We start from the raw sequence: 69,790 nt of genomic DNA on the forward strand, positions 1-69,790 counted from the left end.
GCTCATTAGCGGGGTGATGACTTCCTGCCAAATCAAGAGAAACTCAAGACAATGGAATTATGCATCCATTAAAGGGAATGAGGCAGATGGTAATGACAGTTAACATCTACTGTGTCAAGGCTCTGATACACACCTGGCAGGCACTATCTCACTCAATTCTACAGGCTCGTGAGCTAGGCTCCACTGTTATCATCCTTTGACAGACAAGGCACTTGGAGAAGTTGAGTCACCTACCCAAATGGGCCATGCAGATCCGACTCCAGAGGCCCACTCCCTTATCCCCCAGTTTTTCATTTGGAAACTTTTCAAGCCAACTGAAGACTTGCAAGAATAGTATAATGAACACCCCTATACCCTTTACATATTTTATCATCATTAACATGTTGCCATACTTACACCACATTCAGGGAATTTAACATTAATGTATTCTATGTATTCTATACTTAAATTTATGCTACATACACAGGGTGTCCTCAAAAATGCATACACACTTTAACAGCTGATAGCTCAATTTTGAAAATGAAATGTATTTTAAAAAACACTGCCTTTATAATTATTCAAAGTGTGTGTATACATTTTTGGGGAACACCCAATATACATATATTTAATCCTCATCCAAGATATGTCTTACTGATTTTTTTTGGGGGGGGGGGAGAGAAAGAAAGAGAGAGAGAAACAGTGATGTATGAGAGGAATATCAATCAGTTGCGTCCAGTATGGAGATCGAACCCGAAACCTAGGTATGTGCCTTGACCAGGAATAGAACCAGCAATCTTTCAGTGCACAGAACAATGCTCCAACCAACTGAGCCAAAACGGTCAGGGCTACAATTCTATATTAAAATTTCTCTAATTGTCCTCAAAATGCCCCTTTTTAGCTAGTTTCCTTTCATTCTAGGATTCCACTACATTTAGTTTTCATATCGCTTTAGTTCCTTCAATCTAGAACAGTTCCCACCTTTTTCTTCCTCTTCCATAACATGGATGTTTTTTAGTCACATTCTGGACTTGTTTGTTTGCTCCCAGTTAGATTCAGGATGTGCATTTTGGGTGGGAAGGCCTTAGTAGCACTGCTGTGTCCCTGTCCATGCATCACATAAGAGGGCATGTGATATCAAATGTGTCCCTCATCAGGGATGCCCAATGTGGCCCTTAGCTTAAAGCAGTGTTCATCAGATTTGTCATTAGAGAGGAACCCGCCTCCCTCTGTAAGTGAGTAACCCCTGGTGTAATACCGGAGACTGCGTGAATACCCTCTTCTTCCTACATATAGGTCTGCTGCACGTATAGCCTTTATATATAGGCTTTATTATTTATATATAAATTGTTAACTTTAAAAAGAACATGTGGCCCTGACCGGTTTGACTCAGTGGATAGAGCATTGGCCTGCGAATTAAAGGGTCCCAGGTTCGATTCTGGTCAAGGGCATGTACCTTGGTTGTGGGCACATCCCCAGTAGGAGGTGTGCAGGAGGCAGCTGATTGGGATTTCTAACTCTCTATCCCTCTCCCTTCCTCTCTGTAAAAATTCAATAAAAACATAAAAAAAAGAACATGTGGGTAGTTACAACCTTCCCTCCTTTGTAAGTGATTATCCATGTAAATAAATGCACAGGAGAAAGGTGCTGGTTGGCTGAGGACTGACTGGCTGGCTGTGATTTGCAGGAAGTCCCAGCCGTGAGTACCTGTGGGCCTTTGCTGTTGGGCTGCTCATGTTTCCAGAGTGGAATCTTCCCGTTGCTTGCCTGCTGCAGTGACGCCTGCCTTAGAGCGGAGACAATGAGGCCTCAGCCTCAGATTCTACCTCTCACTGAACTCAGTCCCTTCCTGATTTCCAGATGGAAACCCCAAGGCGAGAGCCTCTTGTTTCAATGCAGAAAGACACCCTCTAGAAGTAGGCAGGGTGCATAAGCTATTATAACAGCTTCTTTTATAGGCTTTCAACAAACCTGCCGTTTCCTGCTCTATATGTACTCTATTTTAAGAGGCACATGACACCTCCAATTCCTAAGCCTTTGGGGTAATTCACAGCATAAATTAGATGGTTTTTCTGCTTCTCCACTGAGCACAGGTTTTAGCTTTCTTAGTCTGCAGTCACCATGTGTCCATTGGCCACATGACTTCCATGTTTTAGGGCTGCTTGTTCTCTCCACACTGTGGATCACTTCTTTCACCTCTTTACTTGTAGTAGGAACTGGGAAGGGCACAGAGGTAAGCCCATGTGCTCCATCAGTTATTGTTAAGCCCAAATCTATACTATATAATAAAAGGGTAATATGCAAATAGACCAAACGGTAGAACAACCGAACAACCAATCAAAGTGTAATATGCTAATGATATGCTAAGGCTGCTCAACTGCTCACCACGGGGCAGACAGTCAATTGGTTGACCAGTCGATATGATGTGCACTGACCTCCAGGGGGCAGATGCTCTGACTGGTAGGTTAGCTTGCTGCTGGGGTCTGGCCAATCGGGACTGAGCAAAATGGGCCAGACAAGCCCTCCCATAGTCCCTCCCCAGCCTGATCGTGCACTGGTGGGGTCTCTCAGCCTGGCCTGCACCCTCTTGCAAGCCAGGACCCCTCGGGGGATGTCGGAGAGCTGATTTCAGCCCGATTCCGCAGGCCACTCCCCTTGGGAGGGCGCCAGACCCAGGGCTCATGGCTGACGAGGGCTGCTGCAGCAGTGCAAGCCTCTCCCAATCAGGACTGATTAGGTGTGAGCCCGCGGCAGGCACAGTGGGGCCAGAATGAGCGGGAGCGGCAGGTAGGTGCTGTAGGCAGCATTGGACTGCCGGTTTCAGCCCGATCCCTGCAGGCCACCCAGAGGGACCTCACCTGTGCATGAATTTGTGCACCAGGCCTCTAGTATCTCATAACAGTGTATTTTATGGTTTCAATTTTTTTTAAATGAGCCCTGATTTTGAAAAACAAACTAAATATTAATATATATATTATTATATTATGAAACAAACTAGGTGAGGAGATTAGCCAAAGAACATATATGCATAGCCCCTGGACACAGACAACAGTGTAGTGAAGGCTGGGGAGGTGGGGAGAATGGGGCCTGGGTAGAGCTGGGCAAAAAGAAAAAAAGAGAGAGAGAGAGAAGAAAAAAACCCTAAATGTTAATATATATTAACATTTAGCTTGTTTTAGTATATATATGTACTAGACACATACACACACACACAGAGATACTTAAAATGTATTTTTTTGAAGTCACCACATATAAGAAACATAATGATCAGAAGCTTTCTCACTGCGAGTGAGAGGAAACCCCCTCATAGTGGTTTAAGTAAAGGAGGGAACTTACTGGCTCCCATGACTGAGATGTCCAGGGTCAAGCCTGGGGAGCTCTATGGACACCAATGATGCTGCCAGGAACCTCTCTTTCTACCTTTGCTTTTCTTGTTGTTACAGCCTTTCTTCCTTGCTCCCCACCTGCACATGTTGCCACCTGCAAAATGGGGCTGTCAGGGAGAATGAGTGATGGAAAGGGCTGAGGAGGAATGCACTCAGCAAACAGAGAAGGTGTCTGAAATCCTAACCCGTAATAAGCATAATTGCTTTTCAGAAATCTACCTGAAGCCGCCGCCCCCAGGAGCAGGCACACAATGAGGCAGAGGAGAATTCTCAGCTTCACATCAGGCACTGCCTGAGCTGAGGAAATGGGAAGGTCTCTGAGTGAATGAGTCAGTCGACAGCCTTGGTACAGACTGATCTCGATCCAGGTCCCGGGAGCCGTGCCCCACTCAAGAGCTGCTCCATGCCCTGACCGGTTTGGCTCAGTGGATGGAGCGTCGGCCTGTGGACTGAAGGGTCCCGGGTTCGATTCCGGTCAAGGGCATATACCTTGGTTGAGGGTATACCCCCAGTGGGAGGTGTGCAGGAGGCAGCTGGTCGATGTTTCTCTCTCATCGATGTTTCTAACTCTCTATCCCTTTCCCTTCCTCTCTGTAAAAAATCAATAAAATATATATTTAGAAAAAAAAAAAGAGTTGCTCCAGGTCTCCTCGCCCTCAGGGCTGAGGGTGCTGGAGGGAGCCGTCTCAGGTCACTACCATCTTAACTTTCATGCCAACATGGGCTGGTGACCCGCTCTCCCGCGTTGACAGGCTGGGCTCGGTTTTGCAGGTCGAAGGATGGGATCTGGTCTATTTGCCCCGCAGATGTTGAGATCATGGGAGAATGTGGAATAGGCGGTGAGAAGCTCAGGAAACAGCAGGAGGGAAGGCATGGGGGCAAGAAGATGAGCTGCAAGCTCAGGGTCAAGTACTAGTTCTTGTTGCCAGGGCAGCAGCCCTGAGAGTTTCTTAGGCTGTGTAAGTGTAGGACCGCAGACAAATTATTTTATTTCTTTTATCCTAGGTTTTCTCATGTATAAAGTGGGGCAGTCCATTAAGCCCCCAACCTTATAGATGTTAAAAGCCCGAGAGAACATTTTATTTTCCATTTCCCCCCTGTTATTTGGATAGAAATGAGTACTTCAATAAGCCCACGGCATGTTGGAACCACTGAAGGCAATTTCTGTGCTACTGAACAGACAGGGAGAGGAATGCGTTTTGCTCCTGAGAGGGAGAGAAAAAAGCAAGAAACGCTGACATTGGCTGCACAGACAGTGTGCAGTAAGTCTCTTGCCTACTTCCTGCGGCGCCCAAGTCCTTGGTCAAGTTGATAACACATAAATGCTCTGTGTGAGTCGAGTTCCCCAACAATAAGTGAAGAGGCTGCGTAGATAAGGGATGAAAGAGAGGGCACAGTTAAGAAAGACCCTTTGCAGAAATCAGAAGGGAGGACTGTATAGCCATGAGACTGGGGTCTGAGCAAAGAAAGCTCTAGATCTGTAAGGGGGGGGGGCGCTAACGGAGGGGCCATTATGTGTGACGTCTGAGGAGGTTAAACACGATGGTCAATGGGGAGTCTTGGGCACAAGGCTTAATTATAATAAAGGCGTGATAACAGTAGCGACTGTTACTTAAATTATCATTTCAATTAGTGCTCTTGTTACCTTCCCCAGCCCCTCAGGGATTGGTGACTGTGGGCCCCAGGCAGTCACTAGTTCAGGCCTTTTGCTTCTCTCCCAGGAAAATGCAGTTTGTCTAAGACGAGCTGAAATTTGTTGGGCCTCACTAGCAATAAAAAATACAGTATGCAAATTAAACCCACAAAATAACATTTTGTCTCTTTGAAGAAGATTTTTTTTTTAAGGTGTTAGGAGCTGGCATGGGTATGGGCAAGGGAAAATCGGCCATCTAAAGTCACGTAGGTGGGCGTACACCTTGTTACAACTTTTCCTGAAGACAGTTTGACAAGAAAGCATCAGGAGAATTAAAAACACGCATCTCCTTTGACTTAGCAATTCCACGTCTGGAAATAATACATGGTAGATGCTCGCAAAGATGCAGTTAGAAGGCACACTGTGCTGATTACTGCAGTGAAAAATTGGAAAGAGCTAAATATTCAACAACCGGGACCTAATTAAATAAATAAATGGCGCAGCCGTTCCTAGGGCGACGCAGCAGCCCTTCTAAATGATGTCGGAAGCATATTCATGGACGTGGTTATAAAGTGAATCTGAGAAAAGCAGGGATCAGAGCTGCGTGTGTGCTGTGATCTCAGTAGTGGAGAGAGAGTTTCATCTCCCGGGGGCATTCTTGGGCAGACCGTGACATTAAAGGACCCCCTGGGCTCATGACTCCAGCTGGACCAATGAGGGCCATCCCCAGGAGGATGCGAAACCTCTGAGGAGAGCAGCAGCTCTCTTGCTACAAGCATAAGGACTGAGGACCATGTGTTCCAAGAGCTGTCGGGGCCCTTTTGCTGTCATGTGAGATGCTTGCCTGAGATGAAACCAAACAAGGGAAAGTAGAACCAACAGGTGTAGCAAGGCGGATCCTGAGGACCTTGCTCGAGCCCCTGGGGCCACCTGCTCCTGAAGTCAGACAGATCCCTGGGGTTTTCAACTCTAGGCGCTCGTACATGTCTTTTATCACTTGCATTAGAGCAGTTGTCGGCAAACCGCGGCTCGTGAGCCACATGCGGCTCTTTGGCCCCTTGAGTGTGGCTCTTCCACAAAATACCACGTGCGGGCGCGCATGTACAGTGCGAAGTTGACTTAAAACTTTAAGTAAAGTTTATTAAGTTAATTTTAGGGAACATTGTGGAGTGAAAGAAGATGTAATGTCGAGGATTGAGAAAGGTTTGTTGAGATGGTTTGGACATATAGAGAGGATGGACGAAAGGAGATAGACGAAACAAGTATACAAGACCAGTGTGGATGGGAGAGTTGGAAGGGGTCGACCTCAGCGAACGTACCTCAATCAGATTGAGGACGTTTTTAGTAAAGGCCAGCTTAGGAGTACCCTAATTAAGTTAATAACAATGCACCTACCTATATAGTTTAAGTTTAAAAAATTTGGCTCTCAAAAGAAATTTCAATCGTTGTACTGTTGATATTTGGCTCTGTTGACTAATGAGTTTGCCGACCACTGCATTAGAGGGACTAAAACAAACCCATTTTTATACATATCAGTAACAACAATATCCATAGATGTAGACACCAAGGCATTGATTGCGATGTTCTCTTGGTAAGCGGGCTGTGTTATTGCTGATTGTCTTCTTTTTGGCAGAACATTGTGGTCATTTTAAAACATGTCCACAAATTCTTTGATCCCTCTGCCAGCAGACGATGGGGTCTAGGTCCTCTCCCATTGAACCCGGAGTGACCTTGGTGACCTGGTAATAACATTGGAGGGGAATTGACTTGCTCAACATCGTTTAGTGGGTGAGTGACAGCAGGACCTGATTTCAGTCAAAGCCTTTCTCTGTGCAATGCCTTCCAAATGAGATCGTTCATCTGATTAACTAACACTTTATGACTCTTTTCTTTCACGTGAGAGAAGAGGATGGACCCTGAACCATAAATACTACACGTTACTGCTTCCCCTATTTATAAAATACCTGGCACCTAACAAACACGAATGATCAAAGCAGCAATTTCCCTTGGTCATCAAGGCTAACCAGGGGACCATCACACTTAAGAAAAGGGTGCCAGGAGGGTGCTAAAGAAATCCTGGGGTGGATCTGTGACCCTCTAGATCTGGGCTCATATTCTGAGTTCAAGGCCTGGCTCCAGCAGTTAGTAGGGGTGTGACCTTGGGCAAGTCACACCCCACAGAGGTGAGAACTGGGGCTCAGAGACTTTAAATAGCTTGCCAAGGGCATGCAGCAAGTACATGCTGAGACTGGAATTTGAATCTCTATTTATTTGATTTCAAAGTCTAAATCCTTAACCACCCCCATCCTTCCTCCTGCCAGCCCTACCAGACTTTGAATAACATGGGGGCAAAAAAGCTTGTCTTATTAATTTTCAAACCCCACTCCCACTCCCAAGTGCTCATCCAGAGGAGGCATCCGGAAATGTTTGCTGAATGAATCGTTGATCTCCCCGCCGCCCCCCCTCCTGGCACTTCCGGTCCCTCAAAGGCCTCCTTCTCTACTTCCTTGAATCAGCTTTTACTGAACACAAAAGGAGGAGCGATGAAAAAAAGCCTTTCTCCCCAAGGATACAATTAATCAGAATGCTTGCGCACATACCTCTGTCTGTATAAATACATATATTTGTGTCGACATAAATAGTCGCACTCACAAAGGTTGCTGGCTTAGAGATGTGGTTGGATGGGAACTGACAGCATGATTCATGGCTCAGGTCAAATTTAACTCTAACCTGTTTGTACAAGACAGATTTACTCCAAGGGCCCTTTCTACTACATAATTGCCATGGGCCCACCTTCTTTCCCGGGAGAGGGTATTTTCAAGTCAGCCCACAATCTCTTGCTGCTGCACACCCAAGTCAGGTCTGGAGTCTCTTGGCTACGTTCCCAGCAGTGTAGGCCCAGTTAAGTTGGCATTCGTTGTCAGCAAAGGGAGGAGGAGTAACCAAAGCTGCAGCAGGAGGCACCCTGCCAGGAAACTGGCGTATGAGATGGAGAATCCTCTGGGATAGGTGGTCTAGAGAAAGCCTTTCATCCATCCATCCATCCACCCATCTATCCTTCTATTGATACATAGCATCTGTCTAATAATATATAGCATCCATCCACCCATTTATTCATTCAGCCATTAATTACATCCATCCATCCATTATACTAGTATACACCCATCTAACACATTCATTTATCTACCCCTTCAGGCACAAAACACGTACTGAGCATCTACTTGGTGCCAGGCACTGTACTGAACACAGGGGATATAGTGAACAAGTCAGATATCTTGCCTTCATAGAGCCTTAATTTCTAGCATGAGTTCAGATAATAAACAGGCAATCACGCCAATAACTTTTTAGTTATAGGCTCTGAGAAGCGTTATAGAGAAGATGCAGGTGAGATTCTGTACCTGGAGGACTTGAGCTAGTCTTGGGGTCAGGGAAACGGCTGAGAGTTGATGGACGAGAAAGAGCCATCCATTCATTTGGGAGCCGAGCAGGTCTTTATAAGCAGAGAGAAGAGCCTGAAGACAGCTTTGCGGTTGAGAAGACCTTTGTGTCTTGTCACAGAGCAAGGAGCAAGGTAACTTGAGCAGGTAAGAAGGGGAGAGTGATAAAAGACCAGATCGGGAGGCCTTGGGAAGCCAGGTCACCCAGGGCTTCGGAAATCACGAAAGGATTTGGTGTCTGGTTTTGCTGTGGTTCCATTTTCCATTTGATGAAGTTCCATTTAAAGAAGTGGGAGTTTCATAGCTTTGTTTAGCAGAAAGATGGCACATTATGGTGGAGAAGCACAGGGCTCAGCTGAACTCTGAGCTCTACTGTACTACAGATATATGACCTTAGGTAGGCAAGCTAGTTAACTTTTTGCAGCTTTACAGAGGATGAATTAGAAGGCTAATCCTGGAAGAGGCATGTTGGAAGGTTGTTATAATAATAAAACAGGTAGAACATCCAGCTTGAAGTAACAGAAAACCCAAATAATGGTGACTTACTTACACTGGTGCTGTCAGCTCTTTCGTCAAAGATCCAGGCTTTTTGTTTGTTTGTTTTTTGTCTCTCTACTCCATCATATTTGCTTTCATCCTCATGGTTGTCACTTCATGGTTCCAAGATGGCTGCCTCAGCTCCAGACATCACAGCTGCATTCAAAGACACCTATAAAATAATGATAATCCTGTTTTCCCCCTCTTCCTTTTTTTAATATTGATGGAGCACCTACTATATATCAGGTACTTTTCTGGAGATTGATAATATTTCAATGACCCAAACAGACTAAACTCACTGAGTTGTTATAAGATTATATGAAATAATGCATATAAAACATTTGGTACCATGATTGGTCCATTGCAGATACTTATTAGATGGCGGCTGGTTTTTTGTTTGTTTGTTTTGTTTTGTTTGTATTTAAATTCTTTATTGTTTAAAGTATTACATGAGTCTCTTTTTCCCCCCATTTACCTCTTCCTGGCCACTCCCACCCCCGAGCACATGCCCTCACCCCCCTACTGTCTGTGTCTATTGGTTATGCTTAGATGGTGGCTGTTTTGATTATTATTTTAAATATTAATCAAGGAACACTTTCCTTATATTGCTCAATATACTGGGAGCTCCACGGAAACAGCATTTCCCCTCCAGTCACAGAATCCCCATTCACCTCGTCTCCCAGTGCAGAGATCTGAGAGGCATCCTGCATTCCTCTCCTCCTCATACCTGACAGCCAGTCATCAAGTTCCATCCTTCCTATCTTCTAAATATCTGAACTGTATCTACCCATCTCCAGTCCCCATTCACTGACATAGATTGGGGCTCTTGGTCTCATACCTGACAGACATTGTTAATTGCTTACCCAAAATATACATTCCCTCCTTCTTCCACACTAAAAGCATCATGGTTTTGTTGGTGCCTGTAATGTGCATAGTCTCAGGTAAGTAGTAACTTTCCCAGCCTCTTTTGCACTTAGGTGTGTCAGTTTTGATCAAGGAGATGGAAGCAAAAGTCTCCTGGAATAAATGTAGAGCATTCTACCTGTCCTACATTTTTCTGTCTTTGAATGTGGCTGTGATGTCTGGAGCTGTGGCAGCCATCTTGGAACCATGAAGTGACAACCATAAGGATGAAAGCAAATATGATGGAGTAGAGAGACAAAAAAAAAAGCCTGGACCTTTGGCGAAAGAGCTGACAACACCAGTGTAACTCACCATTATTTGGGTTTTCTGTTACTTCAAGCTGAATGTTCTACCTGGTTTGTTATTATAACAGCCTTACAGCTTGCCTCCTCCAGGGCTAGCCTATGTTTTGAAATATACAGATCTGATTACTCCGGGGCTGAAAACTTTATAAAGGTTTCCCTTCACCTACAACAGTCCCTGGACATAGTGTTATTTTCTGGCTAAATAAGGGTTTTCAGAGAGCATCTCAGCACCTTAATGAGGTGGTTTTTTTTTTCTTTTCTGATGAATATTGTAATAATCCTATATAAAAAAGGCTAATATGCAAATCGACCGAACGGCAGAACGACCAGTTGCTATGATGCACACTGACCACCAGGGAGCAGACGTTCAACACAGGAGCTGCCCCAGCCCACAGGCCCCTATGCCGATCGGGCTGCTGGCCACTCTGGTCCCTGCCGCTCCTCCACCCCCCCCACCTTCCCCCCCTCGCTCCGGGGCCAGCAGGCTCCAATCACCTGATGGGGAACTGGGAGTGGGGGGTAGGGGTAGGGGGCGGGGCCAGCTGCCAGCAGCCTGGGAAGATGGCCCTGATCTGAGGCCAGGCCTAGGGACTGTACCTATTTTAAATAAAAGTATTAAAATTAAATTTACCTGAATTTAAAGAAGATAATAATTGAAGTGAGATTAAAAAGCAATTGCTGATTTTCAAATAATTTTTCTTCACCCATGGGCTATTGTTTCTTAACAGATCACTCTGGGGGAATTATTAAGGAGATATGACAAATAAATGTCCTGTGACATCCTGGATAGGATTCTGGACTGGAAAAAGGACAGCAGTGGGAAATTTACAATATTTTAATAAGGTCTGTAGTTTTGTTAATAGTGTTATATCAATGCTACTTTCCTTGTTTGGTAATTATACTGTGGTTATATAAAATGTTAACATTAAGAGACACTGATGAATAGCACACCAAATTCTCTGTATTACTTTTTTAACTGTTCTGTAATTCTAAAAATAATTCAAAATGAAATGTTCTTTAAAATCACTTTAAGGTTAAAAACTTTATAAAATACAAGAGATTAGAGTGGTTTTTAATTATGTTTTTGTTCTAGAGAGTATGGAATCACTCCCTGTTATGAAACATGATGGCATTAGCACTCTTAAAATTCTTTTCATTTTCTCTTTCCCAACTTGCCAATTTTTGTTAATTATTTTCATAGTGTCAAGATTTACAACATTGACTTCTTTTGGCAACCATAATTATTACTGGAGCTGTTGAAACTTAATTATGTATTGAAATAATTCAGTGCTCACCACTACTCCTTTTGTTTCCTGAATTCTTTATTTTGATTTTGCTCTTTACTGGCTGAATTTCATATATAAGTACTTTTTACCTGAATGTCTCATTGCTCCTGTGCTTTCTGAGTTCATGACCACTTGAAAATGTCTGTGTGTTACCATCACATTTTTACAAATGAAGGCTTGGTTATATGCAACGGACCAATCATGGTACCAAATATTTTATGTGCATTATTTCATATAATCTTATAAAAACTCAGTGAGTTTCTGTCTGTTCAGAAAGGACTCTGTAGACATTGCTCTACCATTTTCTGTCACAAAGGGTTAAAATATTTTTACATACAATGGAATTAACTTTTTTGGGTAGATTGTTTTATGAAGTTGGATACATATAACATTCACATAACCACAACCAGAACCAGAATAAAAAACAGTTCCATCATTCCTCAAAATTTCCCCATGCTGCCCCTTTATAGATAAACTCCCCTAACCATTAAATCCTGTCAACCACTGATCTATTCTTTGTTCCTATAATTCTGCCATATAGATGTCATATAAATGGAACAAATTATACATTACGTAACCTTTTGTTACTGACTTCTTTCACTCAGGATAATGCCTCTGAAATACATCCACATTGTTGTGTGTATAAACATTCATTATTTTTATTACTCAGTAGTATTATACTGATGATCCACAATTTGCTTATCAGTTATTGAGGGACAGAGTGGCTCAACCATTTTCCTTCCCACCAGCAATGTATGCGAGCTCATTGAGTATGAGAACTCTATAGTGAGGTTCACATTTTTGGCCTATTTTATATCTTACTAGAGGCCCAGTGCATGAATTTGTGCACCAGTGGGGCCTGTTGGCCTGGCCTGCAGGATTGGGCCAAAACTGGCTCTCTGACATCCCCCGAGGAGTCCTGGATTGCGAGAGGGCACAGGCCAGGCCGAGGGACCCCACTAGTGCATGATTGGGGCCGAGGAGGGATGTGGGAGGTTAGCCAGCTGGGGAGGGACTGTGGGAGGGCTCCAGGGCATGTCCGGCCAGACCCCAGCAGCAAGCTAACCTACTGGTCAGAGCATCTGCCCCCTGGTGGTCAGTGCATGTCATAGTGAGCAGCTTTAGCATATCATTAGTATATTATGCTTTGATTGGTTGAATGGCCAACCAGATGACCAGACACTTAGCATATTAGGCTTTTATTATATAGGATTATGAATTTGGGGCAGTATTTATGTATTCTGAATAGAAGTCCTTTGCAAAATATGTAATTTGCAAATATTTTCTCCTCATATGGAGTTTGTTTTTTCATTCGCTTAGCAGAGCAAACATTTTAAATTTTGATGAAGTCCAATTTACCAGTAATTTTTGATGGATCATGCATTTGGTGCCATATCTGTAAACTCTCTAACTAAAGGTCATGCAGATTTCTCCTATGTTTTCTCTGAAAAGTTTTGTTTTATATTCTGTGATCATTTTAATTTTTGTATAAGGAGTAAGATATATTGTTTTATTTATGTATATGGATACCCAAATGTTCCAATACCATCATTTGTTGAAAAAACTATCCTTTCTCCATTGAATTGCTTTTGCAACCATGTTGAAAGGCAATTGACCGTATTTATGTGAGTCTATTTCTGTGTCCTCTAATGCTGTTCCATTGATCTACACATCTGTCCTTTGTTAATACCTCACTGTCTTTATTACGGTAGCTTCATAGTAAATGTTAAAATTGGGTAGTGTGAGTCCTCCAATATTGTTTTCTTTATCAAAATTGTTTTGGCTATTCCAGTTCTTTTGCTTATTTATATAAATATTAGAGTCACCTTGCCTATATCTGCAGGACTGCATTAATTTGGGGATAACTATGTTGTCTTTCAACCAGTGAGGATGCCATGTCTTTCCATTTTATTTAGGTCTTCTTTTATCAGGCATTTGGAGTTTTCAACATGCAGATCCCATACATGTTTTGTTAGGCTTATACCCAAATATTTTACCTTTTTCAGACTTATAAATGGTACTGTTTATAAATTTTCAATTTCTAATTATTAATAGTACATAGAAATATGATTAATTTTTACATGCTGATCTTATATCATATGACCTTACCAAACTCACCAATTAATTCTAGAAGCTTTTTCTCTTCATATATTCCTTGGAATTTCCTATATAGACCACCATATTGTCTATGGTAGGGACAGTTTTATTTCTTTCTTTCTAATATGTACATCTTTTATTTCTTTTACTTGTCTTTTTGCAGTGGCTGGGACTTACAATACAATGTTGAATGCTCTTTTTATGTCTAGTAATTTTTTTTTCTGAAGTGTACTTTGTCTGATATTAATAGAGCCAACCCAGTTTTCTTTTTATTAACATTTGCATGGTACATTATTTTTATCCTTTTACTTTTAACCTACCTATGTCATTAATTTAAAATGAGATTCTTGTAGCCTGGCCGGTGTGGCTCAGTGGTTGAGCATTGACCTATGAACCAGGAGGTCACGGTTCAATTCCTGGTCAGGGCATAGCCTGAGTTGTGGGCTCAATTGCCAGTAGGGGGTGTGCAGGAAGCAGCCAATTGATGAGTCTCTCTTATCATTGATATTTCTATCTTTCTCTCCCTCTCCCTTCCTCTCTGAAATCAATAAAAATATATTTTAAAAAAATAATAAAATATAATGAGATTCTTGTAGATAGCTTATAGTTGAGTCTTTTTTAAAAATCCAAATCTAGTTTAGACTATTTTCATTTAATGTAATTATTGATGTAATTTAGTCTTAGCATGAAGTCTGAGGAGTGGAATAACCTGGAGGTTATTCACTCAGTCCCTATCTGGGGTGACTCAAAGGCTAGGTTCATATTATTTTATTATATTTTTAAAATAATTTTTTATTTTTCAATTATACTTGGCATACAATATTACATTAGTTTCTGGTGTGCATCCCAGTGATTAGACATTATATAAATTACTAAGTGATCATCCCGATAAATCTTGTACCCATATGACACCAGGCATAGTTATTAGAATATTATTGACTATATTCCTTATGCGGTGCTGTACATCTCCATGACTGTTCTGTAACAACCAATTTGTACTTCTTAATTCCTTAACCTTTTTTACCCAACCCCCTACCCCTTCCCATCTGGCCACCATCAAAATGTTCTCTGTGTCTATGAGTCTGTTTCTGTTCTACTTGTTTGTTTATTTTGTTTTTTTGGATTCAATTTTTTTAAAAAATATATTTTATTGATTTTTTACAGAGAGGAAGGGAGAAGAATAGAGAGTTAGAAACATCGATGAGAGAGGAACATCGATCAGCTGCCTCCTGCACACTCACCACCGGGTATGTGCCCGCAACCAAGGTACATGCCCTTGACCAGAATCGAACCCGGGACCCTTCGGTCCGCAGGCTGACGCTCTATCCACTGAGCCAAACAGGTCAGGGCTGGATTCAATTTTTGATAGCTATGTATTTACTGCTATTTTATTGTCCATATACTTTATCTTTCTTCTTTCTCCTATTCTTTTATAAAATAAATTTTAAAATATTTTTATTGATTTCAGAGAAGAAGGGAGGGGGAGAGAGAAATAGAAACATCAATGATGAAGAAGAATCATTGATTGGCTGCCTCCTGCACACCTCATACTGGGGATTGAGTCCACAACCAGGGCATGTGCTCTGGCCGGGAATCGAACTGGGGATCCAGGTTCATAGGTCGACGCTCAACCACTGAGCCATGATGGCCAGGTAGGAATTAACATTTTCAATACCAGAAACTTCTTATCCCCAAATGTCCCAGTAAGCCCTGTGATGATATCAAAGCCAATCAGATTTCCTGATGAGCAAGAGCTAAAAACCTTTAGTAAATGAGATTCAAGCCTAAATCCAACGCCTTGAAGATCTAATCATCCATTTACTCATTTATTCAGCAAATATTTATTGAGCATCCTCTATGCCAGTCCCTGTACTAGATGCTGAGGGCACAAGACAGACAGGGTCCCTCCCTGTCCATTAGTTAACATGATTGTGGTCAGGTTGAGCCTGGCGAAAGGGATGGCTATTAATGAAATCATTACCTGGTGAGTAGTGTTACGAAGGAAAGTATTGGGTGCTCTAACAGCATTTAATGAGGGGACCTCATGTAGGTCTCAAGAATCAGGGAGGGTTTCCCTGAAGCAGTGACCTATGGTATTTTGCAAAGCAACGCAGTGAGCAAAGGGTGTTCCAGGCAGAGGAAGCGGCAGAGCAACTGGGCTTGGAAGGTGGGAGGGGGCACAGTGCCTCTAGCTGCTGAAGGAAGGCAACTGGCAAGGTATTTGAGAGGAGAGATGGGCAAAATGGGGCTGGGGAGGAAATCAGGTCCGGACCCTGCAGGTCCTGTAGATTTATAGATTTTTATCTAAGACTAATGGAAAGCTCTCACAGTGCACCATTCAATTCTCTGAGCAAACAGGAGTAGCTGGTGTCAAGTACCTGGTACGCATTTGTCATAATATCCATGCATGGCAGGTGGAGTGGTTTTAAAACTTGGCTGCAGATGGACACTCTTCTCATGTAGAGGTAGGCTCTCTTCCCCTCCCATAATCTGGGTGGGTTTGCGATGGCTTTGATCAATGGAGTACAAAGGAAATGCCATTATGTGACTTCCATGTCTAGGTCACAAAAGGTCATGAAACTTGAGCCTGTTCACTAGAAAACTTGCTCTTAGAGTCCTGAGTCACCACACTGAGGCTTTGATGCTAGCGAGGCCACAGGCAAGTACTCCAATCATTGTTACAAATGAACCCAGCCTTTGAGTCACCCCAGATGAGGGCTGTGTGAATAACCTCCAGGTTATTCCACTCCTCAGTCTTCATGCGGCAGAGACAAGCCACACCTGTTATGTCCTGCTGAATTCCTGACCTAAGAATCTCTGAGCATACTAAAATGGTTGTTTTGTTATGCCACGAAGTATTAATGTGGAATAGATGTTTTGCAGAAACAACTGGAAGAGGAAGTACTATTATTCCATTTTACAGATGGACAAACTGACTTTCAGAAAGATTAGGCAACTTGACCCAGGTCCCATAGGTAGTCAATGGCAGAGCCAAGATCTGAACCAAGGTCGGGCTAACAGCAAGCTTGTTCTCTTCCAATTATCCGAGGTGCCACCTGCTGAGTCTAGCTCCTCAGACAAAACCTCCCAAGGACCCCTCCCCCCATTACTGTTTCAATCTGGACACCCTCTTTGGCCAGCCTAGATTTTAGTGGCTGATTTAGTTAGAGAAACACCTTTATGAAACATTTTATTCACATTTTTCAAATAATTGAAAGATATTCACTCTGCAATCAGTTCTTTCCTGATTTTATTTTCCCTTCCACACCTCCAGGCAGGAGCCAGACACTTCTGCCAAGCCTGACAGATCTGCTCCTCCTCTCCTCACTCTGCCCCCAGCGCACAAATACCCACGGGCCCCCATTAAATCCCAATCAGGCTTGGAGAGAACTGATTCAGCCCCCCTCTCCTGCCTCCTGGGAAGAGTTAAGGATGAGCAAATCATTTATTGGAGTAATTCTGGGAGCTAAGGCAGAGCTATGGCTGGAAGCCACCCACTAACTAGAAACCCAGAACATCAATCAACCAAACTGATTTTTCCGCTGCCGCAGCCATTTAAACAGTTAGCTTTGCTTGGGGCTTTGTCCAAAGTTACTCAACCAGTGGGTTCCTAGACGATAAGTCACCACAACCTCATTTCATTGTCTCTGTGTCCCGGGGCGGCCTCTTTACTCACTTCTTGTGAGGGGTTGAAGTTCATTTGTTGCACTCTGAAAAGAAGAGAGTCTGCACTGCTTGCGCACATGCTCTGGTTACAGAGGAAGATGAAAAAGGAGCCCGAGGTCTGCTGGGATATCAATACACTTCTCATTTGACGCCCTGCAGAGGCAGGGGAAGATGTTTTAAGGTCATTTTGGCGCCCCCTGCTGGTCCCCCTTGTCCAACTGCAGCAGATGCTTGATCCAGATTGTGGGGGAGGGGCTGGGGGGGGGGAGGGGGGCGGTTGGGGGAGGTTGTGCCCTTACAAGCCAGGTGCTTGGGGAAGGGAGACCTGAGCCATACAATCCTTTTCCTCTCATTTTACACGCGGGGAAACAAGCCAAAAAGAAAAACATGATTTACTCAGGGTAATGATTTGCTAAGCCTGTGTTAAGTTTAGAACTATTCTCTGTGGCTAGCATTTTTTTTCTAGGACCCAGGAGTTCCCAGCATCTAAAGTGGCTCATGTAGCATAGCATGAAAACAGAAGGCCCTGGATTTGAATCCAAGCTCTTCCACTTAATAGCTGTCATGAGAAGGTAGTCCTCCGAGCCTCGGAGTACTCATCTGTAAAATGAGGGTAAAAAGAAAAAAGTAAAATAGGGGTTCGTAAGCATTCCTTCATCCACACACCCATTCAAAAATGATGATCTGCCGTGTGCCAGGCAGTGTGCCAGGTACTTGGAATTTAACGAGGCACAGGACATTGCTGGACCCGGTGAAAGCCCAGTGAGAAAATTAGAAGACATATGCAGACACAGAGCAGAAATTCAACAACTGTGCAAAGGAAAACATGTTCCCTTGGATTCTCCCCCACTTTCCAAGTATCGGGAGGCTTGGGGTATTGCTCCAGCTGTATCAGTCTAGGAATGTAGATGTCTTGTAGAGATTAAGTTATTTGAAGCTCTGGACCACATAAGTCTTTGTATTCTCCACTGTGCCTGGCCCCAGGAAGTGCTCAGTAAATATTTGACTGTGAGAACTGCCCAAATTCTGGCTCCCTCTGTCTTTCCGGCTGCCAGCCGGTTTGCTGTCCGTGGTGCTGAAAAGCAAATTCCGCTACTCGGCATGAGGCAGCGCAGGTGCTGAGGCAGAAAATGGAGCCCAGGGGAAGAGGAGAGAGGGGGGGAGGACGAGCCAACTTTTCACTTGCTATTAGTGACATCTTCATTTTGCCGTATCTTGGAATCTAAAGCTGATACCTCCTTTCCCAGCTGTCTCCACTTGGCTTTTTTTTCCTGGCTGGAAACACTGGGCAGATAGGTGTTCTTAATAACCACACAGCTTCATAATATCTACAATGGGAACCCATAGCCCTATGAAGTCCTATTGGGAATTATTCTTTAAAGTTGGCGGACCCTTTTTAACCTCTTTCTGGGCAAAGAAAATGAAACACTCATAGATGCCCCCCCCCCTTCCACACCCCCTGCTGATTTCATTCATGTCTGTCACCCAAGAATGTGGGCAGCTCTGAGTCAGAACTGGCTGTGGAGAAACAGAGAGAGAGGTAGGACATGAGATTAACAGTCTGGAGCTGAGTGATGTCACAACTGGCAGGATAATTTATTTTGACCAGCATTCCATGCCATCATGTTTGTTCATTTGTTCATTCTATAAATATTTATTGAGTGTCTACCATGGCCTGGCACTGTTTAGGAGCCCCAGATACAGTCAAGTACAAAAAAAAATACAATGTCCCTTGCTTCCTGGAACTTACTTTCCAGTAGAAGAGACAAATAATAAACAAATATACAAATGAATGTGTAGTATAATTCCAGACAAGAGGATAGATAATGATAGGGAATGTTCTTTTAGATAAGATAATCATGGAAGTTCTTTTTGAGGAGGTGACCTTTGAGCATAGATGTGAATTAATGAAAAAAAATAAGACATGTAAATATTGGGGAAGTGTTGTCTTCCAGGAAGAGGGAATAATAAGAGCAAAAGTCTTAAGGTGGAAACAAGATGGCATGTCCAAGGAAGAGCAAAGAGACTGGTGTGAAGGGAGCAGATTTATCAAAGGGACATTAGAAAAGGTTAGATAGACACACAGAGATCAGATCATGTGTTTTGAGGAGGACAAAGCAAAATGCTCAGAATTGGAGCAACACAAAATGACAGTTACTGTTGCACCTGCCATGAATAAACCACAACACGCTGGATGCCACCAGGGATACAAAGATAATTAGGACTTCTGCCTGCGTGAGTCTCATCATGTCTAAAGCTATATTAGATGGAGGCCAGTGGGAGCTAGCAATGTACTATTTATTCAGCCAACTTTTTTTGTCTATGTACTTATAGACCATTGTCTAATGCAAGTCTAATGTCTAGAAGCTGGAGAAAAGAAGAAATGAGTCCCTGGCTGATATCAGAATGTCTAAAGGCAAATACGCTCCAGACAGCAGCAGAAGATGAGGCAAAACCACTTCCCTTTCACTCTTCCCTGCTCTCTTCTTGAGTGATAGGAACGACAGTGGTCTGGAATCGGAGATATCGCAGAAACAGCTGCTTTAGAATCCCTCATCACCGAGGCGCAGTCCCCACCATAAAGCAGCATAGGCTACTTTCCGCTAGACAGCACAGGGAAAGAACCCACATTCCAGGCATCTTAGCCAAGAGTGTCATATAGTCTTCACATCAGCTCCATCTCCTTATCGTCCCTGTGAGGAGACTTGCAGGTCCCTGCACAAAACCCGGCCAGACAATGGAAAGAGTCACTCCCTCACGGATCGCAAAGGGATTTTATGCACCCTGCCTTGTTGCTGCAGGACCCTCAGCACGTTTGAGATGTTGGCAGAGTAACGTTTGTTCGTTTCACAAATGAGAAACCGGCGCTTGGAAAAGCTGAGTGACTTGCCCAGGGTCACAAAGTGTTCCAGGAGATGAAATATGACTTAGTCCCAAGTTTGTCTGACCCCAAAGCCATTTGCAGCCCTAAGTTTTTCTTGCATCTCAAGCGTAAAGTTCATGTTGGACTTTAAAAAAAAATGACCAATCCCCCGAATAGGCAGAGCCAACTTTGATAATGGTAGCACCTGAAGTCGCTGCCGCTTCCATGACACAGCCTCATTCTTAGTATCTCTTCATCCTCCCAACAACGTTGACGAAGGCCTGAGAATGACCCAGCTAGCACTCGCCGAGCACTGAGTGTGCAGTCGGCACAGTCCTAAACATTTTGCATGTATTCGTTTCATACTTGCAATGAACCTATGACGTCAGTGCCATTGCCATTCCTATTTTACAGATAAGAACATTGAGGCCCAGAGGGATTAACTTACTTGCCAAAGATCCCACAGCTAGTCAGGGGCCGAGCCAGGCAGCCTGGTCTGCAGCTCTTGTTCTTAGTCACTGACTCTGTTGATAAAACAGCGATTACTCAGAGAGGTAAGCCACTCGCCCAGTTGTGCAGAGTCCAGAAATGATGCTTCAGACTCAGACGCAGAATCGAGCCTCAGGATATTCCCCCTGCCCCACACTGCCGTCCTCACGGTAAAGCAGAGGAAAGGAAGCTGTCCTGCGACACAGCCATAGAGGCACCGAGTGATTTAACGCTGCCAAGGTGCCCCGTGGGGGTGTTCCTTAAATGATGATCTGTGCTCTGCAGTTGTCTGATATTTCCTCCCACTGACTTTTCTCAAACGTGGGAACCATGGCACCTGTGCACCCTCCCCAGCATGTAAGTGCTTCACCAAGGAAGCTGCAGCTTTCTGTGGGGACTTGGGGTGTTCAGAAAGCTCCCTCCTTCTGTTCCATTATTCCAGGGACTTGTAGGGATGACTCAGAGAGCGAGGTGTTATCCTGGAAAATTAATTATTTTATCAGAGATGGGACCCAGGCTGGAGACTCAGAATTAGACTGATAAGGGCCCTTCAGTGAGGGCTCCAAGGAGCCCTAAGTTGTCGCTGACCAGCTATTCAAAGGGAGGTCAGCTTCCATCCCCTGTAACTATTAATATTCCCGAATGTGTCACAGAACTGGGGTGTGTGAGGTGTGCACATCGGAGGGTATGTTTGCATGTGTGCCACTGTGGTTGCTGTGTGTGTGTTTCTGTGAATTTGTGTGTGAGTCAGGAGCGCTGTTGAGGATCTATGTATTTGATTGTGTATGTGTGTGTCCGTCCATATCCACGTGTATGTGTGTGTGTCGTGTGTGTTTGGTGTGAGTCTATGTGTGTGGGCTTGAGAGGACCTCTATGAGGTGAGGAATCCAAAATGTTTAGTTAAAAGCCAGTAAGTGTACGTAGGGCAATAGAAGCAGTTACAGGGAAGGTCTTTTGATGCTGCCGTGGTATAGAAGAAAAGAAACAGCCTACAGCACTATAAAACCTATAAATGTTTCCATCTGGAACCTAGAAAGATCAGCTACTTTTAACAATAAGAGCAGTTTGTAAATGAACAGGAGTATTGAAGAACAGATTGTTACTGCCTCCATGTAGAGAGCACCTACTGTATGCCCTTTCACATCCATGAGCTATGCTCTCATCACTATTCTGTGCTATCATTATGCCCACTTCATAGAGGAGGCAACTGGGGTTCAGAGAGGTTAAGTAGCTTGGTCAAGGTCACACAGCTAGGAGGAGTGGAGCCAGGAGGAGAACGCAGGTCTGCCTCACTTCAGAGGCTGAACTTTCCCACCACTCCAGACTGCTATCCTTCACTTGCACCAGCCACCACCCCCAGCCCCAGCCAAGCCCCAGACCTGTGGGGTGAGCCCCAGGCTGTGAAGAGGGGGTCCGGGTGGCAGACTGAACAGAGTGATAAAACGGGAACAATAATGCTCTAGGTCCAGCTGGCTTAGTGGTTGTGTGGCCTGGAGACAGCAGCACCTCCTCTCTGGACCTGTTTTCTCATCACGCAAATGACCATTTGGATTCACTGGTCTGGCAGGTCCTTCCGTTCTGACTGTGTGGCCATTGGGCAGGGGGCTTTGTGGGCTCCCCCACACACCTGGAGCGTGTTGGCCGGAAAGAGGCTCTGTGTGGGGACAGAAGAGGAAGCTCAAGGCATGTCCACCCAGCGGAGGGTACTCTTCTCTTTCCTTCCTGTGTGAGCCAGGCTATGCCTGCTGGGCCCTCAGCACCCATTTCCACCTCCTTCCATTTCTTTCTCCTGTGTCTTCCTGGACTATAGAGAGAAAAGCGATTTTTCCAGACTCCCCTGTAGCTAGGGTTCTGCATGCAAATTCAATCCTGCCAATCAGCGAAACCTGTGTGAGGTTTAAACAGCAGGAATGAAACGGATGGAGGGGGTCCTTTGGCTGCGTTGGTTGTCTGCTCCAGCAAGAGCAGCGCTGGAGGAGTGAGGTACCTCTGCAGTAGCATCTCCAACACCGGGCGTCACCTTCATGAGCGCAGCGAGGCTGTTGTGATAGCAGCTTGGTGTTCCCTGGCCCCAGATTCCACATCCCTGGATCATAACATGGTAAGTTCTTGAACCTACTATTTGCAGGGATGGCGGCCTGTTAGCCCACTGTTGATTGTGTAGCTGGCGACCCTGCAGTGTTCTGAGAGTCATTCCTAGAGGCTCAGTCTACTCCTCTAGCAGCACTCCCCCACCCTTTGCACTTTTTAAAATTTCCTACTTCCCTACATTAAACTCCTTTGCTTTTAAAAGCCTGGATGCTTTCTTTCTTCTGTACTGAGCCCTGACTGATTGATCACTATGATGTATTCTTACTCATCCTTCAAAACGCAGCCTCAGTCTCCAGCTCCAGGTCCCCTGCCCTCATCAGCCAGATTGGCATGGGTATCTCTCCTCTGGGACTCCACAATTGGCTTTATCTCAGACTTTCCTCATGGTGCTGGAATTAACTGTTTATTGTCTGTCATTCCACCAGACCGTGATCCCCGAGGGCAGGGACCGGGTCTTCTCGGCCATGCATCTGAGCCTTTAGCGGAGACCCTGACCTGTGAGGGCAGGTGCTCTGGGGGCATTCTGCGGAATGAACGCAGAAAAGGGAGCAACTTGTCAGTTCAATAGGATTAAGGAGAAACTGTAAGATTCCTGGACTAAGAAAAAAGCAATTTAATCTCCCCCTTTGGCAAAAAGAAACTTACTTCTTATTAGGAGCTATTATTAGGAGCAATGTACCTTAGGGAGCTCCCGGGATGGTGAGGAGTACCGCTCAGATCAAGCATCTCCTTTCAGATCAAATATTCGGGATCCCTCAGTGGGTCTGGCCCCCTGCCGATGCCCTGGGGCTGCTCCTGAGGAATTCCAGCAGGAGAAGCAAACGGAGCCCTGGCTTTTGAGGCGGATGGTCTGGAACCACCACTGATGGGCTATGTGACGACACTGCTTTGAGCCCAGTTTCCTCATCTGCGAGGTGGAGTTAGTCATCTCTCCACCCTAAGGCTGTTGTGAGGGGCAAATGAGGTGGTTTAGGAGAAGCACCTAGCACCTCGCAGGGACTTGACACACGCTGGCTATGCTTTGGGCAGGAATTTGAGTTTAAGTTTTTTCTCTTCTTCATTTGGACAAAAGCACCGCCCACCACTGCCCTCTTTCACACCTGGTGGCAGAGGTCAAGAGCGGGCCCCAGACGTGTGGTCATGAATGCGAAGCCTGTAGTTCAGGACCCAGAGCAGAGTCGGTGCCGAGGGAGCAGGCGTCCCTTTTTGCTAAGTGCTGTTCGGATCTTGTCCGGGACCTGTTCCCGGGTGGCTGGGAACGAGGGAGGGGCATCGTGGGCAGATACGACAGCAGGCAAGGGCTCGGACTTCATAGCGAGACAGACCTGGATGCAAGTCCTGGCTCCACCACTGACTTGGAGAGTCACTTCATCTCCCTGGGCCTCAGTTTCTTCTTCTGCCAAGTGACACTTGGATTTAACTCTCAGTCACTAGCGCCAGAGAGAAAGAGGGAAGTCAAGGATGATTCCTCCATCATCCTGCTCAGTTCTTCTTGCCTCTAGGCCTTTGCCTATGCTGTTCCTCTACCTGGAAGGCCACTCCTTCCCTTCACCTGGAGAATGCCTGCTTGTGCATCAGTTCTCATTTATCTCTCACTTTCTACCGGAAACCTTCCCAGCTCCCCTCCCCGCACCTCCTACCTACATTGCTCGGTGCCTCCCTCACGGGTCACCGAGAGCTCACTCCATACAGATCACCCACCCCTGTCCTGGCATCGCGGCCGGCACAGGGTGGCTCGCCGTGAGGAGGAACACGGATGCGTTTCCTGCTCTTGGCCAGCAGCCTGGCTCTGTGAGGAAGTGGCTCACAGCCTCGGCTTTGGGGGTAGAACAACTCGGGCTCCGGCCTCGTATGAGCTGTGTGACCTCAGCCGAGTCACTGCCTCTCTGAGCTCAGGGTCTTCCTCTGACACAGGAAACCATGTCCCTCGGAGGTTTGCTTGCGAACTAAATGAGGTGACACTTGGAGAGGACTCAGCGGTGACGTGAAGGCGGGCGTCATCGATGGGTGACGACTATTCGCCCGAGTAATAAAGTTCAGTTACCAGCTGAGGCAAAATAGGAGAGACAGGAAGTTGTGCCCGTTGGGAATGAGAAATTCTCTCCCCGTCAGTTCGTCAGCTCAGTGATGGGCCTCTGTCGGCGCCTCTTGGCTGGGAGAAGAGCCCAGCTGCTTCCCCATCGTCATTGCTGTCGGAGAGCTCTCTGCCACTAGGAAAATGGAAACCTTCCCTAGGTCTTTGCAGCCCTCCTCATTGTAGCCATTTTCCAGTGTACAGTTCAGTGGCGTTAAGAACATTCCTGCTGTTGTGCAACCAGCTCCTCTATTTCCAGAACCTTTTCATCATCCCAAACAGAAACTCTGTACCATTTAAGCAATAACGCTCCACGCCCTCCTCCCGCTGCGCCCAGCCCCTCCCTGGGAACCTCTATACTACTTTCTGTGCCTATGCACTTGCCAAGTCTAGGGATCTCATAGGAATGGAATCATACAATATGTGTCCTCTTATGTCTGGCTTATTTCACTTAGCATAATGATTCAGGGGTTGCCAAAGCTATAGCATATCTCAGAACTTCATTCCTTTTTATGGTTGAATAATTTCATTGGTATATAGTCTACATTTTGTTTCCATTGATCTGTGGGTAGGCTCTGGTTTGTTTTCACCATTTGGTTATTGTGAATAATGCTGCTGTGAACACTGATACACAAGTATCTGTCTGAGTCCCTGTTTTGGGTTCTTGGGGTGTATCCCCAGGAGTGAAATCACTGGGTCACATGGTTATTCTATTTTAACACTTTGAGGAACCACCACATTTTCCCCCCACCATGGGTGCTCTGTTTTATATTCCTACTACAATGCACGAGGATTCCTCAGAGGTGGGTGGGTGGGAGGTAATCAACCAAAGACCTTGTATACATAACCCATGGATGCAGACAGTGGGGTGGTGAGGGCCTGGGGCGGGGGGCAGGAGTGGGCTGGAGGGGGTCAATGGGGGGGGAAGGGGACACATGTAATACTTTCCACAATAAAGATTAAAAACAACAACAACAATGCATGAGGATTCCTATTTCTCCATGTCCTTGGTTCTTTGAGGTGCCTTGGGAGACCGTTCCTGGTTAGCTTGGCAAACTCTTACTCATCCTTCAAAGCCCATTTCAAGTGTTATCTATTCACAGAGCCCTTTCTAAACATTCCTTACATTTCTAGGCAAGGTTCATCACTGCCATGTCTGCATCTTGCCTTGCTTTGCTTTTGCACCTACTGTACTCCATACTTTTGTTATGCCTTCATGTCTCCCACTGGACTTTGAACTTACTGAGGGTGGGAACCATGTTGGATTCGACTCTCAGTCACTAGCACCAGAGAGAAAGAGGGAAGTCAAGGATGATTCCTCCGTCATCCTGCTCAGTTCTTCTTGCCTCTAGGCCTTTGCCTACACTGTTCCTCTACCTGGAAGGCCACTCCTTCCCTTCGCCTGGGGAACGCCTGCTTGTGCACCAGTTCTCACTTACCTCTCACTTTCTACCGGAAACCTTCCCAGCTCCCCCCCCCCCCCCCCCCCCCCCCCCCCGATCAGGGAGCCCCTCTTCTGTGTTCCTGCAGAATTCTAGGTCTCCTCCTAGCCCAGCTAGACAATGGCTGGGCATTGTCTGCTCATACATCTGTCTCCCAACCTGGACCAGGGGCACAGGGAGGGCAAAATTGTGTATGGCACAGGTCACTCCCAGGGCCAAGCACAGAATGCGGTATTATGAGTCTTCAATATGAAAAGATGACAGGGAGAGAGAGAGAGAGAGAGAGAGAGAGAGAGAGAGAGATTGAGCATTGATACACCTTCAGTGCAGCCTCTGACTCCCGTCTCTGTTCCCGCGGCAGCCACACACAGACATGGCTCCGCCGGTCCTCTGAGATTCATGACGGGCACATTGCGGCAGAAAGAGCGATGCAGGAGGCTGGAAGCTGATGGGAGAGTGGGGACTAAATTCCACTGAAAACCTCCCTGCTGCTACCTTCCCCGTGTAACAAGTGAAGAGAGAAAATACACAGAGCTTTGTGGGCGAGACAGAACCCGGGCGGAGAGAAGCTGGGAAACAATACAACTCGTGGCTGGCGCACAAGCCTGGGTCCAGCAGCTGCTTTCAAGCTGTTCTCTGCCATGTTCTAGCCCCAGGAGTTGGTGCCAGTGACTCCCCTTCTCCCAGCCTCCATTCCTTATCTGCAAAGTAGGGGTGGCAGTCATGACTCGTTGCAGGGTCGTTGGGAAAATCAAGTGTATACTAGTATATGGCTTGCAACAGGGCCTGGCATGTAAAAAGCCCTTAAGACATGCTGGTCTGGGGCCTTGTTTTTACTTTTCTCTCTTCTGCCAAGTTCTTCCTTGCTCCTACCCAACAGAATGTTTCAGGGCTGGTTGTTCCAACTGCTGCCTGGTCCGGAGACCACCGTGCACTGCGGGCATGCAGGCAGCGTGCTGGGGCCTTGGAGCTGGTCCTGACACCTGCATGGAGCTGGGATGGTCCTCCCTCTTCAGATGACTCAGGAGCTCAGAGAGCCCAGGCATCCAGGAGCTGCCCCTTAGTGAGTAAGCAGGATGTCCAGATTCGAGCCCCAGGGAGCCTGGGCCGCGTCCATGGTTTCCCATCCCACGGGCTGCTGCCCATGAGGCTGCGATGTGACGGTGGCATCACCGAGCCTGGGACGGGGTGAGCTGTCTGACAGGCCTCTCTGGGGCTAGGGGAGCAAGCTATTCCCTGCCTTGTCCTGCGGTGCGTGTGTAAAGGACATTGTAGAAGTAGAGGAAAAGCAAGTGAGTGAACCATTTGCTGGGAGGCAGACAATAGACTCTGGGGGCGAGGGATGTTCAACAGTAATGGCTCACAGCAGGCTCATCCGCAGCATCGCTACCCTCCCCGTCTTTGCTTCTCTTTATGATGAACAATAGCCCAGAGAGGCCCCCACTCCTCTGGTCCAGTGCCTGCTGGGGCCCAGGAATGGAAGCCATTTATCCCATCTCTTGGAGACGTTGTTTATTCCAACGTTATTAGGAAGAGCTTACAGAGGCAGAGCTCAGGAAGAGGAGGAGGAGGTGAAAAATAAGGAGGATAGAGAGCAACTGCCATGAGGATTTGCACTTGGTGGAGGGGAGAAGAAGCTCAGCCCGGGCTGTTATCTTCCCAGGGAATCAGTAAACAGACTCCACCCAAGTCCTGGGGTTGTGAGGCTGAAAGCTAAACCTTGGCCATGGCCATCGGACACTGGGGCTGGGGCTTCCACAGAGGCCCCTGCAAGTCGTTTCTATCTGCCTGTCAGACCCAATGAGGTGCTTAGGAATAGGGAACAGGAGGAGAAGGAAGACAGGGTCCTGAGGAGTGCCGCCCCCCACCTGGAGGGTGGAGGGAGACCTCATTTCGAGGTTGGAGGGGGGTGTGCAAGGGCTGAGCTTTGGAGCTGGGGTTCACTCCTCCTCCCTCCCTGTGTGGCCAGGACCTCCCAGAACTTCAGCTGCCTTATCCTTTTGAGGATGCATTGTGATACCCATGACCCATGTTTGCCTGCTGTGAGGATCCAGTGAAACATGGGAAGTGTCTCAAACATAGTAGGTGCTCAGCAAACGGCCCCTTCCATTTTCCTCCTCAGAATGAACAAGGAGAGGACGAGGCCCCAGAGAAGCGGGATGTGTCAGAGAGAGGATGATGTGATTAACCACATCCTCTTGTTTCACCCGCACAAGAGCCCGATGTCCTGGATAGCATTACCCCCATTTCACAGATGAGCAAACTGAGGCTGAAGCTGGAAACTTCTTTAAGGTCTCTCCACTGGTGAGTGGCAGAGACCTTCCTTACATTGTGCAGGTGGAGAGACTGAGTCCCAGAGAAGGAAGCTCCCAGCCTCCCCCCATGGTGGGCAGATTCAGGCTTCCTGCCCAAGGAGGGGGGAGGGAGTGGGCAGGGACTTGGGGGCAGATAAACCTGGGTTTGGATTCTAGCTCGATGACTTATTTGCATGTCTTTAGGCAAGTGCCTCAGCAATCAAGCCTCTTCCTCATCTTCAAGGTGGGGTAATAGTCACTACCTGGCCAGGTCGGAGGATTAAACCCGACGGCTTCGACTAACTGCCTGGTGCAGATAAGCGCCCACAAAGTGGGCAGCCCCTGGCAGACTTCTCAACAGTCACGCCTCCCACCAGACAGTGTCTGCCGTTGCCTGAGGAGAAACTCCCGGGTTCTCTTCCAAACGCGGAGACCCCTGCCGTCTGGAGGGTGTTTGCAACCACGGGGAGCGCAGCCCGCAAGCTGGTGCTGGCCCGGCGAGGGGACGCGAGGCGGGTGTGCCCCCCGCCCGGCGCGCAGGCAGGGACACATCGCAGCCCATATTTTGAGGGGGATTTCATGATACTCGCTTTGAGTTGCCGCCAGAGAAAAGTCAACTGCCGCTCCTGGCTGCCGGGAAGGGCTGTCCTTCTGCCAGGGCTGCTTGTGCCTGGCACCGGCGCAGGCTTGTTTCAGCATCAACTGTCGTTTGCAGACAAATGTGTGCACACGCACATCCCAGCACACACGTGCACCAGCCACACGCGGAGTTGCCACAGCACACCGCCCAGGTGCTGCAAGCCCTGCCGGCTTCCGCGGCCGCTTCCCCTTCTCTTCCTGTGTTCTGGACCCTCTGCCTCTGTCTCAACATGTTTGTCTCTCTGTCTGTGAGGGTTCTGAGCCCCTCTTCTTTCTTGGTTTCCTTCTCTCTCTTCCTTGGACTCTCTGTTTCTCCCTGTCTCTTTGGGAATCCTCATCTCTGACCCTCTGGACACTCGTGTCTCTCTGTTTCTGATTCTCTCTGAAGCTTTCTGTTTTGCTCTCTGTTTGTCTGACTCTCTCTGTCTGTCTCCATCTGTCTCTATATCCATCTGACTCTCTCTCCATCTGTCTCTCTCTCTTTCTCTCACTCCCCTTCTCCCCCCTACCCCCCAAACCCTGTACCCATCTGACTATGTCTGTCTGTCTGTCTGTCCCTCTCTGACTCCCTTTCGGTGTCTCTCTGTCTTTCTCTGACTCTTTCTGTCTCTGTCCTCCCCTACCTCTCTCTTTTTTTCTCTCTGTGAAACTCTCTGGGAAATGCATCAAAGACTGAAGTGGCCGGATTTCAAGTGACAAACAGCACTCCACCCAGAATCCACCCCCTCCCGCCGCACCGCCTCCTCCTCCGCATCCCCTGTCACGAAGCCTATTGTGTGGGGCCCAGGGAGTTCAAGTTGAAGGGCCCTGGGCTCTGCGCCTCTGACTGCTCAGCGCTACCTCCCCATTGGCTCCGAGCAGCTTGCGCTCAGCAAGGGCTGAGCCACAGGGGGAGGCTCTCGTCCATAAAAGGGGGGTGAGGCACCCGAACTGCCATTCGAAGGGGCTTTGGTGGCGCTCACAGCCGCCTCGTTGGCACCTCCTTCCCAGCCGGAGTCAGGGTGGCCCTTGAGTCTTGGACCGACCACCTGCTGCCACCTGCCACCACCCTCCGACCTGCTCGGGCAGAAGCTGCCCAGGACAAAGCAGAGGGAGCGCAGGTAAGAGCCAGAGGGGTGCTGGGGTCTCGTTTGGTTTGGTTTTGCTGGTCCTCTGAACCTGGAGGTGGTGGGAAGCTCCCGCTGGGGGATTTGGGGTTTGGATCTAATTACCTGGAGGACATAGTTAGTTAGGAGGCGAGTTTACAGAAGACAGACCAGGGGGAGACGGACTGCTCTTCGGAATTTCTCTCTCCCCACAGCCCCGGCTGAAACAGGTGGGTTTCTCTCTCCCCGGAGGACCACCCTCCGTTTTAGCTCCAGGGTCTTCTTGGTCCTACAATCCACCCCCCAGCAGTTCCCATGGGAGAGTCGGACCGACCCCTGGGTAAAAGAAGGGAGAGTTTTAGCTCATCAGAGTGTTTTCAAAGGTCAGTGATTCTCACTGGACTTTGAGAACAAGGGTTTGGGGACATTAATGAGGTCCCGGGCTCTGGCATTTACGGCGAATCGTGTACATCAACGTACAACCGAGTTCAGCCTCTTCATCCTTTTGGGATCGCGTTTAATTGCTGACAGAGTCCTGGCTTGAGTGGCTCTCTTTGACGTAATTCCACGCAGAAATGAAGTGTGGGGCTGCCTTGTTGGGAGGGAGTGGGCAAGAGAGTGACACCGGCCAGCAGAAGCAGCCTCAGAGGGCTTTGCTTGTCCATTTTACTTTGAAAGGACTTGTTGCTTTCATGTAAATTGCCGTCTAGTCAGGCGGGAAAGAAGCCCTTTGCCCTCTGGTAAAGATATCCACACTCAAGGGAAGTGTTACAGAGCCTCAAAGTTTGACTGTAGCAAAACAGCTACTGAGTTTGGGGGCGGGGGGCGGGAGGGGGACGGCAGGAGCCTGCCCAGGACTCTGAGGCTGAAGAGTGAATTCTGAGACCTGCTACTTTTTCCGGGGCATCTTTTATGTGGAATCTTTCCAAGCATCCCTTCGTGATGCCTCTAAGCTTGGAGGGGGAACAGGCTCTTCCCATTACTGGATCTGATTTCAATTCCCCTCCCACAGATCGAAGCCTTCCTTACCACCTTTCTTAGGAGGGCTGGCAGAACCGACAAGGCTTGTCTTTCTCATTTGACAGGCTTTCTAGCCAAGATCCAGTGCAGTTTCAGCATGTGAATCCTTTTATCTGCATTTCCTCCCTCCTGCCCCACCCCCACCCCCCATTGAACCTGCCACCCCAGCCCCACCTCTTCTTGCCTTTTGTTCTATTTTTGCAGGTCATTTATCTCCAGGCTTTGAGATCTGCCAGGGGAGCTGTTGCAGCAGCCCCAGCAGGTGAGTTACACTGCCTGGGGGAGGTCTGCATTAGTTGAAGGGATCTCAAGCCCACCGCTTTGCCCCAGGTGAGCTAGAGGTGTGGGGGGTGGCAGGTAAGTCCTGTGATCTGCCAGCGGGCGGCTGGGAGCGGGTGTCCCAGTGGTTCCTGAGGAACCCAGCACATTTCAGAGGAGCAGGCAAACAGACCAGCCCTGGGGCTGTTTGAGAAATTTGCAATCTCCTTAAAACACAGGGAAAGGGATCCGGGTCTTGAGGTAACTCCATGTAGCATCTAAATGTCTGTCTCACAACACCCGAGACAGTGCTGGTCCAAATCCCTCCACTCATTTGCTGTGTGATTTGGGGATAGTAGCTGTCCCTTTCTGAGCATGAATTCTTCACCCGCACAGTAAGGATAAGAATAGCACTCACCTCCTGGGGCTATGGGGAGACCCCTATGGGATATTGTAATGCTATGCCTGGCATGTACTAGGTGCTCAATAAATGCTAGTAGGACTGCTCAGGCTTTCCCTGTTCCAAGTGGCAGAGTTGGACCCCTCCCCTTCCCTCCCCCCCAATCTGCTCTGATCCTTGATCACCTCACTCATTATGTTGTGTGTCATATCCTCAAAGTAGCATCTAAAGTCTATTTTTTCTGTTTGTGGGGCAGCGGGCACGGCTCGCCCCTCCCCACCCCCTTCTCTCCACACAACAGAAGACTTTATTTCTTCATTGGATCGATCTTCCCTGACTCCCCGGCCCACTGCCAACCTCCTCGGGCCATTCTCACACAATTGTTGTATTTATTAGATGCCTTCCATCAGTCTGAGCGGGATCAATAGCTGGTGGTTTGATTTCAATGCGTGTCTGAGCAAGTGTGTCCAGCTAGCTGATTTCTCTCATCATTTTCGCTCATCTCAGCCCATAAATGATGGGCAATCTCACTAGGTTTGACAAAGGTCTAAAACGATTTCACGAAGACAGAGCTGGCCATCGTGGTGGCAGTAAACCTCAGGGGAGACACCGGGTTAGCCAGGATCAGCCCGGGGGTGGTGTCCCTGAGTCCTTTAAGGTGGACCTCATTAACGCCTCCCACTCTGGGTCCAGATGATGCTCTTGGCAGAAGGAGGGTAAATGGCCCAGGTCCACGAGACACATCTCTTGGCTTGGGGGCTTCTCTCTGAGCCCATCCAGCCCCCCTGCTGGCCAGAGCGGTTGGCTGCAGGCTTATTCGCCAGGGGGCAATTTGTCCGCCACCACTTGGCTCCTTGGCCTATTCCTGGACAGTTCAGTTTAACCCGACAAGGGTTTATGGAACAGTTATTATGCGGTTGGGTCTTCAGTGCACTGACAGGAGGAGAAAACTGATATTCGTGATTCACATAGTAGGTCAACCTCCTGAATCAAAGTCCCTTCCTTTCCTTCCCTTTCTCTCTCATTTTGTTCCCTTCCCTCCTCTTTTTGCCCTTCCCCCTTCCTTTTCCTATACCTTCTTCATTTCATTCCCATCCACTCTCCATCTCTGTTGCTCATCTTTATTCCCTTTTCCCAGGTTGTTTATCACCTCACATTTTGATTTTCTTTATTATTGCTGAGATGTCCGCATTTCCCCCCTTGGCCCCTCCCCTCCCAGGCCCTGCCCCACCCAGGCCCTCACCACACTATTGTCTGTGTCCATGGGCTACGCATATATGCATATAAGTTATTTGGTTAATCTCTTCCGGCTCCTCACCCGCCCTCCCCTCTGAGATCTGTCAGTCTGTCCCATCTCACTCTGGTTTTCTAGGCGTCATTTCTCTCTGTGTATGCGGGCTGCATCTTTGCTGCTCTTTTTTGCCTCTCTCCCTCTCTGTGCGTGTCTCTTCGCTGCCATCTCTCTCTGGTCCACCCTCCTGTTCCTTCCTTTCTCCCCATTCCCTTAATTGCATCACGTAACAAAGGGTGGGCATTCCATGGGAGTCCCGCTTCTGAGATACGTTCTTTGAAAAGTGCAGTTAACAATGCCGCGGGGACCATCATCGGCAAGGCTCTTTCACTCTTGTTTCTAGACAACAAGTGGCCTGAGAGATTGGCCAGCCTTCGGTGTGGGCCCTCGTCCTATGTTCTGTGTTTTAATTCTTGCAGAACTAAATAATGGCTTATTTCCCATTCAGATCTGAGCTCCCCTTCTCCCTAAAATGATCATCCATTCTTTGTTAATGACACTGCAGGCCTAACAAAAGCGCTGTGCTCTAGTTTTGGGATGTCTCTTTGCCAGCCCACTAGAGACTCACAAAGATGAACTTTATGTATTTTCTTTCCTTTTTTAAGAGAAAAGATTGATTTTTTAGAAAGAGTGAAAAGGGGGTGGGGGGGAAGAGAGAGAGAGGGAATTGGTTGTCTCCTGTGTGTGCCTGGGATCGAACCTGTAACTCAAGTATATGCCCTTGACTGGGAATCAAACCCATGACCCTTCAGAGCACAGGCCAACGCTCTAACCACTGAGCAATGCTGGCCAGGGTGAACTTTATATATTTTTGAGTGAAATAAAACTCCTGAAATAGTCTCACCTTCAGGAATGTGATAGTTTGGTGGGGGGATTTGATGGGCATTCATTGTGTACCGGCACCTCAGGGATGGTGTGGGGAGTGGAGTCACAGACTGACTGTAAGCCAGTTTCTGCTCTGCCTTGCCTGTTGGCCTTGACTCAGCCATTTCACTTTTCTGAGTCTCTGTTTCCCCATCTAGGAAATGGGACTCACAGTGCCCAGGCTACTGGGTTCTCCTGAGGGTTAAAATGCAATAATTGAAATAAAACAAACAGCATTGAGCTTGGCCCCATAGCTGTGTCTTAAACAGTGAAGGTCAACTCTGCCCGCCCATGGTGCCTGGGACCTTGAAGGCACTTTGTCACTTGGTTCTCACTCTTCCCCCTGGAACCTGAGACTCATCATAGCCCCTGCCATGTGGGCTCCATGGGCGGCCGGCGGCACAGGGCGGGGCACAGAGCAGGGCGCAGAGCTCGCAGGCTGTGGCCATGTGTGCTGCTGAGGGTCATTGAGAGGACGCCATCCCCTCCCTTCGCGTCACGCCCGGTGTGGGAGGCCCCGCTCCGGCTCCATTTCCCTCCTGATTCGTGATGTGACCTTAAACAAGTGATTTCATTTCTACCTTTTCCCATTTCCTCTTCTATCAAATAGGGATAATCATATGCGATAAAGTGCTTGGGGAGATAATTGCGATGTTAAATCAAGCCATTATTATTCCACGCTGGCTTTTTAAACAAAAACGCTCGCTGTTCCTCCAAGCCTCTGAATACAATATAGAAATACCATCAAGAGGAGATAACAGGGCACACAGTTTTTTTCCCTTTTAAGGAACTCTGGGCCCTTGGTGTAAAGGGGCCTGCCCTGGTGGAGTGGCTCAGTTGGTTGGAGGGTCGACCTGTGCCCTGAAGGATCCTGGTGTTTATTTCCCTTCAGAGCACATGCCCAGATTGCGGGTTCCATTCCCGGTCGGGCGCATGGCAGCCGATCGATGTTTCTCTCTCACATTGATGTTTCTCTCTAAAAAACCACTAAGCCCTGGCTGGTGTTGCTCAGTTGTTAGAGCACTGTCCCAAGTACTGAAGGGTCTTGGGTTCGATTCCTGGTCAAGGGTAGATCCCTGGGTTGCAGGCTTGATCCCCAATCGGGCACGTGGAGGAGGCAACCAATCGATGTGTCTCTCTCACATCAATGTTTCTCTCTCTCTCTTTCCCAACCTCCCTTCCACTCTCTCTCTAAAAAAAAAAAAGGGAAAATATCCTCGGGTGAGGATTAACAACAACCACAGCAAAAATGAATTTAAAAACTCACTTTTTCTAAAAAAAACCCAAAAAACATAAAAAGGGCCTACTATGTGCTGGCCCTATAAATGATGGTGTCTTAGTCAGTCCTTATGGAGACATGGCAGGAAGGTGATACCCCATTTACAGATGAGAATACTGAGGTTTGGAGAGAGACTTGATTCCCTTCTGATCTTCCCAAGAAAATCAGCTTTAAAACTATTAGAACAATTAAAATTATAAAATGGTTATAAAATTAATGAAGGCAGGGATCAGCAAAGGGCCAGACAGTTCAGTATTTTTGGCATTTTGGTCTTTCGGTCCCTGTTTCAATATGCAACCGTGCTTTTGAGCATGGAGGCAGCCATGGACACTACGGCAACAAACAGAATGAGATATAGAAACGAGAGGATGTGAAAGAGATTTATTGTCAGGAATTGAATCATGTTGTAAGGAGGCCGGTGGGTCCAACATGTCCTCCTCCCCCGGCCCATGCTTCCCTCGCTGGGCTGTCACAAAGCACCGTGAGGCAGTGGCTAAGGAAATGCTTCCAGAAGAAACCTGGAAGTATGGAGGGTTTTTCTTGGGAGGCTGTTAGGAGGCCCCCTGGCCTGCCAGGTCCGTGAAAGGGGCTCCTCGGTCACGGTGGGCCACGCAAGCCCTCCAGCGGGGTCTGTGTGCCTGCCGCCACCAAGGCGTTTGCTGTCTACCTCTCATACCAATGAATGGCCAAGTTCCTTTCCTCTTTAGCTCATGCCAAATCAGAGGCGACAAGCAGGCAGGGCTACCTCTGATGTATGACTTTCGAGCAAATCCTCATAGCTGGCAGAAGAGAAAATACTCCCCCGGGACCCATCTGACATTGCTCAGTAATTGGTTTACTCCACCAAAGGAAGGAAACAGAATATCTTAGGAAAATCTCAGGGCTGATGCATCTTTATTAGAGTCACCTTTTAACCCAGAGACATCCAGTCCGAAAGCCCAACACTCCCATTTCCAAGCCGAGTGAACTTCTCTCTCAGCCTCAGTCTTGTCCCCTATATACTGGGTATAAAGACACTTCCCTCTGGGTTGTCTGAGGATTAGAATAATGTGTGTAAAGTGGTAACACGCAGCCTGGCACCTCGTAGGCTCTTGAGAAGTGGTGGCTGTTTTGGATTGATGTGACTATGAATAAGGAGCACTCAGCTCTGCCTGGCACCCAGTAGGTCTTCCATATCTGACAGTCAATTCACTCAACAACTTTTGTTTGTTTGTTTCTAGTGTCCCAGACTCTAAATTAGTACCCCTTTTTGCCTTCTTTTCCCACCTCCTGTAGCCCAAGTAATATTGGAATGGAGCCTTCCTACTTTACTCTTTAAACCACCTACTATGTGCTAAACACTCTATACATGATCTTTTTTAAAAATTCCTACACCAACCCTCTGAAGTGTTATTATTAGCTGCCTTTTATAGTAGAGAAAATCGAGGCACAGCAGAGCGGGGTAATTTCCCCAAGCTGGCAATGAGTGGTGGGTCCACATTACTGGCCACTTGGTGACCTTGCTTCTGGGTCAGGAAGGAACCAGAGGTCTCACTTCTCCTTTCTCATCAGTTGTGCCCCTACTACCCTGTGTGCTCCTCCAAGTTGTTAGAGCTGTGAGGCAATCCAGGGGCTGCAAACTCAATCATCTATCAGGTGCTCAACAGGGACAGACATGAGGGGAGCCTCAGGGTAAGGACAGTGGGGACCATGCTGAATGGGGCCTCTCTGTGACTGTTGCCAGATTAGAATGCAGACCTGATGTCTCCATGTCTCTGGGTGCAGAGAGCAAGGGGGAGGGAGAGAGAGATAGAAACATCAATGATGAGAGAGAATCCCTGATTAGTTGCCTCCTGCACGCCCCACACTGGTGATCGAGCCTGCAATCTGGACATGTGCCCTGACCAAGAATCGAACCGTGACTCATAGATCGGTGCTCAATCACCGATCTATGAGTCATGCAGGCTGGGCTAAGGCTTTTGATTTTTTAAGACAAGTTGGAAATGGAGACTTTTAAAATGTAAAAATCTCCCAATTTTAAAATAATGGTATAAATGTTTTTAAAATCCCTGTGCACATCAGCACAGCCTATGCCCGTTTGCTGAGTTTGTCCTGCAGGTGGCCAGTGTGCACCTGTGGACACTGTGCTAGGCTGGGATGAGGAAACCAAAGGCCTCCGCCCCGCCTGACCCTACGGGACCCCTAATTTCTGCATCCTTGTCCTTGAGAAAAGGGTACTTAGGTGCTAGACCAGCACAGGTGACTGTGCGGGCCCAGAGGAGGGGCCTAATCCAGACAGACTTCGGGCGGAGGCCCCTGAGGCTAAGGTTTGATGAACAAGTAAGAGTCGGGTCAGAGGGCGATGGGAGTGGGTAGGAAAGGCCTTCCAGGCAGAGGGAACTATGTGTGCAAAGGCTTGGAAGAAGCAGGGTGCTTGCTTTAGAACTGCAGGTGGTGTGGCCAGGCCCAGGTCCAACAGAGCCTGCACCCGGTGTGGGTGCTGTGCATTTGCTGGGGTACCTTGGACAGATGGCATCATCTCTCTGTGCCTCATTTCCTCACCTGTAGAATGGGGAGAATATCTGTCCCGGCCTTATGGGTTGTTATAAAGACCCCTTACATTAAGATGCTTATGGGACTCAGTGCGCCCGGATCAATGTCAGCCCTTCTCAGCAGCAAAGCCCTTAGAGCAGTGGTTCTCAACCTGTGGGTCGCGACCCCTTTGGCGGTCGAACGACCCTTTCACAGGGGTCGACTGAGACCATCGGAAAACACATATATAATTACATATTGTTTTTGTGATTAGTCACTATGCTTTAATTATGTTCAACGAAAATAATTTTATGGCTGGGTCACAACATGAGGAACTGTATTTAAAGGGCCAGAAGGTTGAGAACCACTGCCTTAGAGGCAACATGAGGCCGCTCTGGGGCCAGGAGGAGGCTGCTATGGACCCCTGGAGGGAGAAGCAGGAGGCTGGCAGGGGTGGAATTAAGGGGCTGGGTCAGTAACCGTGGTTACCAAGGTGCACTCCGGGAGCCAGACCACCTGGGTGCACATCTCAGCTTGGCCACCTACTAGCTTTTGACTCTCGGCAGGCGTCTTAACTCAGTTTCCTCCCCTGTAGAGCAGCATGACAACGGTGCTCACAGCATGCGGTTGCTGTGAGTATAAACGAGTTCATCCTCAGAATTGCTCAGAGCTTCGGAAGTGCTCAACAGCCATTAGACCAGCTAGAATGATTGCTGTTAAATATAAAGCTAACGGATGAAAGGAAAGGATGCTGACACTGTTTTTGCCCGGGACAAGGAGGTCTCAAATCAGGCCTCCTACTGCAGCAGCCTCGCTGTGTGGGGAGCCTCTGGTCAGGAGGGAGAGGGCAGTGTAGGCTTCCTTCCCCAGCTGGTTAATTCACTGCTCAGCTTGTAACAGCCCAGCCCAGCCCAGCCCTCGCTGGTATCAAAGAAAACATGAGCTGCCTGCTCTGTGTCTGCATATAAGAGGCACCACTCGCCCACCTGGAACCCAATCCTCTCAGCAGCTGGTAGAGTGTGAGAGAAACTCGTGAGAGAAACTCGAGGGCAGGCGAGGACGTGGGAGGGACACAGGTCACCTCCCTCCGTTCTCTTCTCTGAGCCTCCCTGCTCAGGGGAGCCTCTTGCCCAGCCAGAGAGGCAGACGGACCCGAGTCCTCACCTTTAGTTGCTCTGCAACCTCAGGGGATTCCCCACGCCTCTCTGAGCTCCGGTTTCCTGATTTGTAAAGTGGGGGTAGTGATGCCCACCTCTCAGAGTTGGTGGGTGGATTGAGAACAACATACAAGTCAAAGACCTGAGCATGGGGCCCTCTGGGCCTCATGGAGGGTTCAGCTGTTAATGAGTCGGCTGTTCTAGAAATTGTGATCATTAAGGGCACACGTGTGGTGAGTCAAACAGGATGACTTTGCATCCCAGCTTCCACTCACGGGTGGGGGGGGGGGATGGGCAATGCATCGCACTGGAAGGGCCCCCTCACTGAAAGGGATAAATGAGACGATGCATTTAGGGGTGTAGCTCAAGGCCTGAAGCACAGTGAGGGCTTCATAAATGGTGGCTGGGACCACTCTCAGGCTGGCTTTGATGGGGGAACCGACTGGGTTCTGAGGAGGGAGAGCTGCCCTGGGCTGCAGCGTGGGGCTCTGAGGCCCGCGGTGGGATCTTCCGAATCCCTAAAGACCTGAGCAAACAGGGCAGTTTGCAGGATTGGGGCCCTTGGAAGAGGGAAGGACAGCCATCCCTGACAGCGGCATTAGAAGAGTCGGGCTACAAGGATCAGGCAGGGACGGGCATGGAGCCCTGCCCCGCCCGGGTGGGTATCTTGAGGGAACTCCCCATTGCCAGTTGTGAGAATTGCCTTGTGCCCCCATTTGAATAGCTTTGGGTCTTGATATTTGGTTTATAAAAGAAACAACGTTTAACAGACTATTGTGAGGCATTCATTCATCTGCTTGGTGTTTATTGAGGGCCTACTATGTGTTAGTCAGACTTGTCGGTGCTGATACAGCAGGGACTATGACCAATAACATCTATGCTCTAAAGGAGCTAATGTTTCAGTGGGGGAATAATAATAGGACAGCATGAGGTGGTGATGTCAACACAGCAGGGTGATGTGAGAGAGGCCCGGGAAATGGGAAATGTTACATACAGGGATCAGCAAACGCTTCCCTGGCAATGAGACATTTAATTCACTTGGTTACAAGAAGGAGCGACCCATGGGAAAATCAGGTCAGAGTACTGCAGCCAGGGGAACAGGAAGTGCCAAGGCCCTGAGGTAGGCGCCAGCATGGCATGTTCAAGGAGCACAGAGAGAGTATTACAGAGACACAGACAAGACACGCTCCTGCCTTCATGGAGCCAAAGCCTGAAGCCTCACACAGCTAATTACCAGATAATGGAATGTTTTCATGGAGGAGGCACAAGTTACTGGGATAATGGGAAGGAGGAGCTTCCCACAGAGCCTAGGGAATCAGGGAGGGCTGCCTGGATGAGGTGATATCTAATCGAGGACCCACAGGACAGATACCAGAAGAAGAGAGGAAGGATTTCCAGGCAGAAGGAACAGGATGTGCAAAGGCCCAGAGGTGGGGCAGGGCCTGATAGAGCCATATGGTAATTAAGTAGCTGGATGTGGTTGGAACCCAGAGCAGAAGCGTTGGGGTGTGGGAGTGGGATTGAGGCTGTCCCTGACATTAGGAGAAGGCCACACGTGGCCCACCCCAGCGAGTCTGATCACAGAATGGATATAGCTGAGCAGGGTGAGCAGGAGGGATCAGAGAAGGAACCAGAGGCAGGGAGGCCAGCGTGGAGGTGAAGGTGAAGGTGGCCAGGGTGAGTAGAAGTGCTGGGGTGGAGAAGGCAAATTCCAGAGACCTTACCCAGCAGAGGCCTGTCCTGGGGACAGCCTGAGCAGCGGGGGACAGACAGGTGAGGGACGCCTCAGAGAACTCAGAAAAGCAGAAGGCCCAGTGTCTTCTGTCTTGGTACGTAATCAAAGCGGGGTTTGAAGGATGACTAACTCGGGTCAAGTCCTGGCTTATGCACTGCCCAGCTGTGTGGGCAATCACCCCCCCCCCCCCCCCTGAGCCTCAACGTACCCACCTGTCCCATGGCACAGCCCGACTACCTTTAGAACGGTTGTGCCGATTAAATGTGAGCTGTGTAGGAAAGCTCCTAGCACATAGCAAAGGGGCTCACTGCATGTTTATTACCTTCCTGCACCCTGGACCCTTGGCCTTGGGCCCCACTGTGCCTCTCTGGGCCTCTGTGTTGTCATCTGTAGAGGGGGAACGAGAATGCTTGCCTTGTAGCCTGCCAGCAGGAACTGGTGAGTTCACTGCAGGCTCAGGATGCAGCCCACAGGATAGGCGACCACAGATCTCATTGTCTGCTCTTTCTCCCCTCCCAGCAGGAAGAACCAAGACAGAATGGAGTGGCAGGGGCTGGTGCTGGCGGCTTGCCTCCTCATGCTCCCCTCCACCTCTGCGGACTGCCTGTCCCACTGCTCCTTGTGTGCTGTGAAGACCCAGGATGGGCCTAAGCCCATCAACCCCCTGGTAGGTTTCAGGCAAGGCTCCTGGATGCCAGGCAGTGGAAGGGCCCATCTGTGGACTGAGCCCAGAGAGGGAAGAAGGCAGGCCTGGGCAGCAGTGTGCCTGTCCTGTAGACTCATCCCATCTGTGCAGGGCATGCTCTGCTCTGTGGTCAGCCTGGGAGCCTGGGACTGCTGCTTTCTAGCTCCCATTCTCTTTCCAGACCTCAACAGGATGGCTGACTCAGGGCTGAGGCTGAGGCTGAGGCTGACTCAGGTTTCTAGGGAGCCTGATGCCTGGCAACAAGCAGTGTCGTTCATGAGGTGTGCTGACTTTGGGAGTCAGCATCCTTAGAGTAACTTTTCAGGGCTTCTTACCACCAGGCTGATGGGCACCTCCAATTCTAGTCGCTCCCGTGGAGGGAGCTCTTTCCACCGCCCCTAAATACCAGGATCTGGTTAATGGGATCCAAGTCTTGACCCCTCTCTTGGGTCTTAGCATCCCTTGACCCAACCTCATTGGCTTTGCTTTGAGTCGAGCTTCCTCACGTTCCTCTCCTGTGACAGAAGTCTGGAGTAGAGGTACCAAGGGTGTGGTGGACAAAATGCAGGTTTGGTTCTGCTACTTTCTAGTTCCATGACCTTGGAACCTTCTCTCTGAACCTTAGTTTCCTCATCTGCAAAATGGGAGTGATTCCATTAAATAATGATGATGCAAAGTTTTAAATTTACAATTCTAGCCTCTCTTCATTGAAATGAGCACAGATCCCAGCAGGGAGCAGCAGTTAAGCACGAGGACTTGTGACATTAGACTGACTGGGTCCCAGTTCCAGAGTTGTCCTATATTGTCATCATCATGTTTGAATTCTCCCAGCACTCCTATGAAGTAGATACTGTTGTCCCCCAGATTTGATGAACCCTCAAGCATCCCCTCGTGTGTTCTTTCCACCGTTCTGCGTGGCTTTTGTCCTGCTCTATAAAGTGTCTGCAGCTCCTACACACCTAGGAGAGGCTGGGAGAACCCACTACTCTCACTCGAGTCAGAAGTGGAAGAGACAGGTGAGCTCAGCAGAGCACTGTGGGAAGATCTTGCTTCCAGTGTTGGCACTGCCACCTGTAGCCGTGTGCCCTGGGGAAGGCTGTTTCATTTGTCCACATCTGTCTCCTCATCTTCTACGTAGGCACAGTGTCACCTGCCTTTATGCACCGCTGGATGCATTTACGTGGGCAGCCTGGGCTTAGCGATCACAGCTCATGTTGATATTCTCAGACATGGGGCCGAGGACAGTTCGGTGGGGGTGACATTACCGCTGTGTTCTTTTGGGGTCTTTTGCAGACTTGCTCCCTGGAATGCCAGGCTGTCCTGCTGCCCACTGAGGAGTGGGAGAGGTGCCAGGGCCTCCTGCCCTTTTTCACCACCTTCCCCCTGGGGCTCAACAGTAAGGAAGACTCGGAGAGCAAGGCAGCTTTGGAGGAGGCGTATGGTGAGCTGACCAAGCGTGGGGCACCCTTCCTGAAGGAGCTGGAGAAAAGCAGATTCGCGGCCAGCACTCCGGCAGAGGAGGATGCTCTGAGCAGGGGCCTGGCCGCCAGGCTTGGGGGTCTCTCCGGCAGGTGGGAGGAGGGATCAGAGCCGGAGCTGGTGGGGGACGCTCAGCTGAATGATGGTGCCGTGGAAGCTGGAGGCCTGGATTCCGACGAGGAGGACCCCAAGGAGCAGGTCAAACGCTATGGGGGCTTCTTGCGCAAATACCCCAAGAGGAGCTCTGAGGTGGCTGGGGAGGGGGATAGTGTGGGCCACGAGGACCTGTACAAACGCTACGGGGGCTTCTTGCGGCGCATCCGTCCCAAGCTCAAGTGGGACAACCAGAAGCGCTATGGAGGGTTTCTCCGGCGCCAGTTCAAGGTGGTAACTCGGTCGGAGGAGGCCCCCGATGCCTACTCCAGGGAGCTCTTTGATGCTTAAACACCGCCCCATCGTGGAGGTGAGTCAGGAGCTTCCCCCAGAGGAGTGCACTCATCTTCCTCCCTCCGTGCCCCATCCCCACGCTCCGTTCAGCATTGTCCACAACGCATCCTACCCAGCCTGCCTCTCTTCTGCCTGGAGCGCAGTGTTTGTCTGGGTCAGCGAGGGGGAAGGAGGGCGGCTCCCCTCTTCAGGAGGCTTGTGCTTGGCTCAACCCTAGACTTTTAAAACCACCACTGTTCATGTCAGTCCCTCCACCCCACTCACGGGACTCCCCAGGCCCAGAAACCCAGGCTGACGGCTTCATGCCTCTAGATCTGTTGTTTCCGAGCTTTGCTGGTCATATGCCCCTCTCAGAAGAAACATGAGCACACCTCCATGCAGATATTCTCATTTATCATAAAGCACAGCAAAGATAGGAATGTAAAGCAAGAGAAATAAACAAATAGCTATCCTCATGTTTTATTCCCAAACCTCAAAGGACCTCCTGTGCACCCCGCTTTGAAGACTATGCTTTAGGCAAAATGCTGAGACACTGCCTTTGATTGGAGCAGGAGTTCCTACACCAGAGGGGTCAGTTTCTAGAGGGCTGAATGTTCAGCCGGTGTGGTGGTACTCTGAGTTCTCGTTGTTTAGAAACACACAGCTGGAAGAACCGAGTTCCCGGACTTCAGTCCATGTTGGTACCCTGGACAGCGCCCAACTCCTCCCAGGAGAAGGGAGGGACAGCCCCTTCCCGAGATGGTTGCGGAGAGCAGTTCTCCCTCTGAATGCTGAAATGATCCAGGAGGGAGCGAGGCAAACCAATTTGTTCTGTGCAACCAACTCAAAATGTGGACCAGCTCCCTCAGCCCTCATTAAACTAATTAAACTGATGGGTATCACACTCCCACCCCAGGATGAACTGAAGCTGAGTCGAGTTGATGAGGTTAAGCACAACCATGTTCTTGAGCAGCTGAATCTGCCGCCGAGCGTCCAGGCCATCTGGCCAAACATATGCAGTGGGCACTGAGCGGGGGGGATCCAGGAGCAACAGTGAGAAAGAGAAAGGCCCTCATCAACCCCCAGGATGATGCTTTCCTCTTCGTGTCAAAGGAAACCAGAAAGAGGAAGGAAATGATTAAGTGCTTAATGCCAAATGAGTCCCCTTGATTCGCACATCCCAGAATCGGAGGCAGAGATCTCCCGATGCCTCGATTTCAACCAGAGTTTTCTCTCTCTGTCTGTCTCTCCTGCTCACTTGTCCCCAGGCACTGTGGTTTGGTTTGTGGGTCCAGGGGGCTGGACTGGATAGGAGAGGGAATGGACTTGAGTTCGGTTAATTTGTATGAGACCCTACTGAGCACACCTCTTCATGCGCAACTCCCAGCTCTCTCATGATGTTCTGACATGTACTGATTGTTTTAGGGTTATTTTGTGTGCTTTCTAAAAATCCCATTTATGCAATTTACTTGGAATTTGCTTAATCCTTAGTGGGCCTGTGTTATTTCCCACTCCCTAAGTACAATAAATAAATAAAATTGCTGATGACTTGGGGGCTGTGTGTATGTATGCCTCAAGTCCCTAGAGAGTGAAAATACCATTTGCAGAAAAGAGAGCTGGGAAATGAAAAATACACAAGCGCACACACACACACATTTTTTTAAAAATATATTTTATTGATTTTTTACAGAGAGGAAGGGAGAGAGATAGAGAGTTAGAAACATCGATGAGAGAGAAACATCAATCAGCTGCCTCCTGCACATCTCCCACTGGGGATGTGCCCGCAACCAAGGTACATGCCCTTGACCGGAATCGAACCTGGGACCTTTCAGTCCGCAGGCCGACGCTCTGTCCACTGAGCCAAACCGGTTTTGGCACACACACACATTTTTATGTTAGAAAACTAAATGTAAGGGAATAGAAAGAGCACAAATGTTAGAGTGCCGTAGCCCTAAGTTTGAGATCTGGGTGGCCTTGGGTAAGTCAGTTGGCCTCTCTGCACCGTCATTGGCTCTGATGGGGTCATATTTCCAATTCTGCTCGAATGTCAATCACTGTGGCTAGATTTAACACAATGCTAGGATCTGTCGGTACTGAACTACATGGATAATTAGAACCAGGGATGGATTCAATCCAACTCAAAGTAGCTGGACTAGGAGTAGGAAAGGGGGTGGTTCTCAAGAGGAGGACGGGAGCATGGTTCCCAGCAGGAGAACGAGTGAATGCCAGACCATCCCACAGTAGCTGGTCACCTGCCTAGTGAGTGAAGGTGGCTGGTGCAGGGCAGGGCAAGCTGGAGAGTGTATACATGGGCATATGGGCCCAGAGTAGCCAGCTCTGATTGCTAAGAGACTGCAGAAATCTGGCTTTGCTTTTTTTTTTCCAATGTAGGCAAGTAATTTTTTGTTTTGTTTTTAAGTATTGAGCAGGACAAACAACATGTTTGGGATGAGACACATCACTCTCTCACTACTCTTTTGTGACCTCTTTTTTAAATTCGAAACACTCCTTTTGTTTTTTATTTTTAATTTCCCCATATGGGATGGATTCCAGAATGCCACTCTTCTAGAATTCCTTTTCTGGATGCATTTCTCTTGGTCAAGGAGGCATGCCCATACAAGGTGAACAGAGCATGGCTCGGGGTCACAGAGACCTGGGCTCAGGTCCCCCTTCCATGGAGACTCTGGGCAAGCCACTGCACTCACTGAGCCTCGGTTTCTAACCTGCCCATTGGGGAGAAAACACTGAGTTCTCGGACAGCGGTGAGGACTCCGTGATACCAAGTCTGTGACCCACTGACATTCAGGGATGTATGACACAAGTTGCTGCCCCTCCAGATGTCACCTGAGTGAGGTTGAAAGGACAAAATTCTCCAGGTGATAAGAAAAGGATGAAATTAAATGTTTTTTATTGACTATAACTTATGTGCTATCAAGTACACTTAATCGTAAGTGCGTGGCTCAATGGATTCTTATATATGTTTACGCCCCTGTGACCACTACCCAGTCACAATATAGAACATTTGCAGCACCCCAGAGGGGAGATTATGTTTTTTATGAGCTGTTTGTGGAGATGGAGAGCAAGCCCGAGGAAAAATTGGAATAAAAACATCACCGGCCTTGTGGGGGACCGGTTCTTTGTCCGCGTCTCCAAGGCCACGGTGCAGCGATCATACCAGGCATTGGTTAAGGGACGCCAACGTCCCGGCAACCTTAAAAAAGCGTGTTCCTTCTAAGCACTCCGTTTCCACGACAACGCCGTACGCCACTGCCAGAGAGGAAAGTCTTGTCATAATGATCATGACACTCATAATGATTCCCTCAGATTCGCATCACCCCTCTCCCACCCCCAACTCCGAGCCCTTCACACAAACCAGCCCAGCGATGGGGCTTGTCCGTTAATTAAAGGCCCCACAGCGAAGACAGCGGAAATCCCCACAACAGTGTCAGGAACAATGGGGCCCTAATAGATGTCATTTCAGCATTCTTGATTCATGTCTCCTCTCATTGTAGCTGTGGAGATTTATCACAAAGGTTTGTAATTACTCTTCTAATATGCAAATGCGCCCATGAGTTGTACTCCCACCCTGTTTGGCTTGTCTCTGTCTAACTCAGTCCAAGCCCCATTATTCTTGTCCCCAGGGCTCCCCTCATCCTTAATCTCCTTTGACGTGAAGCTTGCCATCTGAAAATGCCCACCTGGCTCACTCATAAACCACCACCACCACCACCCGCCCCCCCCTCCCCCGCCCCCATCACACCAGCTTGGCTCCTAAGGGACCTGCCCTGGTGCTGGGAGTGCTTTCCCATCACAGGGCCGATCCCTGTGACGTTCAGACTTGGAGAAAGAGCACTGGACAGAGAGTCCAGGCACCTGGGGACCTGAGTGTGGTCCTGTCTCTGCTGTGGGAGGTGGGCGTTGAGTCCTTCAGGACACGGTTTTCTGTAAAATGGTGCCGATAATATCCTTTCTGAGCCGGCACATGGCACCTGCTCAGCATAGGTACTGAGTCAATACGTGAAGAAGCAGGCGACCCTCAGCTTCCTCGTCTGGAAATGGGCTGATGAATTCCACCCTGGCGGGTAGCGGGGGTCACGTGAGATGACACAGAACCCAAAGCTGTTGCATAATCAGTGCTCATGCCCTCCACCCACATTCATCCAAGCGCTTTTTAAAATAACTTATTTCATTTTTTATGCAACGAGGTTGTGTTTAATGAACACCAAAACGCAGGTGAGGGCAGTAGGGGCTCAGAGGAAGGGCCGTGGTGATGTGGGTGGTGGGTCAGCGGTGACACCACCTCCCAGCACCTTTCCCCTCACAGCCTTTCAACAGTCCTGGGGTGGGGGGGGGGCAGCAAGGCAGGGGGGCAGCAGAGCCGGTGGCTGGCCCCATTCTACAGCCGGGAAAACTGAGTTCTGAACAGGTTCACTGTTTGCCCAAAACCGCACAGTGTCCCTGGTCCTTTCTCCAGCCCTACTGTGGCCTGGCTCAGAGGAGAGCTGAGTAGGTGGAGGGAGGGAGGATGAACACCCCCAGGAAGAGCAAGCACAGTGTGCAGACGGGCAGGGGTGGTTTGCAGGGACACTCAGGGGCTTGGCTGGAGGGCAGCCACCTTGACACCCGCAGCCCTGGCTGCTGCAGCACAACCACTTAGGTGTCTGCTTCTTCCCTCTTCCCTCCCGGGTGCCCAGGCCCTCAGCACCAGCTGCAGGAGGTCACGGGCAGGAGGGCTGCCCCCTGCAGTGCTCCCTGGCCAATCTTCGCTTGGCGCCTGCCATGCACGAGTCCGGGGCAGAGGCAGGCAGGCAGGCAGACGGGGAGAGGGGGCAGCACAGGAAGGTCACGCTGTGTCACCGGCCACAGGGCTGTGACAGGGAGGCAGGGGAGGACACGTGCCATGCAGAGGGGCTCCTGGGGAAGGTGCCGTGTGGGCAGGGAGCCGGGAGGGTGCAGGCCTGGCACATGGACTCATGGGCCCAACGAAGTGGAGGTGGGAAGCACTGGGTGAGACAAGTGGAACTCGCTGAGGAGTCTGGATGGGGACCTGGGAAGCAGGTCATGGCAGCGACACGGAGGAGGAATGGGGCCGCCGGAGAGACTGCAGGGGAGCTAGACGGCCTGGCTGGCGAGGAGGAGGGCCGGAGAAGGCTCCGTGGGTCCAGGCTTCTCCGCAGGCCCCTGGGAGTGGGGCTGGCTGGTTCGGGGTGAGAGGGCCCCACCCAGGGAGGCCTCTGCAGGCATGAGTGCACAGCGAGGCCCAGCAGAAGCCTCAGGCTCCTGGGCACAGGCCTGTCAGTGGGCACCGCGGTCCTGAAAGCCCCGGGCCTCCATGGCAGTGGAGGAAGTCCTCAGAGCAGAAGGGCTGGTTGTTGAAAGTGTCACAGTGGGGTGCAGGTTCAGCTGGGCGCCCCCTCCCCCTGTTGTGTACCCTGCATTGGGGGCGGGGGCAGGGGGTTCAGCAATGGGTGGTTAAGTAGAGCCCCTACTTCACCCTTTGGGGAGGGGGAGAGAGACTCACAGTTTATAAATGAACAAATGGGCCCGTGTTTCAGGTGGCCGAGTGCTGTGAAGGAACATAAGAGGGGGCGGGGCCTGAGCGATGGCAGGTGGGAGGTGCCCGTCACGGAGGTCACGAGAACCTCTCCGAAGCGGGGCATGAGCAGAGATGTGCAGGAGGTGAGGGCACTGTGGGTGTCTACATGGAGGTGGCAGCATTCCAGGCCGGGGAACAGCCAGTGCAAGGGCCCAGAGGAGGGCTCAGGTTGCATAAGGAAGAGTAAGGATGCTGAGGGGATGAGCGGGGACAGAGGGTAGGGAACAGGTCACAGAGCAGCCAGGGACCCGATGGCACAGGCCCTCCCGGGACTCAGCACTGTCCTGGTTTCCGCTGTTACCCGTGGGGCGAGCAGGGCGCCCTTCACTCTCAAAGTGCCCCGGTTTGGACTCTATGCCATATTGTTGCCTAACGTATGGGCCGTGGAAAGGACCTTGACTTTTGCTCTGGGTGGGAAGGGAGCACTGGGGGGTAGTAGGATAGCAGGGATATGATCTGACATGGATTTGGCTGGGCCAGGCTGGCTGCTGTGTGGAGAGCAGGCTGCAGGGGGCACCAGGGCAAAGGGCGCCCACCCAAGATGCAGGGCACCGGGACGACGCCCTGGGCACAATGTGCTCTCCTAACAGGCAGCTGTGGGCTCAGGCCACGGTCAGGCAGAGGCCGGCGCTCGGGACACCGCCCGTGGTGCTGGTGAGCTGCCCCTGAATCAGTCTGCAGAAGCCAACCGGCAGCACCCACTCCTGCCCCCGCCACACTAAGCCTTGAAAAATGCAGCCTTGGTGGTGTGAGCTTGGAGCTTTTGGGGAGAAAATTCCCTGAATTGGGGACTTGCTTTCCATAAAAGATGCGCCATTGGAAAGTGTATAAATGAAATTTTTGCAAATCAAATTGTATTTAGGTGCACTGGGGAATGTTGCTATTCAATTACCTTATTGATTTTACGGATTGTAACAGTGTCTCTAGCCCATTAAAGAACATTCGAAATCTCGGAAAAGCATCCAGCAGGCTCATGTGAAATGAACCAACAGTCAGGGTGGAGACACCGTAGGTTTACTGAGCCCTTACTCTGGCCAAGGCACAGTGGGGATCCAAACATGCATAACCTTTGCCCTCAAGGACTCTACCGTTCAGCAGGGAAGACCTCATAGAACAAATCGCTATGGAAAATGAAGGAAGAGTTTCTCTGAGGAGGGGTGTATAGCTAAGGGAGTTGTGGTGTGAAGAACAGGGGCCTGGCCTGATGGAGGTGCTGGGGAGGCTTCCAGATGTGACTTGAAGCTGAGAGCTGGAGGAGCAGGAGTTAGCTGGGTGTGAGTGTGGGGCGGTGAGAGGGGAGGGGAGGCGGGTCCAAGGACCAGCATGGGCAGAGGTCAGAGGTGGAAGGAATACTGTGTGCATCAGAGTCTAGAGCAGGGGTGGGCAAACTTTTTGACTCGAGGGCCACAATGGGTTCTTAAACTGGACGGAGGGCCGGAACAAAAGCATGGATGGAGTGTTTGTGTGAACTAATATAAATTCAAAGTAAACATCATTACATAAAAGGGTACAGTCTTTTTTTTTTTAGTTTTATTCATTTCAAACGGGCCAGATCCGGCCCGCCGGCCGTAGTTTGCCCACGGCTGGTCTAGAGGAAAGCCAGGTTGGCTGAGCAGGGACATGGAGAGGAAGCTTGATCTCACAAGACCTGTAGGCTGCGTTGTGATTGGGGGAGGGAGCTTTATTTCAAGAACAAGGGAAGTAAGTGGAGGATTTCAAGCCGAGAAGTGACATGATCAGGTGTGCTGAACCAGAGTTTTCTAGAACAGGGCTAGGCATAAATATTCCTATATAATAAAAGGGTAATATGCAAATTGACCGATGGTGGAACACACACTGACCACCAGGGGGCAGATGCTCAACACAGGAGCTGCCCCCTGGTGGTCAGTGTGCTCCCACTGGGGGAGTGCCGCTCAGCCACAAGCCGGGCTGATGGTTGGCACATGAACTTATTTCCATGTACAAAGCCATGATCTGAAGCTACCTTAGCCCCCAGTGATGACGCTGGGCTCAGCCTCGCCTCAGGAGCCCCAAAGGGAGAAATGCTCTTTGAAACCTGATTCCATTAAAGAGAGGACTCCCAGACTGCAAAAGGTCACAGGCCAGGCTGAAGGACCCTCCCCCCACCCCCCCAGTGCATGAATGTCATGCACCAGGCCTCTAGTTTACATATAAACCTCCAACAAAGCAAACAAGTATTTGATTCCATCTCTTAGAGATAGCTGTGATGAATATTTCAGCATAGCTCCTCCAGGGCAGTTCCCTGCTTGTCTCTGAACACTGGATTGTATGCTTTCCTCACGTAACATTCTATGTCTTAAGCACTTTTTACACATTCTTTATAGATGTCATTTATAAATCTACATAATCATCAGAGCTCACAAACTGAATAGACCAACACTTACTCAAGCATTTCCTGATGGGCAGAGACAGAACATCCCGTTTGCCTGGAATATTGCCAACTTTGTGCCTTAGCTCTGATGTCATGGTTGATAGCCCCTCTCTCACTCTTCAGAGTCCTGGATGAAAAATTATCGAGTCACCCTTCCTACGGGGTAAACATGTGAGTGGCTTACATTATTGGGAATACTATTGTTACCGCTGTTGTAAGTAACCCTGTGATGAATATATTTCAGTCAATCGGCCTGAATAAACCATAGAGTCACACCAGTTCTTGCTGAAAGGATGTGCAAAATTCACCTTGTGGTGTTTGTCAAACTTCAGACGTCCACGTGCCATCTGCCACAGCCACACACTACCGACACTATCCTGTCCTAACATTATTTTAAATTCATCTTACTTTTAAAAAACTTCTTAGAACCTTCTGAGAATGAGTGGATTAAAACTTTCTGTTACTACCACGAGTGGAGAGGCAGTAGTATAACTACTAAGTAGTATAATGAATCCAAGGAACAATAGGATGAGGGACCAGCTCTGGGCTGAATCCTGCTGGAGGCAGGAGAAAGAAAGTGTTGGCACATAACAGGGATGTTAAGACTCCAGCATCCAAGGGAGCTTTTCTCTTTAATGGAATCAGGTTTCAAAGAGCATTTCTCCCTTTGGGGCTCCTGAGGCGAGGCTGAGCCCAGCGTCATCACTGGGGGCTAAGGTAGCTTCAGATCATGGCTTTGTACATGGAAATAAGTTCAGAATTCACTCCAAGGGTTTTAAGCACCAGAGTGGTGTGGTTATAGCCCATTTTCATATAATGAATGCTGCTCTGTGCCAAGCCCTGAGCTGCCAACCGACTCTCACGGAGTCACTCACTCATTCATTATTCATTCATTCATTCATCCGTTCGTTTTGGGGGCTCACAGATTAGCTTCCTCTTCTGGAGTTCACGGTCTAGAGCAGTGGTTCTCAACCTTCCTAATGCCGCTACCCTTTAATACAGCTCCTCATGTTGTGGTGACCCCCAATTTCATTGTTACAAATTGAACATAATTAAAGCATAGTGATTAATCACAAAACAATATGTAATTATATATGTGTTTTCTGATGGTCTTAGGCGACCCCTGTGAAAGGGTCGTTCGACCCCCAAAGGGGTCGCGACCCACAGGTTGAGAAACGCTGGTCTAGAGGATAAAACAGTGATAAATAAAACCCCATTTTAACTTTATATAAATGAAATGCTGTAAGAGCTTTAATTTTAAAAAATTAATAGACCACTTTTTAATTTTAGGTCTAAAGAAAAATTGAAGAAAAGTACAGACAGTTCCATGTACCCCATCACCTTCCCCCGTACATCCAGTTCCCTCTGTTATTTAACATCCTGTGTTTGTTATAATGCAGCCAGTATTGATGCGTTATTATTTGGGTTCACTCTTCGTGCTGTATATTCTATGGGTTTTTACAAATGTATAAGGACATGTATTCATCATTACAGTATCATATAGAATAATAGTTTCACTCACTTAAAAGTCCCCTTTACTCCATCTATTCACCCTCCCGCTTCCCTCCCCTAACCTTTGACACCCACTGATCTACTGTCTCCATAGTTAAGTCATTTCCAGAATGTTATATAGTTGGAATCATACAGTGTGTAGCCTTTTCAGATTGGCTTCTTTCACTTGGTAATATGCATGTAAGTTTCCTCCAGGCCTTTGCATGGCTTGATAGCTCATGTCTTCTTAGCACTAAATAATATTCCATTATCTGGATGTACCTCAATTTATGTATCCATTCATCTCCTGGAGGACAAAGTTTTGGCCATTGTGACTTCAACTGCAGTAAATATCCTTGTGCAGGTCTTTGTGTGGGTGTGAGTTTTCAACCAAGAGCTTTCCTTTATATTAAAGTTATAATTTCATGCTTAGCTAAAGTTCTCTTTATTACTTTCGATGGGCGGGGGTAAGATGAGGCAGTTTGGTTCTATTGACAACACCCTTAGGGAAGGTGACTTTCTAAATAAGACCTAAAGCAGTGGTGGCAAACCTTTTGAGCTTGGTGTGTCAGCATTTTGAAAAACCCTAACTTAACTCTGGTGCTGTGTCACCTATAGAAATTTTTTGATATTTGCAACCATAGTAAAACAAAGACTTATATTTTTGATATTTATTTTATATATTTAAATGCCATTTAACAAAGAAAAATCAACCAAAAAAAATGAGTTCGCGTGTCACCTCTGACACGCGTGTCATAGGTTCGCCATCACTGACCTAAAGAGTAGAGCAGGGGCCCTGGGAGAGCTGAGTAAGAGCATCCAAACAGAGGGAGGGGGATTCATGGCAAAGGCCCTGAGGTGGGAGCACTGGGAGTGGGAGTGGCAGGGGGCCAGTGTGGCTGGTGTGAGCGGGGGAGGAGGAGAGTGAGCCAGGCCCCCAGGCCACAGTGAGCACCTGAGACTTCAGTGCCAGTGCTCTGGGAAGTCATTTGGGGCCTTAGGCAGGGAGTTAAGGGCTGAGAACCACCCGGTGTTGCAGACATTATCTCAGGGATCTCCCAGCAACCCCATGAGGTGGGAATACAGTCTCCACTTGCAGATCAGAAACCATACTTGGAGCAGGAGAAAGCGCTCGGTCTGTGTCTAACTCAACTTCAGGGGTGTTGCTGCACCGAGCATGGAGAGGGAGGTGTAGAATCCAAAGGAAGCCTCCTATTATTTATCTGAGTTGCAGCGTGGGCAGATGGCAAGGGTAAGAAACAGCCTCGGAATTCAATTATTCGGTAAGGAGATTAGCAAAGGAAGTCGGCCTTGACCTCGGGGCAGTGGGTGGGCAAGGCTGGGAGTGTGTGTGTGTGGGGGTGGGTGGGGTGGGGGGTGGGTGGCTTATAGTTTCAGATCAGACAGAAGAATTAGGTAATGGGTATAGCCAGAATCTAATTGCTATGAGACCAACCTTGTTAGAGGAAATGGAGTCCCTTGTTGTCATGGCAACCAATTTTAAAAGGGCTCAGATGGTCATCCGCACAAGAGCAAATCACCCTGGACACTGAGCTCTCGCATCCCAGCAAGAATCCCTGGCCCACAGGTGCATCAGGATTCGGTTCACCCAAAACCCACAATGATGATGGCTTCAACCAGATCACTTTCATTCTCATGAAAAAGTCAGCGGTGGCCAGCCTAGGGCTGTGTCTTATTTAGCTTTTGCTGCATAAACAAACTGCCCTAAAATTTAGCGGCTGAAAACAGTGATGGTTTGTTTCTTCTTATTCTGTGTGATGGGGGAGTGAGGCCTCCCCTGTGAATCTCCTTGAAGCAGCCGCAGGCAGCGGGAGGGTTGCCTGGCCTGGGAGGTCCCATGTGGCAGCATTCTCGGGCCTAGAACTGGTGCTGCTGGCTGGGGCCTCCTCCTGTGCTAGGCTCCAATGACTTCCTCACGTGGGGTCTCAGCTCAGGGCTCCAAGAGGACACAAATATGGAAGCTGGGTGGCCCCTGATGGCCTCACCTCAGAAGTCACCAAGGCCGGAGTCTGTCGCCTTGACTGACCAAAGCAAGTCGCAGGACCAGTCCAGATTCAGGGAGGGAAACAGACTTCATCTCTAGCCAGGAAGAGGGCAGAGTCACATTGCCAAGAGGCACTGGGATGGAAGGGATCTTTCCAAACAACCAATCACAGGCTGAAGTAGGTGCTTTGCTTCATGAAATCGCCAGAATCTCAGGACCCTCCTGGCTCACCACGCCACCATCCCTAGAGTGGGGCCCTTCCTCACGGGTTCAAGAGAGTAGCTTGCCCTAGCTGGTTTGGCTCAGTGGATAGAGTGTCGGCCTGCGGACTCAAGGGTCCCAGGTTCGATTCTGGTCAAGGGCATGTACCTTGGTTGCGGGCACATCCCCAGTAGGGAGTGTGCAGGAGGCAGCTGGTCGATGTTTCTCTCTCATCAATGTTTCTAACTCTCTATCCCTCTCCTTTCCTCTCTGTAAAAATTCAATAAAATATATTTAAAAAAAATAAAAAAGAGAGTAGCCAACACCGACCATCATACCCATGGTCCAGGTGGCAAAAAAAAAAAAAGCGGGGGCTGGGGAGAAGACACACACACTAACTGTATTTCCAGACAGGTTTCTGGTCGTTGCCACAAAACATTTCTGCTTATATCTCACTGGACAGATCTTAGTCACATCACCATACTTAGCTGCAAGGGAGGCTGGGAAATACTACTGTCTTTATTGCAGGTGGCCAAATGCTGACTCGGAATCTGAGGTCCTAGTTCTAAGAAGGAAGGGGAGCATGGGACCCAGTGGTTTCCATCAAAATATGAAACCTTTGCCCCTGAGATGGTACAATGTACTGAAGGAAGTCACCCCGATCCAGTAAGGACATAGAAATGTCCCCTTATTAGGCAAATGACAGTGACTCTGAAAAGATTTAGAAGTCAAGCCCCATATCATTGTGTATTTGGTATTTAAAGTATTTATCACATTGAAGAGACTTTTTTTTGGCATATTAGAGTATGAACAAATTAGCCTTGTGACTCCAATTTAAAATGTGTAATTGATTTTAGGCTTATGAGCCTTCTGTCAAGAAGCATACGAACCTTCTTATACTAAATTTCTAAATGATACCAGAATGTATGAGAGATCTTGAGACTCACTGTATGTGCAAGTTTTCAAATTAGATTTTCCAAAGCGGTTTAAGTACTTTGGAAAGTTTTGCTTGCTGGGTCAGGCAATGGAAGTGTTTAAGAATGGAAATTGAATGTGTTAAATTAGTAAGCCCTGTGTAAAATGCTGAAGATAATTTAATTAACCAAGTTTTGTAAATGGGATGGATCGTTTGACTGTGTGAGTGGATTGGCCATTAATCAAAAGCCCCTTAGAAGTGACTGTATAGAAATAGAAGAATGGTTTGTGAACTGAACTTACAGGCTTAGGAATGACTAGGTTATTTTAAAAAGCAACTGTAATACATTGAATACTAATTAAATAAAAAGCACTTAGGAGAAATTTCTCCTGTATACAAAAAATCTCCCTGACACTGACTTTCCCAAGCTCACTCAAGAGTTAAGTTGGACCCTAGCTGGTTTGGCTCAGTGGATAGAGCATTAGCTTGCTGACCGAGGGGTCCGGGGTTCGATTCCTGTCAAGGGCACATGCCCAGGTTGAGGGCTCGATCCCCAGTAGGGGGCATGCAGAAGGCAGTTGATCAGTGATTGTCATCATTAATGTTTCTGTTTCTCTCTCCCTCTCCCTTCTTCTCTGAAATCAATAAAAATATATAAAACATGACAGCATCCTCATTAAAAAAAAAAGAGTTAAGTTGGGATTTTGGGGGTGACCCCAAAGTCCTTGCTTGTGCCTTGGCCATACAGTGATGCCAGCCTTGCAGAGTGGGGGAGGGGCGATTGGCAGGACATGACACCTGCCTGGATGGGTTGGGACAAGAAAAAAGGCGTTGAGAATGAACTGCCTGCAGGTTGGGCACAGGTGTGTGTGCTCAGCTAGCGCCAGCCGTGGGCAAACTACGGCCCGCGGGCCGGATCTGGCCCATTTGAAATGAATAAAACTAAAAAAAAAAAAAAAGACCATACCCTTTTATGTAATGATGTTTACTTTGAATTTATATTAGTTCACACAAACACTCCATCCATGCTTTTGTTCCGGCCCTCCGGTCCAGTTTAAGAACCCATTGTGGCCCTCGAGTCAAAAAGTTTGCCCACCCTTGAGCTAGTCCATGTCAGCCGCAGGAGCCGCTGGGAAGATCCCCACTGCCACATCCCATCATCTCAACCTCCCGGGTCACACAATGGGGACTTCCCTTTGGAGAGAGGAAGAGGTCCTGGGAGACACTCGTGAAAGAGTCAGGGCTGGCACTGAGGCCTTCAGAGGAGTTCAGGAAGAGGGGGCGTCTCCCTGAGCCATCCCTGCTCTCTGTGCCTAGGAAGGGACACGTCCAGGACATGATAATAATCGGGAACATTCGTCACTGACGCCTGTAGCTAGTGCTGTGGAGCTTCACCCAGACCCCTGCTGCTCTGAGTCTAGGTGCTCATCGCCACTGTCTCTTCCCCGTGACTCTACCCTCCCTCGCCCCAGGCCTGAGGGTGCAAAATACCAGAATTTCACCTCCTGTGGGTGCCATTCACACTCCAAGGCTCACCTGGGATCAGGCTGAAGCTAGTCCAAGCTGAGACCACTTTCTTGCTTAGCAACATGTGTAAAACGCTATTGGCCACCAGTCAAACTCATCTGAGGGTCAAGTTTCCTGCTTGCACCTCAGTTTCCTCCCATACTGGGTAACCATCACCAAAGGCCCTCAGTGTTTGTGGGATGAAGGGCTTGAGTTATGTAAAGCCCTGACACATAGTAGGCCTTCAAGTTAGTTACCATTGCCTCCCCACAGGCCCAGTCTCTTCTGTGGTGACCCAGAGAAGTCTCCAAAACACCCTCTTCCTCTGTAGGGACCTTGCTCCAGCCTTCAGGGCTGCACCTGGTCTTCATGGAGATCTTCAGAGGGCGGGAGCCCCCTGGTCCAACTCTTCTGGGTAGGTCTGCATCCACAGGAGGTGGCAGCAACGGGGCAGGTGGCTGGTAGTTACCTGTGTCTGATCTGGGAGCTCCCCCTCGTGGCGAGACCGAGCAATACATGTTGAGGGAGGTTTATCCACCATTCAGGTGGTCTTGTGGTTCAAACTCTAGGAGACAAAAAGAAAATACGGATTTCAGGCAGGAGCTCAGGCACTCATTTAATATAAATGGACAGTTGCTAGCATTACAATGAGAAGTCTTCTCGGTACTTCCTATGAAAGCAGGCCAATCTTCAGTGCTGTCTTTTCTCTTTGGCTGCAAATGATTAAGCAATTTCCCCACCACAAAGAAAAGGAAATAAGGCCTGCCCTAGCTCTCTCTCATCTACACCGGTGGAGAGGGAGCTTGGGCAATTGGCTTTCAGAAATTTAAGCCTCACTAGAAAACAAAGCATGTTTCTTTCTCCACCCATTCAAAATTTAAAACACGGATGAAAGCAGGCCCAAGTTATTTTGTCACCTAGCCTTGCCAGAAGCTCTGGGAGAAATTTTAAATGATAATGATAAAAAGCAATCATAACAAACTATAAATGCTGAGGGCTCTCAACTAGGATGGAAATGCCTTAGTGCAGTGGTTCTCAACCTTGGCTGCACATTAGAATCACCTGGGAATCTTTTAAAAATCCTGATTTCTGGGCCTCATCCTCCGGAAATTCTGTTTCTTTGTTACTAATGTTGTGGCCCCACCCCATAACAAAGAAACAGAATTTCCGGAGGATGAGGCCCAGAAATCAGGATTTTAAAAAGATTCCCGGGTGATTCTAATGTGCAGCCAAGGTTGAGAACCGCTGCCTTAGTGGAAGAGAATTTCATGAGTACAGAGCAGAATCCCTGGGTGGGATTCAGCTGCTTAGATGTATAAATGACCAACTGTACTTCTGGGAGAGGGGAGACATAGTAGGAGCTCTGTAATATTAAAAAATACATATCCAGAAGCTATTTCGAGCAGTACAAAAGGAGTGGGAGAACTAGAGTGAGCTAGCATTTGTTGAGCCCCTATTATAGCCACGTAGCTCTACTGCATCGTTACAAGAGCCTTGACAAATAAAGACAGTCATCCCACTTTATAGATGGGGAAACAGAGCGAGGAAAAGTTAAACTCCAAGTGACAGCATTGAAAGGTAAAAGGCTGGAATTTGAATCCAAGTCTCTTAATGTCAGCTCTGATGTTTGCCAAGCACTGAGTCAACTGGTCTACCAACATTCATTTGGTTATTCATTTATTCAACAGTTGCTTATTGAGTACCTACTATGCACCAGATAAACATAGCTATGATTGCTTGGGTGGCCCAGATTACCCATGGCATTCTCTCATTCACTTATCTATTTGTTCTTAATTTTGTTCATGCAGGGAGTTTACTTAATTACTTATTCATTCATTCTCCCAGTTACTTATTTTCTCATTTATTCACTCATCCACTCATTCACTTATGACTATTTATTTATTTGCTCATTATTTGTTCTTTGTCTTACTCCATCATTCACTAATTTATTCATCTCTTCAATAATCCATACACTCACTTATTTGTACATCTTTTTATTCATCCATCCATCCATCCTTTCGCCCATTGATTCCTTCATCCATTTCTCCATCAATCCATCCCTCAGTTCATCCATGCCTCCATCCACCTATCCATCTTTTCAAGCCTCATGTTGGCCCTGAAAATTAAGAAGTGGGTAAAACCCAATTCCAACCTCAGAGGCACTTATATCCTTAAATGGTAGTAAATAAGAAGAAAGGCTATCACTTTGTTGTGATTAAAACTATGTCAAGGGGTTGGTAGAACACAGAGGGATTCTAAATCACCTGGGAGGCCCAGCCAGTGTAGTGCAGTGGTTGAGCATCAACCCAGGAACCAAGAGGTTGCTGGTTCTATTCCTGGTCAGGGCACATGTCCCAGGATGCATGCAGGAGGCAGCCAATTAATGATATTCCTTTCTCATTGATGTTTCTATCGCTGTACCCCTGTCCCTTCCTCTCTCTCTAAAAATCAATAAAAATACATTAAAAAAATAAATTAATAAATCATCTGGGAAATGAGAAATTTTGGAGGAGATCAAGGCCATGCCCTAAAGGAAGAACTAGCCAATTGGAATGTGATGGAGGCAATAGGAATTTCAGGCAGAGGGAATTATATGTACAGTAAGTCTTCACTTAATAGTCATCAATAGGTTCTGTGACTTTAAGCAAAATGATATATAATGAAACCAATTTCACCATAGGCTGATATATATAAACAAGAGTTAAGTTCCTATAGCATCTCATCAACATTATGGCAAAACAATGTTGAATGAAACAATATTATTGGAGGACCCGCTGTACATTCTCCTGGAAGCAGAGCAGGCACAGAGTGATGGGACCTGCAAGGGAGTCTGGAACTGAGAAACAGAGGGAAGGGGAGGGAGGCAGTGAGGGGTGGGTCTGTCTGCCTGGGGTCACACTCCTTTCTTTCTGGTATTGACTCTTAAGATGTTTAGCTTTGTGTTGTGAGGATGGCGTGTTTGGAGCTCGGTCTGCTCTAATCCCTTCTGGCACCCATCAGCTCTGAGAGAACAGCCTGCAGGACTGCAAGAAGTCCAGGCTCCCCCACAGTGTCCCTGGTGACAGAGCCCACCTCTCCTGATCACTGTCAGAGCCTTTAACCTTCCCCTCTGTCTGTGGTCATACTCTGCACAATGCACCTCCACAGAAATATCTTCTAGGTCCACTCCAGCACAGCCTTTCCCAGCTTCTGCCTCCCCCTCCCCGCATCTGATAGGCCTGCAGGCCCTGCCCATTCCACCTCTTCACTCTTTCCAACCCCTTTGTCAGCCAGACTGACATTGATCTAAATCAGACCCTCATTATCTCTTGCCAGCATCTTCCTACCCGCCTCCTCTCTCATAGCTCTGCTTCTAGTAGCTTCCCTCAGCCCCCACATGGCTGTCCCTCTGCCTCTGGTGTGGGCCCTCTGAAACTCCAATAATCTCATGTTATCCACCTACATAAAACTCTCCAAGGGCACCTTGCTTCAGGCCCGAGGGTCATGCCCAAACTCCATGGCCAGGCGTTGAAAGTCCTTTCCCATCTGGCTCATTCTATTTCTCCAGGCTTGCCCGGTTCCACCTCCTCACATGTACCCTCCCTGCTTATTCAAGCCCTGGAAACTCCCCACATGTTCTGCCCCTACTCGCTCCTGCCTCTGTGACTTCTGGCTGTCTGCCTATGATGGTCTTCTCTGCCTTGTCTCCCCCCCGCCCCCCCCCCCCCCGACCCCAGAAGACTCCTGTTCATCCTTCAAAACATGGTTGGGTGCATCCATTATACCTTGCCATGCTGCTATGTCCTCAGTCATCATGCTTTATTGCAAAGACTTATTTTGCATTCCTCCCCTAGACTGGGAACCCCTGGGAGGCAGGAATCTTTTCACAGTTCTTACTGCATCATCAGGGCTGAGAGAGAGCAGTGAGAGGCACACTGAAGGTGCTAGGTGACTCTTCTATGGGAGAATGGATGAATGAACAAAACGTCTTTATGGATGTCTGTGTCTGAATTAGACCAATAACCCTTCCTGGTCTTCTGAAGCCATTGATCCTGCCATGGGAGCCACTCTGCGACCTTTGACAGCGGCCCACCTCACATCGTCTGAGGATGCTAGAATAATCTTGTTGCTTGGTATTTGGGACCAGCTTCCAAGGGCTCCTTTTCCCACAGAGATCCTGTCTCTACTGTTGACTGGCAGAACAGCATCGTAAGGGTAGGATAGGCCACACAGAGATTATCCATATGCTGGGCTGACAGCTGAACTCTGGAATCAAAGTCAAGGCCTTGGGGAGAAAGTGGTGGTGGATAAAGATTCATTCTGAGGTTCTGGCAGCTGTTTCCTGAGGCTAACTTGCTGCATCTCCGCGCTGACATTCCTTTGGCACAGGCTGGGAAGTCCTCGCCATTCTCCTCCCCAACACAGATGGTCCTGCCTTATTCTTTGGCCCAGGGGGAAGGGACCACACATCCAAGAGGCAGCTCAGTGGGAAGTTAGGGCAGGCTGCTGGGGCTGCCTTGCTCCGCTCTACTACGAGGTGAACTTGACAATTTCCTTCACTTCGTTGGGCCTCACTTTATAACCTCAGATTTAATGCAGGGGTGACATTAGCTCCTACCTCATGGGGCTGTTGGGAGAATTAGATGAGATAATATATCTCAAGCCCTTAAAATACTATCAGGCCCACAGGAAACGGTCAGTAAGAGTTAGCTTTTGTCATTTACTGAGTCTTTATTAGAAGGGCAGCAAACTCAAGAACCTATAGAGGCCAAGCATATTGTGGACTTTTAATCCAATCTGACAATTTTTGCCCGTTGAACAGGGTATTTCGACTTTTTACATTTTATGTAACAATTGATATGGTTGCATTTAACCCACCATCTTGATATTTGCTTTCTATTTGTCCTATTTATCTTTTGTTTCTTTTTTCCATTTTTTTCTTTTGGACAGAATATTTCTGATGATTCCATTTTATCTCCTTTGTTGGCTTATTAGCTAAAACTTTTCTTTACATATTTAAAGTCTTTAATTTTTTACATCCATTTAAAATTCACAACAAAATTGAGAGGAAGGTACAGAGATTTCTCATATACCCCCTACTCTCACACATGTACGGCCTCTTCCATGATCAACATCTCCCACCAGAGTGGTGCATTCGTTACAATTGATGAACCTATATTGACACATCATTATCACCCAAAGTCCATAGTTTACATTAGGATACACTCTTGGTGTTGTAGGTTTGGACAAATATATGGTGACATTTATCCATATATAAAGAGTAGTTTCACTGCTCTAATTTGTCCCACCACTGAGGCATAAACGTTGTCAGTACTCTATTTCCCTGTGAATTATGAGATTTTTCACCTGGGCTCCCGGGAACAGGAACTATTCCCAGCCCTGTGTGGGCTCCTGGGATTGTTTCCTTTCATCTTTGCTGGCCTCAGGTAATTTCCACACATAATGTTTTGATGGCTAATTTAATGTCAACTTGACTGGGCTAAGAAATGCCTAAATAGCTGTAAACCATTACTTCTGCGTGTGTCTGTGAGGGTGTTCCTGGAAGAGGTTAGCATTCAAATCTGTAGACTGAGCAAAGATCACCCTCACCAATGTGGGTGGGCCTCATCCAATCCGCTGAGGGCCTGAATAGAACAAAACTGTGGAGGAAGGGTGAATTTGCTCTTTGCTTGAGCTGGAACTTCCATCCATTTGCCCTTAGATATTGGTGCTCTATCTGTTTGTTTGTTTGTTTGTTTGTTTGTTTTAGAGAAAGAGAGAGGAACACATCTATTTGTTGTTCCATTTATTTATACAGTCATCGGTCGATTCTTGTGTCTGCCCTGACAGGACTGAACCTGCAACCTTGGGGTATAGGGACGATGCTCTAACCAACTGAGCTACCTGGCCAGTTGGTGCTCTTGGTTCTCACCTTCTGAACTTGGGTCAGGACTTATACCATCTGTCCCCCTCCCCAGTTCTTGGGCCTTGGCACTTGGACTGAATTACATCATCAGCTTTCCTCGTGGGACTTCTTGGTCTCCATAATCACATGAGCTAATTCCTATAATAAATCTCTCTCTCTCTCTCTCTCTCTCTCTCTCTCTCAGATTTTCTATATTGATTCTGTTTCTCTGGAGAACCCTGAGGAACAGAATTGTAAGAATCAATTTTCTGAATTGGTTCTGGCATTTTTGGAATAGGTTCTCTAATATGATTAGATTTATAGATGCAAATGACTCTATATTCAGTAGTAAAGAGAGCTGATATTCCATGGTGTGAACTATTTTTAAAAAAATATATTTTATTGATTTTTTACAGAGAGGAAGGGAGAGGGATAGAGAGCTAGATACATTGATGGGAGAGAAACATCGATCAGCTGCCTCCTGCACACCTTCTACTGGGGATGTGCCCACAATCAAGGTACATGCCCTTGACCGGAATCGAACCTGAGACCCTTCAGTCCGCAGGCCGACGCTCTATCCACTGAGCCAAACTGGTTAGGGCTGAACTATTTTTTTTAAAATAATTTTTATTGTTGAAAGTATTACATATGTCCCCTTTTCCCCTCCATTGACCCCCTCCAGCCCGCCCCTGCCCCCTGCCCCAGGCCTTCACCACCCTATTGTCTGTGTCCATGGGTTATGCACATATGCATACAAGGTCTGTGGTTGATTACCTCCTACCCACCCTCCCTCCCTTGCCTTCCCTCCAAGATTCCGCACTCTGTTCCATGCTTCCCATGATGTGAACTATTTATAGTGATACACAAAATAGCTGCATTGGATACTCCTATTCAACCTAATCAATACAAAGCAAGGAGCTGGGTGACTGTATGATACTTGTAAACATTTTGGGGAAACTAAGGAATATAATGACATTGGTTGCTTGGCCTAGGGTCGCTGAACAAAGTGGGGGAGGAAAAGGATGAGTTCAGGGATTCAAATTCCCAGCTCAAGCTCAATGTAAGTGACCTGAGAGCGGCTATGTGTGCCCTGAAGGAGAGCCTTATCTCCCGTAGTCCGCAAGGGTGAAACTGCTGAAAAGCAAATACAGAACATCCTCCTGCGAGTGGCTGAATTACAACGCAAGTCGAACTCTCAGCCTCACAGGGCGTCTGCTGTTACAGTGAAGGTGTTGATTGGGAAGGATGAGATCCTGAAGTTGGAATGTGGGTGTGTGGGAACACTGAACCTCTAAATTCTGATGAGCCTTCTTGGCCAGTGGAAGAGGTTTCCTGACCCCCAGGATAATAGCCCTTCTCCTTCCCCAGCAAAAGTGGCTTCCCCAACCCCATAGGTATTCACTTTCCACCTTCAGGTAAGGGGATTAACCCTGTATCACGCGAGGAAACTGTAATGACCTCCCTGAGACAGTTGTAATGCCACACAATGCTGATTCTCCTCAGGATCAACCACCATCACCCTTTTATTGCTTCCAGAGCTATAGCTAGACTTAAATCCCAGCAGGTCCGTAAACTTGAGTTACAAGGCGAGCTACACTCCAAAAGAACGACTTGAGTTTCCTAATGAATCCCAGGAACATGTGCAGGAATGACACTAAGGGTGTTGGGGTAATGGTGGGAGGAACATATAGTTGGGGCGTGCCAAATTTATTGACCTGGGCTCACTAAGCAGAGAGTCTGCATTCACTGTTGTCGCTCAGGACATCAGGAAGGACGCTAATAGTAATTGTCTGATTGGCTGAAACATGGACCAAAAGATGGCTCACGGTAAATGAATTGGAAATGCTCAACCTCCTGTGGTTTAATGCAAAGGAAGGGATTCAGAGGTTTGGGGAGACTCGAACGTTAGAGTGGAATTGTCATTTAAGATCTACTACCTCACATTGGGAGGGTCCAGAAGACACATGCTTTATCAATACTGTGAGAAATAGACTTGTGGGAGGAGTGCCAGCATTGAGGAGCTCCATAACCACTCTTCTCTGTAGGCCAGACCTCACGGTGGGAACCGCAAAAACCTAAATGCCATGGAAGTTATTGGGTGCCGGGGTGGTAGGAGGCACGTGACTACACGGACCCACCAAAGGCAAGGTGGGCGTGGTTACCACAGTGGACAGAGAACCAAAGCAGCAATCAGAATAGCGCGACCCTTGTAGACCTATGGCGTTGGCCAGTTAACAATGGTGTTTGAAGATGTGAAATAGATAGGAAGCCTACTAAATTCTTACTTGACCTGTGCAAGCAGAAAAGGGCTAGGTCAGGTGAACAAAAGTCAAATCGGAGTCATAATAACAGAGTTATGGTCCCTCAAGTAATTCCCAGACCTGAGCTGGTTTATAGACCCAGAACCCCTTGAATGAAGGGAGACCAGGTCCCCTTGAGGAAGGATCCCATACACTTCTCAAAATGTGTACTGTTAACCCCAGGCTTCTCCCAAAAGGCCCATGGTCCCTTACATTAGGGAACAGGAAATAATCAGAGCGTTTGGGGATCACTGTGCTCCTGGTGAGACAATGAGACCTCGGTTCTGGTCTTCTTGAAGAAAAGATTTCAGTCAAGAGACACAGTGCAGCAAAGGAAGCAGGAAGTTATTGGCCACAGCAAAAGCACATGCAGATGCAGATGGGACATTTATTAAAGCTGGGGGCAGTGGACCAAGGATGGGCTTAGCGTAGAAGAAGCAGCAGGAGAGCCGAGGCTGGGCGGCTTTCGCTCACTGTGAAGTCAGAGAAAAGGAGACCTTGGAGACAGGTTGGGGGGTTAGCCTGGGACAAATTGCAGCTGCCCCTTGTTCCCCTGGTTGCAAGTCTCCTGGGGCCCCTTCATACCTATGGGGGAAGGAGAGGGGGGAGGGAATGGCACAGTCATGCTCCCTGGAGGGAGAGCATGCCCTGGGTCCCTTTATCCTGAGGGTATTTCTCTCTCTCTCTCTCTCTCTCTCTCTCTCTCTCTCTCTCTCTCTTATATTGGGGAAGTCTCAGGGGGAGGGTCTCAGTAGAATATTCATCTACTTACAATGTGTGCTCTTTTAGGGTCATGGCCTCCACTCATTGGTCAGCCCAGGACAGGGCGGTCAGTAGTCAACGCAGCTGGTGCTGAGGCATCACTTGTCTGGTTTTGCTGCTTTTCTGGGCCTGGAGCTGAAATACAACTGAGGCCTAGATGTTATCTTTAGGGAGGAAAAGCCAGGGGGTCCAAACCACATGACTAGTGATATGAAAGGCCAGGGGGTCCAAACCACATGACCAGTGATATGAAAGGCCAGGGGGTCCAAACCACATGACCAGTGATATGCTGGTGATGACTGGAACAGTGAGATGAGAGTTTTATTCCCCAGGGTCACGTCTTGGGATGCTGAAGAATGAGCTCCGCGGACCGGAAGATTTAAGCAAAAGTGTGAAAAATTATTACAAACCGATTCAGACTGCCCTCACGGGGAGGGGGGCAATAATGGGCTGCCCTTTAAAGCCTTGTAGCCCAGGGGTATATATTTGCTACAAGCCTGCTCTATATCTCTCCGTGTCGTCACCTGATTGATTCCCTCATTGTTCTTGCCCAGCAACAGACCCAAACTTTCCCTGTTTCTGTGTGTTCTTTCTCTGTCCCTATGCTGAACTTTCCCTGTTTCTATGTGTTCTTTCTCTGTCCCTATGCTAAACTTTCTCTGTTTCTATGCATTCGTACACCTTATTGTTGCAGGCCCTCCCTCGGCTTCCCTGGCCTCCCGCTTTGAGTCCAGAAACATTTTGTTATTCTGGCTTGGTTGGTTTCTGTGATTAGGCTGCTCAAAAGGCAGTGTCTTCCCCGGCTTATGTCCCACCTGCCTTTGTTTGCCACTGGACCCCTGCCCTGCCTGCCTGCGTTTCAAGTTAACCCTCTCACTGGGGATGAAAGGTTACCCTGGGGGTGAGGTCCTTGCTTTCCCAGTTTTGCCCCTTGCTCGGTCACCAGCCCTGGTGACCTTCTACTAGTATATCTGGCCCATCATCCTTGCTCTGCTCATGTCTGTCTAACTGCCTATTACAACTGGACACTGGCTCTGAACTGACATTGATTCCAGGAGACACAAATGTCATTGTGGCCCACCATTGGGAGCAGGGCTTATGGAGGTCAGGTGATCAATGAGGCTGTAGATAAGATCCATCTCACCGTGGGTCCCTACACTCACCCCGTGCTTATTTCCCCAGGTCAAGAATGTGTCATTGGAATCAACTACGTAGCAGCTTGCAGAATCCCCACATGGCTTCCCTGACCTCTGCAGTGAGGGGTATTATGGTGGGAAAGGCCAAGCAGAAGCCATTAGAACTGCCCCTACTTAGGAAAACAGTAAATCAAAAGCAACACCACATCCCTGGAGGGACTGCAGAGATTAGTGCCACCACCAAGGACTTGAAAATGCAGGAGCAGTGATTCCAGTGTATCCCCATTCAACTCTCCTATTTGACTGGTGCAAAAGACAGATGGATCTCGAATGACAGTGGACTGTCCTAGGCTCAACCAAGGGGGTGACTCGAATGGCAGCTTCTGTGCCAGATGTGGTTTCATTCCTTGAGCATATTGACACGCACACCCCCCGCCCCTTGTACCTGGTTTGTAGCTATTGACCTGGCAAATGCCTTTTTGTTCATACGTGCCTATATGGCCCACCAGAAGCAGTTTGCTTTGAGCTGGAAAGGCCAGCAATACCCATTCACTGTCCTCCCTCTGAGGTATACCAGCTCTCCAGCCCTATGTCATCATGTAGTTTGCAGGGATCTTGATCTCCTTTCCTTTCCACAAGCCATCACATGGTCTACTGCACTGATGGCATGATGCTGTCTGGACTTAGTGAGCAGGAAGTAGCAACTGCTCTAGACTTATTGGTATAACCCGTGTGTGTGTCAGAGCGCAGGACATAAATACGACAAAAATTTAGTAGCCTCCTTCCTCAGTGAAATTTCTAGCATGTTGAGATATGCTTCTTAAGGTGCCGGGTAAGTTGCTGTGTAGAGAGCGCCTGGGAAGGCACATGGGCATTTCTTTAATTACTGTCAGCTGAATCCAGTGGCGTTGGCAAAGCCACGTCCTGGAAAGAAGCTTTGCCAAAAGGCAGGAGTGTTGTCAGCTTGACCTTCAGCCCAGGTGCCAGAGGGTGGGTTTTGTTATTTAAATCCAGCCAAGCACCAGGAATGAATAGGACTCGGGCCCACCCAAGAATGCACATAATCTCCTTTGTCTTGACTTTTAGTAAAACTTCCTGTTTTTTGCTGTATAAAATAAACACGCTGTATTGGCTCTGGGTTCCTGTCCCTGTCTCTCCATCAGAGGACAGTGGTCCCACCCGGCCCCAGCTTTTTCCTTCCATCTCTGTGTCTGTCTCCTTCTTTCATTTTCTCAATTCCCAGCCGCCCCTACTCAGGAACTGGACTGCTCTCTAGCCTCGCTGGATGCGGAGAAGAGAGAAATATTCACATTGCTGCATCTGGCCCTTTCCACAACCAGGAAAGAGGCTCAAGGCCTAGTGCACCTCTGGATTTTGGAGGCAACATATTCTTCATTTGGGTGTGTAACTCCAGCCCATTTTCTGAGTGATCTGAAAGCTGGTAGCGTTGAGTGGGGCTCAGAAGAGAAGGTGTGCGGCAGGTCCAGGCTGCTCGGCCACTTGGCCACCTGATCCAGCAGATCCAGTTACAGAAACGAGGACTGTCATTGTCATGAGTATCCTCCGTATTTTACCGTGGATATCTTTGTGTGTACATGTACAGGTATTAAGTAAATATCTTTGTTTTCTTTCTTCTCTTATTACCATTATCATGTAACAGAAGATGTGTTGACTTGATGTCAGTGTTTAAGTGTTAATTTTGCATCATAATGTTTAAGCTGTGGGACATCAGGAGAAGAGTAAACATCACTGAAGGACTTTATCTTCTCTTCTGGGGAAGGGATTAGTGTATTTTGGTTGTACACAGGATAATTCTATCGTGTGAGATGGTATTACGGCCTTTTATTGTCTTTATTTGGAAGTTCAATGCGGTTTAAGGTCAATATAGATGTGTAGCAAATTGGCAAGGGGTAGACTGATGATGGTTACGGACTGCGGATAGTTTTCACACATATTGTGACGGTTAATTTATGTCTCTACTTTACTGGGCTAAGGGATACCCAGAGACCTGGCAAAACATTTCTTTTTTCACATTTTCTATTTTTTATTTTTTAATGTATATTTTTAGTTGATAGACAGTGTCTCCTGTTTACTCTCCCTTATCCCCCTCCTCCCAGTCCCTCCTTCCCACTCCCGTCCCCTGTCTTCACGCCCTATTGCCCTTATCTGTGGGCTATGCATATAAGTATGCAAGTTCTTTGGTTTATTTCTGAGCGTGTCTGTGTCTGTGAGTGGTTTTGGAAGAGATTAGCATTTGACCGAGTGAATAGGATCACCCTCACAATGTGGGTGG

At 48.2% G+C, this 69,790-nt stretch overlaps 1 protein-coding gene across 2 annotated transcripts; it reads left to right on the forward strand.

Annotated features, from left to right (window-relative positions):
* The first annotated feature begins 29,655 nt into the window (after window positions 1-29,655).
* PDYN (prodynorphin) lies at window positions 29,656-44,856 on the forward strand. Of its 2 annotated transcripts, none has more exons than XM_006089357.3 (4): window positions 29,656-30,218; window positions 31,428-31,485; window positions 41,238-41,385; window positions 42,697-44,856. In XM_006089357.3, the coding sequence occupies exons 3-4, from the start codon at window positions 41,257-41,259 to the stop codon at window positions 43,324-43,326; spliced, it is 759 nt and encodes a 252-aa protein (XP_006089419.1). In that variant the 5' UTR covers window positions 29,656-30,218; window positions 31,428-31,485; window positions 41,238-41,256; the 3' UTR covers window positions 43,327-44,856. The 2 variants fall into 2 exon arrangements, with proteins under 2 accessions (XP_006089419.1, XP_014311887.1); XM_014456401.2 differs by having other exon boundaries at window positions 41,241-41,385.
* The last annotated feature ends 24,934 nt before the right edge of the window (window positions 44,857-69,790 follow it).

This window comes from Myotis lucifugus, unplaced genomic scaffold (assembly GCF_000147115.1).
Source record: "Myotis lucifugus unplaced genomic scaffold, Myoluc2.0 scaffold_60, whole genome shotgun sequence".
NCBI classification, from domain to species: Eukaryota; Metazoa; Chordata; class Mammalia; order Chiroptera; family Vespertilionidae; genus Myotis; species Myotis lucifugus.

Excerpts from the sequence above, each read along its gene's own strand:
- PDYN (XM_006089357.3), top strand. The coding sequence starts at position 41,257 with ATGGAGTGGCAGGGGCTGGTGCTGGCGGCTTGCCTCCTCATGCTCCCC. Across the intron at positions 41,386-42,696 it reads CTAAGCCCATCAACCCCCTG|ACTTGCTCCCTGGAATGCCA; the intron begins GTAGGTTTCAGG and ends GGTCTTTTGCAG.